Source organism: Sciurus vulgaris (genome assembly GCF_902686455.1).
Source record: "Sciurus vulgaris genome assembly, chromosome: 13".
NCBI lineage: Eukaryota > Metazoa > Chordata > Mammalia > Rodentia > Sciuridae > Sciurus > Sciurus vulgaris.
In genome coordinates this window covers 8865955-8938043 of record NC_136474.1, presented here as the reverse complement: position 1 = coordinate 8938043, position 72089 = coordinate 8865955, and the positions used below count along the sequence as shown (strand labels likewise).

The window sequence follows — 72089 nt, the reverse complement described above, 5'->3', positions numbered from 1 at the left end:
GAAAAAGTAGGTCCCGATCTTCAACATGTCGGCCTAGGACCAGACTTCCTCAACAGGACTCCCATAGCACAAGAAATAAAAGCAAGAATCAATTACTGGGATAGATTCAAACTAAAAAGCTTTCTCTCAGCAAAGGAAACTATCAGTAATGTGAAGAAAGAGCCTACAGAGTGGGAGAATATCTTTGCCAATCATACTTCAGATAGAGCACTAATCTCCAGAATCTATAAAGAACTCAAAAAACTCTACACCAACAATACAAATAATCCAATCGACAAATGGGCTAAGGAAATGAACAGACACTTCACAGAAGAAGATGTACAAGCAATCAATAAACATATGAAAAAATGTTCAACATCTCTACTAATAAGAGAAATGCAAATCAAAACCACCCTAGGATTCCATCTCACCCCAATTAGAATGGCAATTATCAAAAATACAAGCAACAGGTGTTGGCGAGGATGTGGGGAGAAAGGTACACTCATACATTGCTGGTGGGGCTGCAAATTAGTGCAGCCACTCTGGAAAGCAGTGTGGAGATTCCTTAGAAAACTTGGAATGGACCCTCCATTTGACCCAGCTATCCCACTCCTTGGCCTATACCCAAAGGACTTAAAATCAGCATACTACAGAGATACAGCCACATCAATGTTCATAGCTGCTCAATTCACAATAGCCAGACTATGGAACCAACCTAGATGCCCTTCAATTGATGAGTGGATAAAGAAAATGTGGTATATATATACAATGGAATATTACTCAGCCATAAAGAATGACAAAATTATGGCATTTGCAGGCAAATGGATGAAATTGGAGAATATCATGCTAAGTGAGATAAGCCAATCTCAAAAAGCCAAAGGTCAAATGATATCGCTAATAAGTGGAGGATGACACATAAAGGGGGGGAGGGAAGGGTTAACGTTAGGGTTAGAGTTAGGGTTAGGGAGGAGGGCAAGTATGGAGGAAGAAAGTACTGTATAGAAGGTAAAGAGGGGTGGGAGGGGTGGGGGGAAGGGAAAAAATAACAGAATGAATCAAACAACATTACTGTATGTAAATTTATGATTACACAAATGGTATGCCTTTACTCCATGTACAAACAAAGAAACAACATGTATCCCATTTGTTTACAATTTAAAAAAAAAAAAAAAAGAAAAAAATGGTTAGCCCTGGAGATATCCTTGAGGTGAGCTGAGGAAGAGGGCTCATGGAGTATTTCACTACCACTTGGGCTGCAGTCATGGACTGTGTTTCTCTTGTTTTTGGTGCTGAATAGATTGAAGCTCAACTGTTAGCAACAGCATTTGGCAGATTATGCTGGGAAATATATTTTAGGAAAAATTGGGCCCTTTGAGATTTAACACCTATTCTTCCCTGGTCCCAAGGTATATAGCCCATGGATCTTGCATTTTAGAGAGACACTCCTTTTCTCTGATCTTGACACTCATGTATATCTAGTCTTTTTTTTTTCTATGTGCATCAGTTAAATTAAAATTCAAACTACAGATAATTTAGAGTTAAATATGCTATATTTATGAATGAAACGGTTTTCCCCTACTCAGTGTGACAGTGGATTAAGTATCCTGTTCCAGTTATATAAGGATCATTGCTCAAGGAATGTGAATGCCCTCGGATATCCCAATTTTCCCTACTTTTCTGATGGCAAGTTTTCTGTTTTATATGCCTCTAATCAATTTGTAAATTTAATAGGTATTCAAAACATTATAGATGTATTTGGTGTATTCATGAGTGGATCGAGAGTTAGGAAGTACATATATTGCTATATTTTTATAATCATCCCTCTTAAGATCTACTTTCTGGTGGGTGGTGCTGAAGTATAATCCCAGTGTCACAAACATCTGGCATGTAATTGCAACCAGTGGTCTGTGGTTCTAGTTCTAATATCTACCTTTAAGTTGGGTTGTGTTACTCATTCACAATCATTTTCTTGATATGATTGGATTTATATAGGCCCTTTTATTGCACTTAATAAAAACAATATTTACGTACATGTGGATTTACCTATGTAATTTTCTCTATTGTGATTTCTTCATCTTTATATTATCACATTAAAATTTTATAACATATAATAGAGTCAGGTAATGATAATACCTGTTACTTTTCCTATTATATTTCAGAGAGTTCTTGGCTAACTATAAATATATATATATATATATAGTTACATATATTTCTATATGTATAGTTATATATATATATATATATATATATATAGAGAGAGAGAGAGAGAGAGAGAGAGAGAGAGAGAGAGTTATATATATTCTCCTGGAAGGATATATATATCCTTTCAGGAGAATTTTAGATTTTTAGATATTTTCACTTTGTTCCCTTCTTTAATTTTGTTGTGATATTATTATAGATTGACTTGGGTAAAATAGTCATCCTTATGATGATAGTTTTATCATCTATACTTAGAGTGTGCAATTGGTTCTTTGATGTACTTGTGTGTATTTTTATTTTCTCAAATTCTGCATTATTTAATATGCATACATATGAAATACAACATTCAGGTGACATCTTTATAAAATATGTTTTTTAATATTTGTCAAACTGCATATAACAAAAAATTTTCTGGCTTCTAGAACCTTTATTTTTCCACAGTTTATTTTTGTTTTACTTCCTAAAAGTACATCCCTTTTAGCCAATCTCAAAAAGCCAAAGGACGAATGATATTGCTAATAAGTGGAGGATGACACATAATGGGGGGGAGGGAAGGGTTAGTGTTAGGGTTAGAGATAGGGTTCGGGAGGGGGGCAAGTATGTAGGAAAGAAATACTGTATAGAGGGAAAAGAGGTGTGGGAGGGGTGGGGGGAAGGGAAAAAATAACAGAGTGAATCAAACAACCTTGTTCTATGTAAATTTATGATTACACAAATGGTATGCCTATACGCCATGTACAAACAGAGAAACAACATGTATCCCATTTGTTTACAATAAAAAAAATAAAAAAATAAAAGTACATCCCTTGTAACCATGCCCCTGGGTTTCAACTCTGGAGGAATATATGGTTATGTCCTCATATGTCCAGGAGTTGTAATTTCAGTCTCTGCGTCTGGTGGTGGTGTACCATGTACGTTTGATTAAAAAAAAAAAAAGAAAAACAGTTTATGGACATGGATAATAAGAGCTTAAAATATATCTTCCCTTTATGAGAATGCCTTATTCCACATGTTCATCAATACTATTTAATTTTGTGTACACAATGTGATTTTATTTTACATTACCTAATCTCTAAAGATGTTTAGATTTTCATGGTTATGGAACACTTAGATATCTCCTATTTAAAGTTACTTTTCAAGTCTTTTGCCTGCTTTTCTTTTGCCATCTGTATTTTTCTTTCTTTTTATAAGGGTTTGATTATACATGAAGCAATTAGGTCATTTGTCCTTGCACCATTGCATGGAATCACTTAATGAATAGAATTTTTATTTTAATATTATATAGTTTATACATTTAAATATTATTTTGCATAATTTTTAAATTTTAAAATTTTTTGTTGTTCATTTTCCCTTTTGTGATATTGGGGATTGAAACTTGTTTACTGTTACTGAGCTATATCTTCTGCTCCTTTTTCAATTTTATTTTCAGACACACTTCTCATTTCATGGGTTGGCCATAGACTTTTGATCCTCATGCCTTTTGATCCTCTAAAATACTGGATATTTCAGGTGTGCACCACCATATGCATCCTGCCTCATTCTTTCTTATGTCTATATTAGGATGCTTTATCTTATTTATATTTTGCTATTATTTATTCATAATTCTTGTATTTATATTTAGTATGTGAAAATGGGTTATGTGATATGAGTGAAGGATACAAAAGCATTTTATTATCAAGCAAGTATCCCAGTATTCTAGCATCTTTCTTAGGAAAGAAAGCCATTTTTCCTCTTCCCTGCACTACAATCTCTGTGATTTAAAACTGTCTGAATAGTGAGAGACTTATTAAGAGAAACATCATATCAAAATCTCTGGGACACTATGAAAGCAGTATTTAGAGGGAAATTTATTTCATGGAGCGCATTTAATAAAAGAAGTAAAACTCAACAAATAAATGACCTAACACTACAGCTCAAAGCCCTAGAAAAAGAAGAAAAGACCAGCACCAAAAGTAGTAGAAGACAGGAAATAGTTAAACTCAGAGCTGAAATCAATGAAATTGAAACAAAAGAAACAATACAAAAAATTGACAAAATAAATAATTGGTTCTTCGAAAAAATAAACAAAATTGATAAACCATTAGCCACACTAACAAAGAGAAGATGAGAAAAAACCCAAATCACTAAAATTCGGAATGAACAAGGAAATATCACAACAGACAGGATTGAAATACAAAACATAATTAGAAGCTATTTTGAAAATCTATACTCCAACAAAATAGAAAATTTCGAAGACATCAACAGGTTTCTAGAGACATATGAATTGCCTGAACTGAACGAGGAGGACATACACAATTTAAATAGACCAATTTCAAGTACTGAAATAGAAGAAGTCATCAAAAGCCTACCAACAAAGGAAAGTCCGGGACCAGAAGGGTTCTCAGCCGAGTTCTACAAAACCTTTAAAGAAGAGCTCATTCCAATACTTCTCAAAGTATTCCATAAAATAGAAGAGGAGGGAACCCTCCCAAACTCATTCTATGAAGCCAATATCACACTGATACCTAAACCAGAGAGAGACTCATCAAGGAAAGAAAATTTCACACCAATATCCTTAATGAACATCTACGCAAAAATTTTCAACAAAATTTTAGCAAATCACATACAAAAACATATTAAAAAGATAGTGCACCATGATCAAGTGGGTTTCATCCCAGGGATGCAAGGTTGGTTCAACATCAGGAAATCAATAAACGTAATTCACCACATTAATAGACTTAAAGTCAAGAATCACATGATTATTTCAATAGATGCAGAAAAAGCATTTGATAAAATACAGCACCACTTCATGCTCAAAACACTAGAAAAAATAGGGATAGTGGGAACATTCCTTAACATTGTAAAGGCCATTTATGCTAAGCCCATGGCTAATATCATTCTAAATGGTGAAAAACTGAAAGCATTCCCCCTAAAAACTCGAACAAGGCAGGGATGCCCTCTTTCACCACTTCTATTTAACATCGTTCTTGAGACTCTAGCCAGAGCAATTAGACAAACCAAAGAAATTAAAGGGATACGAATTGGAAAAGAAGAACTCAAACTATCCCTGTTTGCTGATGACATGATTATATATTTAGAGGAACTTGGAAATTCCACCAGAAAACTCTTAGAACTCATAAGTGAATTCAGTGAAGTAGCAGGTTACAAGATCAATGCTCATAAATCCAATGCATTTTTATACATAAGTGGTGAATCTTCAGAAAGAGAAATTAGGAAAACTACCCCATTCACAATAGCATCGAAAAAAAATAAAATACTTGGGACTCAATCTCACAAAAGAGGTTAAAGACCTTTACAATGAGAACTACAGGTCACTAAAGAAAGAAATTAAAGAACACCTTAGAAGATGGAAAGATCTTCCATGTTCTTGGATAGGAAGAATTAATATTGTCAAAATGGCCATACTACCTAAAGTGCTATACAAATTCAATGCAATTCCAATTAAAATCCCAATGATGTACCTTACAGAAATAGAGCAAGCAATTATGAAATTCATCTGGAAGAATAAGGAACCCAGAATAGTTAAAGCAATCCTTAGCAGGAAGAGTGAAACAGGGGGTATTGCAATACCAGATCTTCAACTGTACTACAAAGTAATAGTAACAAAAACGGCATGGTATTGGTACCAAAATAGAAAGGTAGATCAATGGTACAGAATAGAGGACATGGACACAAACCCAAATAAATACAATTATCTCATACTAGACAAAGGTGCCAAAAATATGCAATGGAGAAAAGATAGCCTCTTCAACAAATGGTGCTTGAAGAATTGGAAATCCATATGCAACAGAATGAAACTAAACCCATATCTCTCACCATGCACGAAACTAAACTCAAAATGGATTAAGGACCTTGCAATCAGACCAGAGATCCTGCAGATTATAGAAGAAAAAGTAGGTCTAAATCTTCAACTTGTTGGTCTAGGATCAGACTTCCTTAACAGGACTCCCATAGCACAAGAAATAAAAGCTAGAATCAACCACTGGGATAGATTCAAACTAAAAAGCTTTCTCTCAGCAAAGGAAAATATCAGCAATGCAAAGAAAGAGCCTACAGAGTAGAAGAATATCTTTGCCAATCATACTTCAGATAGAGCACTAATCTCCAGAATCTATAAAGAACTCAAAAAACTCTACTCCAAGAATTCAAATAATCCAGTTGACAAATGGGCCAAGGAATTGAATAGACACTTCACAGAAGAAGATCTACAAGCAATCAACAAACATATGGAAAAATGCTCAACATCTCTAGTAATAAGAGAAATGCAAATCAAAACCACCCTAGGATTCCATCTCACCCCAATTAGAATGGCGATTATCAAGAATACGAGCAACAACAGGTGTTGGCCAGGATGTGGGGAGAAAGGTACACACATACATTGCTGGTGGGGCTGCAAATTAGTGCAGCCACTCTGGAAAGCAGTGTGGAGATTCCTCAGAAAATTTGGAATGGAGCCTCCATTTGACCCAGCTATCCCACTCCTTGGCCTATACCCGAAGGACTTAAAATCAGCATACTACAGAGATACAGCCACATCAATGTTCATAGCTGGTCAATTCACAATAGCCAGACTGTGGAACCAACCTAGATGCCCTTCAATTGATGAGTGGATAAAGAAGCTGTGGTATATATATATATATATATATATATATATATATATATATATATATATATATATACACAATGGAATATTACTCAGCCATAAAGAATGATAAAATTATGGCATTTGCAGGCAAATGGATAAAATTGGAGAATATTATGCTAAGTGAGAGAAGCCAATCTCAAAACGCCAAAGGACGAATGATATCGCTAATAAGTGGATGATGACACATAATGGGGGGAGGGAAGGGTTAGTGTTAGGGTTAGAGTTATGGTTAGGGAGGGGGGCAAGTATGGAAGAAGGAAGCACTGTATAGAGGGAAAAGTGGGGTGGGAGGGGTGGGGGAAGGGAAAAATAACAGAATGAATCAAACAACATTACTCTATGTAAATCTATGATTACACAAATGGTATGCCTTTACGTCATGTACAAACAGAGAAGCAACATGTATCCCATTTGTTTACAATAGAATAAAAAAAGAGTTTTCTCTTGAGATTCACCATGTATTCACCTTATTATGAGTTCTGCACTGATTGTTTTCACTTCATAACATCAGTCTTTTGTGGCATCATGGTTTTGGTCAGTGGTAGGCTTCATGTACAACAATGGAATGTATATATCAAATAGCCTTACAATGTAGTCGTCTGTGCTATCTAGATTCTTGTCATTACACTCATATTTTGGAAAATCGCAGAATTATCTTAAAATACATTTTCCAGAATATATTAACTTCAAGGAGCCATCATTGTATATATGCATATATATGCAATTACATAGTGTATAATTGATATAATTTTTACTTGTTGATTTTTTGAATTTACCAGAGTTTTTTTCAATTTTATTTGTTCTCTTTTCTTTTTATTTTTTAGTACTGTTGATTGAACCCAGAGCACTTAACCACTGAACCACATCCCCAGCCCTGTTTTACATTTAAGTTAGAGACAGCATTTCAGGGAGTTTCAAACTGACTCACTAAGTTGCTGAAGTTGGCTTTGAACTCTTGATCCTCCTGCTTAAGCCTCCTGAGTCACATAAATTAAATAAATTAAAAATAGAATGTTCCCAAATGTCCTTTAAAATCTCTCCTTTCACTCTTCTTCACAGTCATTCATGTAATAAATTTGATTATATTGAGCACAGCAAGAACAGGCAAACATTGAAATAATAGAGATCCTTGAGTCACCACAAAGGAAACATACAATGTGCTATTGCTGACACCAAGAAATAGAAAATTAATGATGCCCTGACGATCCATTCATGCCCTCTTCCTCTTAGTACCCCTTCACAATCCCCAATGGTAAGTTCTCGTTTACTTTTCTATATAGTATTGTTTATCCTTTTTAAAAAACAAAACAAGCAAAAAATAAAACAGAAGAATTACTCCCTCTTTTCTCACTAATGTAAAATTGGAGGAGAAAGTGGAAGCTGTGGTCTTGTTTCCAACCCTGAACCCACCCCAGCCTCCTGCTCTGTGATAGAAGAGGATGTGAGGTAAATCTAGAGAGGAAGAAGGAAAGGGCTGGAGCAGGATGCAATGCTAGGGACTGCTAAGAGAGGCCACCAGAGTATAAGTGGCAAGAAAGCAAAGAAGGAGAGAAGTGCAACTGTTGACCAGTGCGAAGCTCAAATGGAGCAGGCCAGATGGTGTAACAATGACAGAGTGAGTGGGGAGTGTCAACAACTAGACAGGTGAAAATGAGAAGGCTGGAGTTAAAAGAGTGGCATCTCTTGTGCAGGTAAAATGTCCACAATCTAGTTTTTTTTACACTTTCACTTTACAAGGGGCATCCTATCCCAAACCCATTGGAAGAGTTCTCATGCTTTCACCCCACTTTCTGATTTATGCCAATTGGGATTCACTTTATCTTCTTTCTCCTATTTCTTCTTGTCTTCTGCCTATTGTCTATTCTCCTACTCATCCTCAGCAGGTTCTTTTCCTCCTCAACCCCCTTCTTGGTCTCTTTTACCACTTCTTTATTTTTCTCTTTCCATTTTTCTTTATCCTTCATATTCTTCTTATCCTTCAGGTCTTTGATGCTAAATAGATCACTGTCTTATGCTTTTCTCTGAGACAGTGCTGGGGTTCTGTTTGAACTTACATAAAAACTGGGTTCCAACATCCAGATTGAAAGGCCCTATCCTGCACAGTGTGGTGGCAGCTGGAGGAAACTTTCCCAGTGGTAAAGGCAGCAATGTTGGGGGCATTCTCATACAATCATTTTCCCACTTCTCTTCTGTCTAGGGGTAGAATTAATGGTTCATAGTATATGCCTGAGTAGATAGCACCACCCCATTTTCCAAAGTTGCTTTACTTTTTTATCTTGCCACAACAGGTCTGACAATTCCAATCACTTAACATCTCTGTGACCATTAGAATTTTTGTATGTTTATGATTACTTTTTTCTTTCCTGATGAGTGTACAGTAGTGTTTTAGCTTGAATTTTAGCTTCCTTAAATATTATTGCTTTATACTCACATTCATTTTTTGTCATTTTAATGTTTCCTTCTTTGTGAAACCTTTTGTAATTTCTCATCTGTGCTGTACTCTGCTGAGATATATGTTTCCCCAAAGAAATGGTTGAAAGTGGGTTTCTCAGCCCTTTGTGATATATCACAAGTGGAAATTACACCCCAAAGGAAGGAGAAACCTCCTTTTACTGTATGGTAAAGCTGAGAATTTCAAGGACTCTACCTTGTTTCTCATCTCTATATAGTCTTATCACCTTTTACGTGTCAGACAGACAGGTGTAGGGCAGGGAGTTTCATGAGGCTATTTTAGCTTCTCAAAGGCAGTTTGGAATTCTAGTATACAAGTCAAATATTTTATTTGTTCATTTTAAGGCCTCATACAGAAGTTTACATATTAATCCAAAATTAGGGACCAGTATCTGACTCTTTCAATTACATATTTTATGGCTTTGACCAAGATTAGTTACAAAAGTAATTTCAGAGAAGGAAAAGTTTACTATGGGTCTCCCTGTTTCAGAAGTCTCAGTGCAGAGATGTTTGATTCCATTCCTTAGTGACTGGGATGAGACAGAACACCATGGCAAGAGAGTGTGGTGGAGGAAAGCATTTGGGGAGATGGTGCCAGGGACTCTTTTCCTCCAGTCATACCCTCCTTACCTAAAGTTAGGATTCCATTCCTATCAGAGGCTTAATGCACTGAATAGGCAAGATTCTCATAACCTAATCATTTAATATTTGAACCTTCTTGCCTTGTCTAATGCATGAGCTTTTGGGGGACAACAAATATCTATATCATAACACTGACATTTACAGGAACCCATGTAACTGTCTTTGATTTCTGATTTCTATAAGGCTTAAGATAGACTTATAGAAGTCAGGATAAGACTTCTTTAAATCTGACATCAAAATTCACGCCCATTGGGTAATCTGGAATCCCAGATAGGTGACTTGTTTACAAAAATCAGCCATTTTAGTGGACATTTTATATCTACATGAGGTGAGGTGTTTCACTGAAGCAATACAGTATCTAAAAATCTGAGTTCATTGTTGGACTTGGTTGTAAGTAGATCATCCACACATTGTGAAAGGATTTCTTGATCCAGTCATGAACCTCAGGTAGCAGTTTTGATAGACTTGTATTAAATAATTTACAAAAAATATATCCCTATGTAAGAAAACCCAGTAGTGCTGGATTGTTACTCATCTCTTAAAATTGGTAGTTTTAAGCAGCCATTACCTGCCATTACCATTAGTAAAGAATATGGATTTGGTATTATTGGATGATTATCTGAAACTGTTATTTTAAACTCTCAGATCTTGCACAAATTAGGATGCATAAGTGGGTTTTTTGAAACAAAAAGTATTTAAACAGAAGGATTTGGTTATTGCAGGGTGTTTGGCAAATACAACCAAATCTATCTTTTAAGAACTTGACCACAAGAAACTTCATCCCTATTAATACTTCACTCTTAAGGGGTTATTGTTTCTTCTTGGGTGATTGTCACCTTCTTAAACAAAATATTGTTTAAGATAATATTGATCATCCTTCTCATGGTCCCTTTGACCATTATAGCATTATTTATTTATTTATTTTGACCATGGATGGTACCCACAGATACATATCCTTTGGACTTTTTATTCTTGTTTCTTATTTTGAGTCAGGGTCTCACTAAGTTGCTTAGGGCCTTGGTATATTGTCTAGGGTGACATTGAAATTACAATCCTCTTGACTCCTCCTCCCAATCAGCTGGGATTAGTGGTATGTGCCACTGTGTCTGACTCAGTCATTTTTTAAAAGAACTTCTCTACCTCAATTTGATTTATGTTTTAAAAAAATTAAATATTTTTTTTATTTTTAGACATAAAAATTATTTTTAATGTATAAAAAGTTTATATTGTTATATATGTACACATAAAATACAAGTATCACTTTATCCAAATGACTTTGCTGTAGTCTTAACGTTTCCATTGCTCTTCTCATTTATAATAACTGCTCTGCTCTGATAATTGTTTTAACATTCAAACTCTTTTTTGACTTTAATATTTCTTTAAATCTATATTCCAGATCAAATAAAATTTGGTAAAAATGGAGTTCTACTATTTAATGGACACTTCATAAAATATCATAATAATGAATATTATTACTGCTATCACATTTTTGGTTTAATGACTTAAGATATGAAAAACTCATAGAGTGATATGTACACATGTGAAATAATCAAAAATTATTATCAAGGTGGGCAAAATGGTGTATTAGAGTGAGGCAGCATGTCTCCTAGGTCAGTTACTCAGAACTCAAATAGCAGAAATAGTATTTCTCTCTGAGTCTCCGAGTAAAAACTCCTGAGACTGGAGGGCCAATGTGCTCTTGCTGAACCAGATTGTTCAATTCACTAAGTTGATCTAAAAAAATTTATCACGAGTTTGCCAAACATCAGTGGAAAGCCAAACTAGGAGTCATCTTGAGAGTACACTATAGCTGTGAAAATGAGTAGTGGAAACCCAGATCTGAGAGATGATGGTGAGGCCTGCATAAACCTCTCTGAGCCTAGCAAAGACTTAACTTAGGTTCACAAACCCAGGGAAAATTAAAAACCAAGAGCATTTTTGTTTTGGTAAACTCCAGTTGGAGAGGCTAGGGAGAACCCAATTCTCTTCAATGCTGTGAATCCTGTGGCTCAAAGGAGCTCATAAGACAAGCTATGATGGATCAGAAATTTGATAGGGCACTTGGTTCTCTGATTGACTGCCTGACTGGTCCTTGGAATTTCCAAGATCAGAGGAACCACTTTTCCCTTGCATCCACTGAGTTTGACAACTGCTGAGTCACTGACACCCACCCATTATAGGGTACTCACTGTTCCTGGCACTGCCAGTTTTTTGATATACAAGTGACCCTGGCCTTCCCTACCTGATTGGTTCCTGGGATCCCAATCTCTCTGGACCACTGGACCCCTGGGACACAGTCTATCAACCCCTTCAACCTCACATCCTGGCCACTGCTTGATTTAATAGGTCTGCAATTTCACTACTTGGTACATAGTTCAGTGTGCCAGGCTGCAATGTCCCTACCAGGCTAACCTGACCCAGGCACCCACATTGCTATCTGGCCCACAGGCTGTCCCAACCAGCCCAACATTTCACCACCTGACCTGTCCAGTCCATCACAGATTGACATCTGCAAGGCTTTAGAAGAATATTGATTCAACAATGCCAGCAACTCACCACAAAATAAAGCATCAAGAACCTCAACAAAACTAAGTCCTTACAATCAGGAATTCCACCTTTGGAAACTTCTCTCACAGAACCCAATTGGGAGCGTATGCCAGTAATGGATGGAGAGCTCTTCCCATTTCACCCCTTACAAATCTCACAAGAAGGGAAGTTTAGAAATCCTAGAACCCAGCTGGCAAATTGGTGAGCAGCACACTAAAAAAGAAGGACTTGACAGTCCAGGCCCATAACCCACACTCAGTTCACACCTCAAGAAAAAACAAAATCAGTTGGGGACATACAGCAAACACATATGCTCAGTATTTGTCCAACATAGTCAAAACAACTCCACAATTTCATAACTTTTCATCCAGATTGTTCACATTTTTTTAGTTATGTTTTGTTTTGATTTGGTGTTCCATTTTATTTGAATTTGTACTGATTTGTTCAGGAACACCTATACATATAAAGATTTGTTTCTCTTTCCTAATTTTTAGCCTTTTTGTTGCAAATATTTATTTTTCATGGCCAGTTTTTTGAGTGTCAAGGTTTTTGAATAGCATAGTTTTATTTTGTTTTTTTTTTTTCCCACAATTGAATTCTCTATTTCCATTTCTTCTTCTCCCTTTTCTATTGTGACAACCAAATTCTATCCTCACTCTTCCTTTCTATTCTTTCTTCTATTTTTCTCCCTCTTCCTTATTAACAACACACCCTGTTACCACTGCATCTCTCCTATCTACCCTTTAAAATTGCAAACATTTTCTACCTTGCTACCTCTTCTTTCTTCATACTGAATTCTATCCTTAATATCTCTTAATGCTATTTGATATATATAATGTCTTCCCCTACCACCAATGACAGAGCAGTAATAAATATGGGAGAAGTCATAGACAACACCTATTTTTTGACTTTGCGCCAGACATAATTTATGATTACTTATTTTTTACTGATGGAAATCACTGATCTTTCCATTTCTGCATATTACAACAAGTAATGCTGTAGATGTCAAAATAGGAACTAAGTACCTTATCTACTGCTTTAGATTTTTGGCATAGATTTTTGTGTATCATTGGTCTCTGTCCCCAAACTGTGAGGTGTTTATAACATAGAGGCACCATATAAATTCATAAGTTAGAAACTCTACTTCTTCATATCCATCCAGATACATGGGTGAACACACAAACAATATGAGAAATGAAGGGAACAAACCATACCAAACAACATAGATTACCTCAACAACAGACTCCACTGACACAATAGAGGAAATGTCAAAGATAAAAATTTTGAAAGTTCATTGTTAACTGATCTATAAGGTAAAAGATGACAAAATAAATGAAAACAGAGAGAAAATACAAGAAGTGAAATATAACTTCAATAAGGAGATATAGATCCTGAAGAAGAATCAATTGGAAATTCTCAAAATGAAGGTATTATTAAACCTAATTAAAAATCCAATGGAAGTCATCATTAACAGACTAGACCACATGGAAGATAGATTTTTCAAGACTTAAGACAAAGTATATAATTGTAAAACAAAAAAATGACTACAGATAAAAGATGTTAAAAGACTATGAACAGAAATTTTAAGATGAAGTTTCTGAAATAGACTAAATAATGCACAACCTTAACAATGAAATAACATAAGAAAATTTTTCAAATCTTAAAAACAAAATGGAAAATTAAATACAGAAATCATTTAGGACTCCAGATATACAAAACTGTCAGAGACTCATTTAAAGACACACCATTTTCAAAGTGCCCAATATACAGAAATAAGAATATAAAAAACAGAAAAAGACTGGTGACATTTTGAGGAAAAATCAATTCAAATCTCAGCTGACTTTTTAACTCAGACCCTAAAAGGTGGAAGATTTTAGAATAATATATACCAAACTCTAAAGAAAATGAATACCACCCAGGTTTTGAATTGAAGATGAAATAAAAACTTTCCATGATAAACAAAAGTTAAAAGAACTCACAGGTTAAAGCTGACACTACAAAACACTGTCAATAAAATATTTCAAGAATACATGGAGAAATAACAAAAACCAGTGAAAGCATGAGGCGACACCAACTGTCCATCCGCCGGAGAAGTTCTGCTTTATTCAGAGAGTTTGCACACTTTTATAGAGTGGAGAGAAGTCTCATAGGCCAGGGTATTGGACAGGGTGGTATGTGATTGGGCAAGCTTTATTGCTAGGGGATTGAGGCAGGGTGGTGGAGAGTGATTGGGTGCGGGGCCACGCTGGTGGGAAACTGACACTCTGGAAGAGAAGCAGGCTATGCACCATATTGCCAAGTGTGATTCTAAGGGGGGGGGCTTTTGCAGCTGCTTGTGGGGGGTTAGGCCTTATATCTGGCAAAGGCAGAAACAACACTAAAAGAATACACAAAGGAGAATTAGTTCAAGTTCAGAATTAGAAGTAAACCAAAATGACAGGAAATCAAAAACATCTTTCAATAAAAACACTGAACATAAATTGTCTCAAATCATCAAAAAGACATAGACTTGCAGATTTAATCAAAATAAGACCCAATTATATACTGTCTTCAAAAGGCTTACACATAAAGAAAGACATCATAGACTAAAGTTGAAAGTTTGGGGAAAATATATTATTCACATTGTCTTCATAATCAATCAGGAGTTTCTATTCTCATATCAGATAAATTGAACTTCAAAGTAAAGTTAATCAGAAGACACCTATAAAGAAGGTCATTTTATTCTGCTTAAGGGAATCATACAAGTTGTAATAGCAGTCATTTATATTCATGCACTAAAAGGAGCAGCTGTGCATATTAAGCAAACTCTCCTCAACATCAAGAATCAAATGGGCCAAAACACTGTAATACTGGGTAACATTAACATACTCCTGTCAATATTGCATAGATAATTCAAACAAAAACTAAATAAAGATGCTACAGAATTAAAATAATCTATACTTAACAGACATATGTAGAATATTTTATCCATCAATGACTGAATATACCTTTCTCAACAGCACTTGGAACATTTTGCAAAATACATCCTTTTCTAGGCCAAAACATTTCATTGCAAATGCACACACACAAATAAAGCTAATGCTTTGCATACTATCACATAATAATGGAATTAAATTAGAAATCAATGTTAAGACAAAAAGTAGAAAATACTCAAACACCTGGAGACTAAATCATTCTAAATAATTTTATTGAATGATGAATGAATAGCAGTATGAATCTGTTGAAGTAAAAATACTTAGAAGTAAATGAGAACAGTGGCACAACATATCAAAATTTCTGGGCCACTGTTATGGAGGCTGTAAGAAGAAAGTTCATATCATTGAGCTCATTCATTAAATAAACAAGAAGACACTAAATAAATGAACTAACATGACATCTCAAGGCCGTAGACAAAGAAGAACAAATCAATAACAATGTCAATAGAACCCAGGAAATAAAATCAGACTCCAACTCAATGAATTTGACATTATATAAACATTTTAAAAATGAATTTAAAAAGTTGGTTCTTTGAAACATGAAATAAATTTGATAAATTTTTAGACCAGTAAAATAAAGGAAAGAGAAAAAATGCAAATTTTAAAAATCCATCATGAAAATAACACCACAAGCCCTACTAAAAAACAGAGGAGAATCAGAAAGTACTTTGTGTTCTTATACTCCAATATGATAGAATATTCCTAGATACATGTGATCTAATCAAATTGAATCAGAACATTATAGAAAATTTGAAGAGAACAAATTTTAGTAAGGAAATTGAAGAAGTTATGAAAAACTTACCAAAAGAAAAGTCTAGACTAGATAGATGCTCTGCCAAGCTCTACCATGCTTTTAAAGAGAAACTCACATCAATTCTCCTCAAATTTTTCCACAAAATAGAAAACTAAGAAATGTTTTCAAACTAATTACATGAAACTAGTAGCTTGATACCAAGATCAAGCGAAGTCATATCAAACAATGGAAACTTCAGGCTGATATACTTGATGATCATAAGTGCAAAAAATTCTTAATAAAATTCTGGCAAACTGCATACAAAAACACATTAAAAGTATAGAGCACCATGGTCATCCCAGGGATGTAAAGTTGGATCAACTTATGGAAATCAATAAATATAGACCATAATATAAATAGACATAAAGACAAGAATGATATGATCATCTCAGTAGATGCAGAAAAAAAAGCTTTTGACAAAATACAGCATCCACTCAATATTTAGAACATTGGAAAAACTAAGTATAGTTGGAATGTTCCTATATATGACAAACCCAAGGCTGACATCATTCTAAATGGAGAAACTTAAATCATTCCCACTAAAAGCAGGAAGAAGACAAGGATGTCCTCATTTACCAATTTTATTCAACATACTCCTTGAAACTCTGGCTAAAACAATTAAGCAAAGATAGAATTTAATGTGATATGAGTAGGAAAAAGAGTTCAAAGTGTTTCTTTTTTGCCAACAACATAATTCTATATGTAGATTTCCCAAAAACTAAACTGGTACTATTCTAGAACTTATGAAGATATTCAGAAAAGTAGTGGGATAGAAAACTAATACCCATAATTTAATTGAATTTCTATACATTAATAATGAATACATTAAAATAGAAATTAAGAAAACTATCCTATTCACAGTAGCCTCCAAAAGAAAATACTTAGGAATCAACAAAATTAAAGAAGTGAAGTACCTCTACAATGAAAATCAGTGAACAGAGCTATAGTTTAAAAAATTATATATCTTGGCAACAAAATAGACACAAAAGCAAATGGAACAGAAAAGAAGACAGAGAGATAAACTCCACATAAAAATACTTACCTCCTATTAGACAAAGTGTTAAAAGAGCACACTGGAGAAAAGATAGCCTTTTCAACAAACCGTGCTGAGAAAACTGGAAATCCATGTGTAATAGAATGAAAGTTAATTCTTATTTCTCATCCTGCACAATAGATAACACTAAGTAGATCAAAGACCTAGAAATTTTACCAGAAACACAGCACCTACTAGAAGAGCAGTTAAGCCCAGAACTCCAACACATTGGTATAGGAACTGATTCCCTGAAAAAGACTCTAAAATAAAAATAATAATAATAATAAAATAGATGGGATCAAACTAAATACCTTCACAGTAAAAGATGCATGAAAACAGAACCTACGGAATGAGACAAGAACGTTGCTACTGAATATGTTGTCAATTTCTAGGATATACAAAGAATTCAGAAAGCTTAACACACACACACACACACAAACACACACACAATACCAAAACAATAAAGGGGCAAAGGAACTAAACAGACCCTTCTCAAAGAGTAAATAGAAATGATCAACAAACATTTGGAAAAATGTTCAACATTTCTAGATATTAGAGAAATACACATTAAAACTGCCCTGAGATTCCAACTCAGTCCAGTCAGTAACAGCAAATATCAACAATATAAGTAATGCATGTTCAGAAGGATATGGGGAAACAGAATGCTCTCACATTACTGGTGAGACTGCTGATTGTTGCAACCCCTCTGGAAAGCAGTATGGATATTCTTCAAGTGATGAATCCACCATTTAATCCAGTGAAGCCACCCTTTAATATTTACCCAAAGGACATTAAACTCAGCATAGTACAGTGACACAGCCACATTAATATTTATAGCAGCATAATTTAAAATAGCTAACTTATGCAACCAATCTAGGTGCTCTTCAATAAATGTATGGATAAAGAAATTGGGGCATATATACACAATGTATTGTTATTCAACTGTAAAAAAGAATGACTCCATGACATTTGAAGTAAGTGGATGGATTTGAAGAATATTATGCTAAGTGAATTAAACCAGTTCCTGAATCCAAAGGTTGAATTTTTTGCTGATATGTGAAATCTAAACCACATAAAGTGGGGGAAGGTAAGAAAAGTACATAAGATTAGACAATGGTGAAAAAAGAGGAGGGAATAGAAATGGGAACATCAGAATAAGCCTAACATAATTTTCCTATGTATATATGTAAAAATACATGAGTTCCACCATCATGCCCACCCACAAGACAATTGTCATTCTAATTAGAATTAGTATATCCAATGCTTGTATAAGTTCATATAAATGGATTCTACTGTCATGTAGAGCTAAAAAGAACCAATAAAATAAAATAAAAATGACAACTGTTTGAAGAGCTAGATGGCTATCCTGTTATAAACATAATGTATACATGAATCAAAGTTTTATTGCATAAATATAATTTTTATTTTAGATATTAAAATAAGTTTAAACTTGAGAAACAAAGCACAAACAACATATCCAAATGGTATTGTTTTTGTAAGTACCATAAAATATTTGAACTCATTTTCACTAGTAAATATTTTCTTTAAGTGGTCAACCTCATTACCTTTCAAGTTTTTCTAATTTCACTAGTCCTGGCATAACTAGAGAAATTCCTACATTTTCAGAAAACAGCTTGAACCCAGAACTACTGAATCAGATTTTTCACTTCAGTAAATCTCTGATTCATGGTTGTACAATAATATCTGGGAATTTTCTCTATTAATTACCATAAGTTTCTCATGTGAGAGATATGTACCATTTAGTTCATGATATATAAAATTACAAAATCTATATTCTTGTGTTGATATCTGAGTTTTATATTTTATTTCATGAAAGTGGAATTATTATACTCTTTTTGGACTTACATCTCTTTTTCTTCAGAGGCATATAATAGTATCAGTGTATAAAAGTATATTAATAAATAATTAAAGTCATCACCTACATGAGAGTCTACTAATTCCTGTTGCAACTTGTTAAACTAAAAACTCTGTGAATGATCAAATAGTCAATATACTATATGTTTACCTATTCTTATTTTAGAAACTGTTTACTTTCAGGGATGTGACCCTTGATTTTGCTGAATAGTGGGAATGTGTTCAGCCAGTTCAATGAATCTTATATAGAGATGTGTTGTTAGAGAATTACAGAAACTTGGTCTTCCTGGGTAAGCATAATTTTACTTCACAATTTTTAATTAATTATGACTAATTAATTTTCTTTCCTTACAGAATATCTTTTGGGAACTTCTCTATAATAATGTGTTTCTTATAGAGAAGCATTTTTTGGTACAGATAAAATGTTAATGACATTTATTTTAGTCTTTAATCTCTTCCTTTCTTGGTAGGCTATATATTCTTAAATTTAGAAAAGTGGTAGTGAGACTAACTCAGTGATATAAAATATTGTGGCCTGACAAAGCAGAAGACACAGTTGAGAGACCCAAAAGTCAAGGAGGATGTCAAACTTAAAAATGTTGATGGAGAAGTTACCTAGTAGAAAAGATTTTTTAGGAGCTTAGGTTTATTTCTTCTGTGAGTTTTATATTTTATCCAGATTTTTTTATCCTGCCTATGTATATAGTAATATAAATTTTTCATATGTTAATGTAATAGGGATAGAAACCAAGGGTACTCTATTAATGAGCTACATTCCCAACCCCTTTCTTTTTATACTTGCAGAGAGGTTGTCATAAAGTTATTGAGGATATAGTCTTCTTGCCTCAGAATTATACTAGTAATTTTGGAACATATGGGTGCCCTTTATCAATATAGTCATGAATTTTTCTTATTTATAGGATAAAGACCGTAGCATTTTAAAGGTAGTTTTCAAATATTTTCTAATTCTTTTTATTTTTATGTGTTGTTTAAAATTTTGTGATCAAAACCACAAAACAATACTTGCTCTCCCCACCATATCATGTATACTGTTCAGGAATGTTCACTCAAATGGTCATCAATATATCTGTAGAATGTTGACATCTCAAAAATCGATAAATCAATTCCCATGTAAACAAGTGCTCATTTCTGTCTTCTTTCATCACTAGTGTCATTCTTATTTCTGTTCAGAATGATTTTTTTGCCTTTTTTATGTCATATAAGTAGAGTTCTGTCATATTTTTCTTTGTGGTAGTGACATATTTCAGTTATCAAAATGTACTGAAGATTTATTCTGATTAGAGATTTTGCAAAAATGTATTACTTTTTTAACTTGAAAAATATTCTGTAGTTTCTCTAGTCCAAATTGCTCCATTTGTTCATTTCAAGGGATATATGTTTTGCTTTTCTATGGTAGCTCTGTTGAATAATACTGTAACAAACATTGCCCTTCAAATGTCTGTCTCTGCAAAAAATAGCACTGGGAGTTTGAAAGAGATTTACATGGAGTCTCCAGATATCTTGAGGAGTACAAAAGTCTTTTAATTTAATCTTTCTATTCTGGAAAAAGATCATGTTCAAGACTGTTCAATCAATTGCCATGTGTGTGAATTTTTGACCATCCTTTCCACTTTTTGATTTCTAACATTATTTTTTATCACAAAATAATTTTAATATTTACATACCTATTAACCTTTGGTTTGTTCCTTTCCTGTTGGTTGATTCACTTTAATATTTCATATGCTATTGAGAACAATTATTATATAAGCAGATTTGTTTAAAATATTTACAAAGTCTTCTTTTTTTTATTACAATTTTGTTTGACAATCTTTATAGCCAGTATGGATTAGTGTCTCCTAGTATTTAGGCATTTCTTTTTATTTCTTTACTTTCTTCAATCAGTCTTAACTATTTATATCTTGGAGGTATGATGTGAGTTGAAACTATATCTATTCTTATTGCAGTATTCTAGGTAAAGTTCTTTTTTCATATAATACTCTACTTTGCCTCTTTTCATTTTTTTTAAATTTAAAATACTTTATCTCATGTAACTTCTTGCTTTAAACTGTTTTCTATATCATAATTGGGCCACCCCAGCTTTTTTTTTTTTTTTGGTTAACGTTTTTATGGACACCCTTCTATTTTTTTGCTTTCATTCTACATGTTTCCTTAGATATAGAGTTCCCAGTACGTTGCATGTATTTATATTTATTTTAGATTTATTATTTCTTTTTAAAAATTTTTATTTGTTCTTTTTATATATACATGACAGTAGTATGTATTTTGACATATATACATACATGGAGTACAACTTCCTATGTTTGGTGTTGTATGCAATGTGGAGTTACACTGCTTGTGTGTTCATATATGAATATAAAAATTTATGTCTAATTAATTTTATTGCCCTTCTTATACCCATCTTTACTTCCTTCCCTTAATTCCACTTTGTCTAATCCAATGAAATTTTGTTCTACACTCCCCACCTTATTGTGTGTTAGCCTGCACATATCAGAGAGAATATTCAGACTTATGAAGTGATATTTTACTACCTCTACATTTAGCATTCACCAGGTACATCTAAACATCTGCACACACTAGAAGTTTCAATTAAAAACTCACCACTATGTACATTCAGTCTTGAAGAAACTGCACACTTTTCCACTTTTCACACGAGTTCTAATTAAAAAATGTCTTCAAAATATGAGCATTCTGGTTCTTCACCAACCAAGTGTGCTATAATGCTCTAATTTTAAGAAGAAAATCCTCTATAGAAAATTTGAACAAAACATACAAAATTTGTTTACTAAACCTACTTTTATCATACATATCTATTTAACATCTAGAAAAACTAGATGTAGATTAGGACTCATTTTTCCTTTGTATACACTATGTAGAGAGGAAAGTAAAACAAAACCCATAGACATTGGAACAATGGTGACTTGTGCCTCATTGTAAGCACACTGGCATGGTTCTCCAGAGAACCAGCATACAATACTTATTGCTCAACAGGAATTTTGGCTATTGTCCTCTACAAAACATTTCATAGAATTTTTTTAAAAAGTAATTTACAAAATGTGTTATATTTTACCACTTCTACTTTTAACATTAGCATATCTAAAAAGTTGACATTTCTAAAAAAGCATACTTAGCATTGTCAAATATATATACAGGAATGAATCATAAAATTCACAATCAAGCAATGGTTATAATATAAAATATGTCTTTTATACATAAACAGTCTGACCCAGGATCCTTCCTTCTCATACTTAGTTTTCCTTATGTCCTCTAGCCCCCTGAATAAACTTGGACAATGTCACTCCTAGAGGTGGTCTAGCAATTTAATTTCAAAGTCACTTCCAGAAGACATATCTGACTTTTTAAAACAAATGGGTATTTATATAACATTATATCTAACTGTAACATATATGAACAACCACTTTTGCAGATGTAGTAAAAGATTTACAGGGTTTGGGGGCACGTTGGGAGCAGATTTTTCATACTATATATACACAGTCCTTCTACAAATACCCAGTAAATCTTCCTGAAGGGTGTTGAGCATTTCCAATTGGTCAAATAGTTTGTTACCCTGCAGTTTCTCCATTTGGTAGAACAAACACCAACTGTCCAAAGGAGCTCACTTTTCCACGTTGGCAGGGACTGTTTCCTCCGTGCTGCTTGACAAAGTGTGAACATGGGGAAGGGCTTGGCAAGGCCATCATTCCAGGAAATTGCCACTGTCATCTCTCCTAGAAATTGGATGTTTTCTTGTAATTATCATACTTATAACTATGCAACTGCAAATCATATTTCCTGGATTGTTGTGATAAAAATTTTAACCTCAATGTGTCTGTGGAGCTTGGGGGAGAATAAGAAATGCTTTAAAAGATGTACAAATATCACACATAAGTTTGAATGTTCAGAGTTTGAGCAGTTCTTCAGAAAATTACAGTTAGAGGAACTGCTTGCTCCTATGCTGACCACACCTGCCCCAATTAATGCTTTACCAGCAAAATAGCCTGACAAACAAAACAGCAGACTTGTCAACACATTTCAAGGACCGCCCTACTTAGTTTACAAGATTGGGGGAAATTTGTGGTATGTATTCATCTAGAGGGAAAAAAGCAAATAAGTATAAGGATCCACCTCTCACAGTTCCACCTCTTCCCTATAGAGCAGTGTACAATGAAAAAGTGAGTGAATAATTAATATTTATGGTAAATGGACAAATGTCCAATGTTTGTTTTTCCTTCAAAGGTTTGGATGCCAAGGGCCACCCTGGAAATGTAGAAATAAAGAACAAAGAAACAGCATACACAAACATCTAGAAAAATATCTTAAGATCAAATTCCCTCATTGCATGTTAACTGGTTATGAGTAGTTTGTGCTGGCTTAGGTTTCACATATGTATTACAATAGGTAGAGGATAAATCAAAGACATAAAGAATAATAGGATAAAATTAGGTACTCAAACTGATTGGCAATAAAATAACCTAACTTAGTCTTAGCTGAGCTTGTTTAGGTACTAGAGTAGACCTTTAAAGTTAAATAAAAACAATAATATGAGTTAAAGATTAAGTGCATGCTTTGCTTAGCCATTTGGTAAATTTAAATTAAAATAAAATAGAGTCATTATGCTAACAATAGATGTGACACCAAAGAGTAAATAAAGGCCAGTAGGAGGAAAACAGAAAAATATCTTTCACTGTAATAGGCTTATGTGAACAACTTTAAGTAAATATAGGAAATTGACCTTAATGTACCCACTGTGTGCTAGACACCTGCTGGAAAGTATGGTTAATCACAAATTTTGAGGTAATTTCTCTATAACTTGTATCTTGTTTAATTCTGTTCTACTTAATACTATAAAATAAGAGCTAAAATAAATCTGAGCAGCACTTGCTTCAAGTTGCTCCATGGATTGGTGACGTTCCTCTGTGCCAACTCCATCCATTCTTCAGGGAACCTGAGAGTTGCTTGGGCTGGTTCCCAGCACCACCTGTCACCTGCACAGCTTCTCTCACCTTCTGGGATGGATGAGACATTTGCCTTCTTAGGACAAGGTGTTGTCGAATGGAGCATGCACAGAGTGAAACACAGAGGGCCCTAGAATGTGCTGATTGGCCAAACTTCCTGTAATCCATTGGTCCCCTGCTGGACTCAGCACTTTTGGTTGGCCACCATTATTATTGAAATACCATGCCCCCACCACACAATGGTGCCATTTTCTCAGTGAAAGTTTTGGATCGGGTGGACAGGATTGGGCCAGGAGATTGATAGCAAAGGATTCCTGGGTCTGAGGTCAGAAAGATCAATGTCACTATCAGGTCATGCAGGCAGAGCTCCCAAACATTCACAGCCTAGGACAATAACTGGGCAGTCACAGTGGGAATTCTGGAGTCTGCAGGGTGGAGTTTGACCTTTCCCTGGAATCCCCATCTTACCCAGCAGCCTTGGACTGGAGGGCCAGAAAAGGCTCCTAGAAGCAGGTCATGCTCCATTTCTTAACTTTCTCTCTGCCAGAATTCACTGGCACTTTCTTCTTTTATATTTAATTTTGTTAATCAAGTTGTTTTGATTTGTTTTATAATAATTCATTAATAATCAAATACAACTTTAAATGTAAAGAACCCACTAATACTTAGTAAGTTGTTTTCTATATTATATTTTTTTTCATAATTTGCTTAATGTTATAATGTGTGATCCATTGCTATTCATAGTGGCAGGCTTTGATTTCTCTCACACTTCCCTTCATATATTTTTATTCCCACTTCCCTTTATATGTTCTGTAGGTTTTTAATTTTTCAAAGGATCTCACTAAGTTGCTAAGACTGGCTTTGAACTAATGGTCTTCCTTACACAATATCCCCCATGTTGTTAGGATTATAGATTTGCACACCATTTCTGCTTCTCAGAAAATTTTTGTAAGGACATCTTCACATACAGAATTTCTGCTTATTTACATTAACAAGTTTTCTCTGAATTTAGTTCACTCACCAAATTTCCTTGAAATGGTTATTTAGGGCATTCTTTGGTAATTCATAACTCTCACTTATGTAATGTTTGATTACTAATATTTTTGTTTGTTACTTTAATTAAGACCTGATTTTATTTATCTTTATGTTCTGTACTATTTTTAATTGACTTGTCCGTAAAAAAAGTCAACAGTAGTTTATAGAATATTCGAGAAAAACAGTATGGAAGATTTTAAATAAATAAAGTTTAAAGCTACATGCTTGAAATCTCAGGTAATTGGGAAGCATGCAAAAGAATTCCAAATTTGAGGAAAGTCATAGAAATTTAGAAACAATATGTCTCAAACAATTTTAAAATGGCTTGTGTTGTAGTTCAGTGGTATTGCACTCTTGGGTTTAATCCCAAGCACCGCATATTTAAAAAAAAATAAGTAGAATGACCTCATCATGATCCAGAAATTCCAGTATAAAATATGCATCCATAGGATATTAAATCAGCATGTTGAAGATATAACCTCAGTATGGTGTTCAGTGCAAGCATGGTTCTCAATATTCAAGTTTTAGAATATACCAATGTGCCCATTAATGATTGAATGAGTAAAAACATGGTATTTATATGCTATTACTATTTAGGTATAAAATAAAATATACTGCCATTTAACATGATATGGGATTAATATGCAGAACTTTGCACTATGTGAAATTCAGCAGTCAGTTGCAAGAGCATCTGATTTACATGTGAAAGTTAGAAATTCAGAGTTGTGGCCACCAGATATTGTTTTTTGTGGAGTGTTGGCATATTGTTATTTTTAGAACAAATTTTTATTTCAATGGTCAAAGTGTGGTCAAGAGTTTTGTTGTTCCACATGGTGACTGCTATGTAATATGTTCTTGATAAATACTAATAGAATAAGTGCAACATTTGTAAGCACAAAACTGATAATTACACAAAATAATGCTCATGTTATTAACATTATATTTGTCATTTCATTATGTATAAATACATTAAAAACAATGATATGATTAGTAAATACACATAGTTGAATTTTTCAATGACACAAATAAGCAAATAACACAAACATTAAAAAAGCAATTCATTAGTCTTGATTTCCATGTGTTGGCTTAATTCATGTTATATTGACATAGATTCTGCAAGGGTTTTAGTGCCTCTCAAACTTGTTTGGATGCATTCTATATATATATGTGTATATTTTACTCACTAAAATTTTCTTGATATTTGTTCTTAAGATTCCCTACCTTTTTTAAACTTCTTGAATATCCATTGTATTAGCATTCAAAACCTACCTGTTAGTTCCAGATCTGTGTGTCTTGGTAGACAGAAGCCAGTTTTCACACAATCTTCAAAAAGCCAGAAATGTTAATGTATGTTTAATATTTCTCCTTTATGCTACTGAGAGTGAAGGTAGTCTGTAGTTTTTTCCTAATTGTGCAATGCTGCATTAGGGAACAGGAAAGGCTGTGGTTAATAAAAGTAAGATACAGTCTTTTCCTCTACTATATTGCTCTCCCTAGTAATGTTTTTATCTTGGATACTGTGCTCTCTACAAAAATTTGGGTAATTTTTACAACATAATTGTGTGTACATTTTTATATGTTTCTATAGTAATGATGGCCATGGATTTATTAATCTACTAGATGAATGAGGTTCTGAGGTTGTTATTCCAGTCTACCAAGTGTTGTTTTTAATTTTCATTCATTTCAGCAATGACTTCTCATAATACCAAAGAATTTTCACCAGATCAGGACAAAAGACATATATTTCATAAAGTACTTAATGGAAAACATAGAAGTTGTGACCCTATTTACAACACAGGACAATATGGAAAAGTTAAGTGAGAGTGAATATCACAAATCATATTATCAAAAATTAGGTCTTATTCAGCAGCAGAGAATTTATACTGGAGAAAAACCCTACAAAAGTATAGCATATGACAAAAGTTTTAATGAAAAATCACACCTTATTTGCCATCAGAGAATTTATACTGGAAAGAAGCCATACCAATGTAAAGAATGTGGTAAAACATTCAATGCAAATTCACACCTTATTCACCATCAGATAATTTATACTGAAGAGAAGCCTTATTGTTTTTTGAATTACCAAATTTCATACCTGTAAAATCATTTCTCATGAAGGTTCATGCTTTGCTGTAATCAGAGTGATCAAAGCCTAGATAGGTCTAATGACTGGATTATTTGCTTCAAAGATGGTCCTTAGTATCCAGTAGTCTTTATTCAGTCTATAAGTCTCACCTCTGTACTAGGCTCTAAACAGCAATAAAAAGGCTTCACTCTTTAGGGCTTGTGGTCTACTGAAGTGGGCTATAGCTGCCTCACAGCAATTCATCTCGTGTACTCTTGTATCAAAAAAAAAATTATTGAGGTGTTATCTACCTATTATAAAATTCATTTGTGAAGTGTCAGTTCCAGTTCTAGGGCATTAATACATCCACAGTTTGTGCACCTACATCACTGTCAATCAGATATTTTTCTTTACTCTGTAAGAAAACCATGTACACACTTGTGGTCATTCCCATTTTTAACTCTTCTCTAGCTCCAGAAATCATGAAGCTTTGTCTTAATTATTATGTCTATTAACACTTAATACAGAAGTAATATACAGTGCATGGCATTTTGACAACATTCATGATCTTAAGTCAGTTCTCTTTTTCTTTCCTTTTGTCTTATACTTCACTGAGTGATTTTATTGGTGATTTTCTGGCCTGAGTTGTTTGGAGTAATGAAAGAACTCTCTCAATCAACAGGCATTTGTCAGATGCCTCATTTTTGCCACATTCTACTGGTTTCTATTCTCAGGACAGGATCAGAGAAGCCCTGTCCAAGGATAAAACATTTCAACCAAAATGTGAAAGAGGACCCCGTGACAAAAAGAGATGGGGCTAAATATTGGGCACAGCATTTGGAGGTAAGGTCAACAGAAATCTGGTGAGTTCCAAGGCCTGAAAGAAAACCAGTGGCTGCACTGCTAATAGGAGGGTGGTACATGTGAGATGAGCAGAGTCGAAGTCACCTGGGGCTTCTTTGTGGGAAACATGTTTGGATTTTTCCAGGTGTAGTGCTATAATCTAACTTTGTTTAAGAAGACCTGGCTACTGTTTCAATAATGGAAAGCAAGGGTGAAATTGGAACACAATACTGGGTAAGCTTTTGCACATGTCCTGTCCATTGGCACTGGTAGCCTTGGTTAAGACAGGGTAGAAGAAATGAAGTAGGGTGGACAAATGAAAAAAAGTCAGGAGAAGAATGTCAGTTCTTGAAGATGGGTTGAATTTAAAGTGGAGTCAGGGCCTGATTTGACCATTTTGGTAAACATTATTTTATAGTTAATAAAGCAGGATTCAAATGACTTTGAAACATATGAAGACTCTAGGCAGAAAGATTGGACATTTGCATACACACAGATTTGGAGCTCACAGGAAACCTGGAACTGGAGAAGCAGAAGTGGTATTCATCATTGTGGAGGGAGTTGAAACCATGTTAGTGGACAAACTCTTCCAGGGGGAGATTCTAGTGAGAAGAGATGCAAGCCCAATAATCTACAATATTTATAGAAAAACAGAGATAAGATGCCACAGGAGTGCAACTGGGGAGGAGGGAAGCCTGGTGGCATGCAGCAACCAGGAAGCAGACTTTTCAGCCAATTCCAGCTTTGTTGAGGAGAGTTGAGTCAATACGAAGTGAATTCAGTATAAAAGAAATGAATAAGAGATCAGCAAAGCAGAGGCAGAGTTTGGGAGGCATGAGGAAGAAAAGTGAGAAGAGAGCAGGGGCCTGGGAAACCTATGTTTAGAGCATTCATCATCTTTGGGTAAAACTGAACATAAAAAACTCACCTCCACAGCCTGGTTGGAAAGAGGTCCACCTTTACCCTCAATAAAGTTATAAATTGTAAAGCTCCCTGGGAAAAAATGTGTTGTGGACAGATTAGAAAGATTAGGATCAGACAACCAATGAAGCACTAGTTTATGCTTCACCCAGAATGATTTTTCTTCATATTTTAATGCTTGGTTTTAGTGCTTGCTGATGGTATTGCACTGTTTTACCTTGGAAGGTTATAAATGAGGAAGCATCCTTAGAAATTTCTTAGCTTTTGAGAGCATGGAACTTTCCTTCTTCCATCTAGGCTTGCCCAGTATTAGAACAAGTAAATTATTATATCTGAGAGATAACTTACATCCTCTGGTGATATGTGCAATGTGTATATTTTTATAGTTGGGGTCCATAAGTTATTGCATGAATCAATTTTGAGAATTGCCTATGCTGAGTTATTTTTGTATTTTGGAAATCACCTTTATGAAGACTGTGTGCATGGTCTTTTTAACACCTATCTTTCTTTGTGTAAAATCACTGACAAACCATTACTGCCTAATTTAGTGATTTAAATTATTGTTTTTCTATGCTTTGTAGAATTGGGCATTCTATCTGAAAATCTATCATGTCAAGTACTTTGAATAACTAAGTCACTCTCAATATTTTTATTATCTTTATCTTAATTTTAAAATGGACAAATAAAGAGAAATTATAATCTGGTTTGAAGCTGCTGTATATGGGTTAAACTTACTGAGCTAATTTTCAGTGAAATTTAAGAATTTTATGTGTATAAATGTGAAACAATACTCATGTTAATGAAATTTGAAGAGAAAGGAAGCATTGGCATCCTGCCTTTGCCTTCTCTCTGATCCTTTCTTGTGAACCGACTGTCTAGTTATTTAGTGCTTGATCTTCATCCATTACACTTTTTATGAATTTGAATAAATTGTGAATGCCCTGAGTACAATTTAGTTCTTTCTTTGATATTTTGAAGAAATAAATAATTATGGAAATCATGAAATTTTTAAATAGTATCTAGTGATTAAATTTAACAAAAATACTATTTCTGAATTGTTCATGGAAAATGTCACTGATTTAGCACAATTTTGTTATCTAACTATTCTTCTTAACATCTTTAGAATTTTATAACTAGTAAATATTGGAAAGAGGTAATGATCAGAAAGGTAGCTAAGAATGTAAACATGGAAATCAGACTGCCTGGGTTCAAATCCTGACTCTCACACATCACAGCATGTGACCTTGGGCACACTACTCAGTCTCTCAGGAGGAAGTCTTCCATCCCTCTGAGGACATAAACCATACATTTGTCCAGTGTCTCCATACTGTATATACTACCTGTGTGTTATCACATTGTTGGAGTATCACATGTTTGTGATCAAATAAGCCTATTTTACTTAATAATGATTCCAAACATATGGAATAGTGATGCAAAGGAGGCACCAAGGCATAAAACATGAAGGATGGATTAACTTCAGTACTCTGTGGCAACACCACAGCTACCTAGAAAACAATCACTGTCAGGGGATTTGGTAGTATTCATGTTTTCAGAAATCCTTTGAGTGTCTTGGAACATATTGCCTGGGAATCAGGGGGAGGTGATTTGATATTATTACTTTTTTGAGTGTTTCCAACAAAGGTAGGGACAATGGTGGAATTATTCTGTTGTTACTTCAAGCTACATTAAGCAAAAATACATTTTGTGTATTTGAATACCCGCATGCCATCTGGAGGTGTAAAAATTATTGCCTTAATCCTTTTGTGAACAAGAGTTCAACTTCCTAATAACAATATGTTGAAAGGAACTGAAGAATTAGTACTGAAATGAATTCTGTGAGATGAGTTGTAATTTTTGCAGGTTTTAAAGGTATTATCTGAGTCAGGCATGGTGCCACATATGTGAAATCCCAGTGGCTCAGGAGGAGGATCACACATTCTTATAAAATTCCTGGTTTCTTGTTATGGAACTGGGAGTGACAAGCACACCTTCTCCTTGTTTCCTTTCCTTGCCTTACACAGTAACCTTGAAAGTAAAATCTGTTTTTGTTAACAAGTCTCTGAGATGTTGTTTGTCCATTTTAAGGCCCCGTTTTAGGAGACAGAGAAAGTACTGGTGATCTAGACCATCTTCTGAGAAAGAATGGTGGTGATGATGGCTGCTGAAGGAAGGGTCCCACCCTTACAGTCTGGGTCAGAGAAGGAGGTACACAGTGGCACCAACAAATGTTTTGCCCTCTGTATCTTCCACACTTGTCTCATGCTAACATATTATAGCTATGTAATCTACCTGTGTGTGTGACTGCATAGATGCACATGTATGCATCAGAAAACGACTATACACATTTGATTTTACTTTTGACTTTGATAGTTACATGTGATAGTTTTAATTGATGATTAAATAGATTATGTAGTTTCCATAATTTGAAACCTATTAGAGGAGTAAAATTCTTTGACTCTAGCCTGTGTCTCAAGTAAAATAATACTGATTTTTATTGTATGATTTGTAATGAAAATAAATTATATCACATGTTTTTGTCTCCAAGTGGGGTAGTTTCAAGTGGAGAATAAAGCTGAAATTTGCATCATACATGCCTTTCCTCCTTTTAACATTTTTGACTAAAGAAAAAGTTTAAAAAATAAGATTTATGATTGGGGCCTATCTCCTTGGTCTCATGGTTTTGACAGGCCAGTGAGGATTCAGGACTAAAAATCAACTACTTATCTTGCAGTTTGGCTTTAGACCTAATTGCCAGTTCATGATATGTTTCCTTCCTACAATGAAAGTCAATAAATAAACAAGTGGGCTTGGAATCAAGATAAATTGGAATCAAGATAATCCCAGCAGCTTGTAAAGCTGAGGTAGGTGGACTGCAAGTTCAAAACCAACCACAGCAACTTAGCAAGAACCTGTCATTAAATAAAATACAAAAAGTGATGAAGACATGTCTCAGTGGTTAAGTGCCCTGGTTCAATCCCCAATTAAAAAAAAAAAATATATATATATATATATATATATATATGTCTTATTTAAAAGTCCAAAAACCTACACTACACCATACAACTCATACAACTTTTCTTATTGTTTTAGAACGTGATTAGTGGCACTTTCTCAAAAAAGCAGAGTTTTTATGATTGTGTGTATGTGTGTTTGCATATATATAATTATCAATATATTTTGCTTGCTTTCTGGTATCTGGAATAGAATAGACCATGGCCAACATTTTGAGGGAGAAAACCTACCTCTGGAAGCTTTCTGCTTAAAGCTCCCTGCTTTCACTCAGGGCAGTGTCTCTCCTGTTTTTTGGACCTGAGAAGAAATGCAGGTTAGGAATTGTATTCCTCACCTAAAAGAAAAGCAGGTAATAGACTTGATGAATTTATGTGTATGCATAAAATATGCACATTTATTACATATAAAACATTTAAGTACCTGGTTGTTTATGGGAATCCTTTTCTAGAATCTGGGAAAAGCCTGGTTCAGTTTATAACAAGTAATGACACCAGCCAGAAGTAATCTCAACCCTCCTTTACAAACCAGAAAAAAATACAGATTTCTAGGTCATTTTCTAAACATAGTTGAACATGGGTGATAGAGGCATGGAACAGACAACTCTTTTATTGGGGACACAGAGTAAAAGCACTCTAAGAAACACAATTAGCTGTACCACCTTTAACCACCAGAGAATTCAAATTTGAAAATTAGACAAGGAAGATTCAACCTTTTATGTTGGGATTGTGGATGGTATTCATGCCTACAGTGAAAAAGTTATTATAAGCTTTTGTAAAAAAATTCATGGGAGTGGCAGATAATGGTTAAACAATCAATATCTACACACTGTTTCCCAGGTGCTTTGTCAGCTGTGGTCACAGCTGACATGTGACCACATGTAGCATACATGTATTACTAACCTCCATGAGAAGCACGATTCATTTCTGTCCTCTAAAACTATTCCCATTTTAGAGATGAGAAAACACAAGTTTCTGGATATTAAATGGCAATTCAGCTGCACAGAGATTACTACCCAGAGGCAAAACTATATGAAATTCCTTTAAAGCTCCTCAAAGTTTGATTTGATCCTGATATAGAGGATGTGTCTGGAGAAATATTATTTTCTTTCCCTTTTGAATAGAATAACTAGGGAAGATATCCGATGAGCAGAACAAATGTATTTTTTTTCCATATTTCATGTTAAGTAACTCCAGAAAATGAGCTATCAACATTGATTCCTTCAAGTTAATGCTAGGAGGTTACAGGGTGCAGAAAAGCACATCACAGGCCCAGAATCTAAATATTACTCAGAAAAGAAATAAATCTAAAATGCTCGTGAGAACTTTTGAAGAAAAAATATGTAATTATTTCCAAAACTATATGTCCTTTGGTTGCTATTTCTACTATATATCATTTAAAAAACAATTAATTATGATGCTTATATCTAGGATTTGCCAAATCTTATCCTATATGATTTTGTGTTCAAAATCCAGAAAAGAGAATGCATGATTCACTGTCAAAAATGAAATTGGAGAATATCATGCTAAGTGAGATAAGCCAATCTCAAAAAGCCAAAGGACGAATGATATGGCTAATAAGTGGACGATGACACATAATGGGGGGAGGGAAGGGTTAGTGTTAGGGTTAGAGTTAGGGTTAGGGAGGGGGGCAAGTATGGAGGAAGGAAGCACTGTATAGAGGGAAAAGAGGGGTGGGAGGGGTGGGGGGAGGGGAAAAATAACAGAATGAATCAAACATTACTCTATGTAAATTTATGATTACACAAATGGTATGCCTTTACGCCATGTACAAACAGAGAAACAACATGTATCCCATTTGTTTACAATAAAAAAAAAAGTTGCTGAAAAAAAAAAAAGGAAAAAAAAAAAACCTTATAAAAAATCTTTAAGAAAGAGGAGTGGATGTTTTAGTTTATGTGTCATTCAAGAATTTACTTAACCAATGATTTTTAGTAAATATATTTACTTTTCTGAATCCATAGGAAAGTGAGATTTCTCTTATTTATATTTCCTGCTAGAATTTCCTAAGAGAAGCCCTAGATTTTATTTGAAATAGCCTCCAAATACAAAACATACTACGTACAATACAAACTCAGGGGTATAAAATGTAAGTATTTTTATTAATTAGAAGCAAATTTTTTTTTCTTGAAATCCAACTTTGTCTGCCTTTTTGAATACATTTTTTTTTTTTTAAGACAGAAACCACAAAAAAATCACAGGCAAATGCCTTGAACTTCCAACTAATACAGGAATAGATATAGATATAGGGAATATCTATATCTAAGTGTTCAATAAACATAAATATTTCAAAATCTAAAGAAATATTAGAAATATTTAGAGAAATATAAAATAAACTTTTACCATAGACAAACTATAGTATTGATGGTGATATAAAGCAAATGAATATTCATAAACTCAGGAGGAGTTTATTATCATTTGTGGAAACTCTTGCTAATGAAGATATATGATGCTCATTGTCACAGAGACTTTAGAAATTACTACATATGTGACCATGATAACATGTAAGAACACAACAGAACTCATCCAAACACCAACCATACAAACCCAGGGACATGGTTCAAATGCGTGTGCATCTTGGAAGAGATAAAAAATAATCTGTAGGAAAAATGGTTACTAGGAGCCACTCACATCTTCAGCTATATTATGTCCAGTTTAAGAAATATTCAATACCATGTTTAAGTTTTATACATATGCAATATTCATGTTTTATTTCACATGTATACATGTTTAGAAAGAAAAAAAATGTTTAACCTGTGAGAAAATAAATATTGGGAGCAAATAATACACTCATTTACACATCTCATGTGCAGATGATAAAACTCATCATTACAAAGAAGAAAATTTTCTCCTAAATTAACCTACAATATATCTCAGTAAAATTGTTATGTACCTATATAAATATATCATAGTAAATTCTACTTTTATGTATCTATAAAGCAATAACTTATAAAACTATAAATAAAACAAAAAGAGGAAATGGTAAGAGGAGAGGGAAAGAGAAACTACTGGCTAATAAAATGGAGCAAACCATATTCCATGTTTCTATGATTATGTCAAAATGAATGAACCCAAATATTATGTATAAGTATAGTGCAATTATAAAACATTCACATGTTTTACTTTTAATGAAATAAGAAACCAAATTATAAAGTTCTAAAATTCATTCACAAAATTACACATAATTTTAGCCAAGAAATTTTTCAATTATAAGAGGAAAAGCAGTAAATTCATGCATACTGTGAAACTACACTATTATAATAATCATCAAGAAATCACAATATAATACAGCCACATCAATGTTCATAGCTGCTCAATTCACAATAGCCAGACTGTGGAACCAACCTAGATGCCCTTCAATTGATGAGTGGATAAAGAAACTGTGGTGTATATATATACAATGGAATATTACTCAGCCATAAAGAATGATAAAATTATGGCATTTGCCAAATGGATGAAATTGGAGAATATCATGCTAAGTGAGATAAGCCAATCTCAAAAAGCCAAAGGACGAATGATATGGCTAATAAGTGGAGGATGACACATAATGGGGGGGAGGGAAGGGTTAGTGTTAGGGTTAGAGTTAGGGTTAGGGAGGGGGGCAAGTATGGGTTAGGGAGGGGGGCAAGTATGGAGGAAGGAAGTACTGTATAGAGGGTAAAGAGGGGTGGGAGGGGTGGGGGGAAGGGAAAAAATAACAGAATGAATCAAACAACATTACTCTATGTAAATTTATGATTACACAAATGGTATGCCTTTACGCCATGTACAGAGAAACAACATGTATCCCATTTATTTACAATAAAAAAAAAAAAAAAACTAAATACACATTTTGAGACCCTGTCTCAAAATAAAAAAATAAAAAGTACTAAGGATATATCTCAGTAGTAAAGTATCCTGAGGCTCAACTTCTAGCAACACAATAAAAATAAAAGTAAAGAAGAAAGTAAAATTAAAAATTAACTAGCTTGGGAGGAATTGAGGTTCCTATAGACTACAGCTGCTCTCCTGCAAGAAAAGTGGCATGTGGAGATTTGTTCATGATAATGGGCCCATCTGCTAATTATTAGCACCAGGAAGATGCTGGGCCACAGGTACACACCTGCCAGAGAGTATTTGAGGTATGGGTTGAGGATGTCCTGCAAGGATAGGGAAGGCAGTGAGGGGTCTCTGCCACTGATATGCTCCCCATCTGGATATCCAGCAGGACTGAGGGTACACTGCCCCACAGGAGGGCTCAGGCCTGCAGAGTCCAGAGACTGTGCAGAGTCCTGATTTGCTACCTCCTGTTCCTGCACTAGCCAGTCCTGCCATTCCATCAGCCTCTCTCCCCAGACTCATCATGCCACTGCCCACTCACCATTTCTGGGGTCTCAGGGCCAGTAGTTGTCCCTAGAGATCTTCAACCCCTGCACAGTGGATCAACCTGGGTCTCCAAAGCAGGAGAGTGAAGCGTAGAGCTGAAAGGCAGATATGGTGGACTCAGCAGAAACAGAGAAGCCAGTGGAAACGCATCTCCAACTCCCTGGCAGTTCACAGCATTGGCAGATCTAAGTGCTCCTGATTTGGATGGGGATTCAGACCATGCCTCAAGTCTGAGACCAAGGAGCCTTCTGTGTGATTGACAGAGAATAATATCCAATCCAGACAAGAATAAGGTCAGAATGACAGGTGATTGTGTGCAGCTTAACATTTTTTTCTTTGTGTTCTGGGAAATGCACACCTGAGACTCAGGCTGCTGCAATTTTAAAACAATATTTCCTTCTAGAAGTGGGATCTAGTCCTGCCAGTAGAACATTTGCATTTAACCTGCTGTACATTGCAATTTCTGTTTATGGATTATATACACGAGTATATTATTCATGAATAAGAATAATATAATGGCAATTACTCTAAAATGTTATTTAACTTTTCTGCTTTCTGTTCTTGTTAGAAAACAGACTAAACTATGAATGGGAAACAACCCTTTAAAGCAGTAATATCCTATGAAAACAACACCTAAGGCACAAGAGTATTTTAAATATTTCTAGTATTCACACTGATAGCATAAATAGAGTTGAGATTGATATTAATAACATAACAACCTTTTGAGAATATTACCTTTATGTGACTTATAAAATACTACCAATGAAGTACATGTGCTTTTGGGACTACACCCTCAAGTTTGACTTTCTCCATCATACCTCAGTTCACAGTAGCCACATTACAAGTTTGAGGGCTATGGGTTCCCTGATATCAGTAACTTAAAGGGCCTGGTCTATCTCTTTACATGCTAGTGTTGAGGGATAAAATTGTCTAATAATATTTCTCCTCAGACCCCAAAGTAGAAGAAATACTATGCTGAGTGAAAGCAGAAAGCTCCAGCCAAAAAATATCCAAAAGTAGATTATTCTGTCTCATTTTATACTGGCCACAGGTTTTTCACATTGCAGATATCATACAGCAGAAAAAAGAAGGGATTTCAGGTCAGTCAATGTACAGAGGAGTGAGAGTTCTTTGATTTCAGCAAACTCCTCAGGACACAATGTGATCTGTTTGAATGGCTTGGGAATGTTCTGCAGTTCCTCTGTCCTTGAGGCCTGGAGACATTTTCTTATTATAATAACCTTTGGTACTAGTGGACTTCAAGAAGCAAGCAAGGTATGTGATCTGTAAATGTGCAAAGCTAACTATGCTATGTAACCTTAGTATCTTGATATGACCCTGGAATAGATTATAAACTAGACTGGCTTTTCCACAGAAACCACTTCTTGCTCTTCACCATCCTGTGTGCTTTCCTCTTTATTAGCTCTTCCCTTATCTTTTTAGCTGGACCTCAATTAACCTTTATAGCTGGGGTGCTGAACAGTGACACTTCTGAATGTGCAGATGGGGAAAAGGGGATAACTTACTGCCTGAAACAGGCTTTGATGTGCATCACTCATTGACTGGTACTGATCCCACTGGTAGTTATGGGGAATTCACTGTATGACCCTCAATGTCATCATAGAGCTGAACTTTATTTGCCTCATAATGTTAAACATACTGTAAGTAATTTTGATCTTGCTGCTTTGCTATCTGAAATAGATTTTTACTGTCCATGGATTCAGAGGAGTGGATCCTCAAGACCCCAAAATTGGGAATATATAGGTAAAATATTGCATGAGGAGCCAAGGGCTCCTGTACCTGTGTTACATGCTTGGCATTTTTGTCAATATCCTATCTCAAAAATAGCTTGAAAGAGCTACAAGCTTCTCAAGTAGTCTCTAAGACTGAAGGTTTTTTCTCAGCCACCTCCTTGCATTCCTACTCTTCTTCATTTTCCTCCCCCAGTCCAGTTTCATTTATCTTAATGTCTCAGGCAACTGCCGAGGGAGAAACTCATATTTTGACTGTCTGCACCATTAGATTAAATAATGCTAATCAGTCAGAATGTGAACAATGTGTTTAAAAAATTAAAAAAAGGATGGTGTCAGAAAGTGGAAAAAATAGTAATTTTCACTCAATATGATAGAGGTGCTAGGTAAGGATTATGCCTTTGTTCCCAATGATTGAAAACCTTTGGTGAAAATGGTTACTTCTCTTGCCCAAAATACAGTGTTTTCACAGGAATATTCTGATTTAGCCTGTTTTCAAGCTGAGGATAATGCTCAAGGCAATGTTAATATTGATTATGATGACTTATTGGCATGGGGCTAAGAGAGGCATTACAACAATAAGCTCAGTTGCCCACAGCTGCCATTGCTAGATTAGAACCTTAGTTAGTAAAACATGGTGGAGGATCCCAGACACATGGAATCCTTCCAAGTCCTTTGCTGTAATCAGACAAGTCTCAGGGGAGACTTTCATTAATTTTCTTAACCAATTGAGTAAAGTTATTGAAAGACAAGTATACAATTTGGAAGCTGCCAATATTCGGACTAAACAACTGACTTATGTAAATGCCAACCAAGATTGTAAGTAATAAAATCTCATGGCTCTCCCAGTTCCCAACACCCCCACCCCTGCTGCCTACCCTACCCCCCTCACTACTCCTTCAAAAGCCAGTGGGGCTACCAGGGCTGTCAACTGGGGTGACTCAAACTGCCTGCAGACACCATCCTCCTACCAACTGTGGGGGGAGGATGAGTGTCAGTGGAGCTCCTGTGCTCCCCAACTGAAAGAAAGGGATCCATTCCCTTCTTTGCAGCCACCTCTCCACTCCTTTCACTTTTTCTGAGTCCTTTATTTTCACCTCTTCTAGAATCTCCAGTTCCTCCCAGAATATAGGTGAGAAATGGGCTCCATAAATAAATCTATATATATGTACATAGAAAAAAACAAATATACATGCTTGCCCTCTATGGGCCAACCAGATTAATTTAAATGACGTGGGGGTGGGGAAACTCTGTGTGTTGTTCATTTTTAGGGTGTCTTGGGTAATTTGCTCTGTGCTTTGGGGGTTACCTGGAAGTGATCTCAAGGGGCCACTTGGAGACTGGGTAAAGCCCTACCACATTCCTCCATGTGCTTTTCAAGGCAGATGTGGTGTTGTGGAATCTGCCAAGCCCCAAAGCTTTAGAGATAGCTCTACTTGGCTGTGTATAGGGTTCACCATTTTTCTGTATCCATCTTGACTGTTGTCCTGCCCCTACACAGCCCCCATTGCTGAATGTTCAGAGAATTTTGAAAACACTGCCTCTCACAAGTGCAGTTTGTGCCCTGGATCTGAGGAGCAAGTGGGCACCATGGAAGACATCTCTCTCACCTCCTCATGCAGTGCAAAAATCTAGGTAATTCTGCTGCTTCTTTCCTGTATGTGTGACTTTTGCCTCATTTATCTTGTAGAGAAGAAGATTCAAACACAGGAGATCCAAGCCCTGGAAAGTCCATATGTGCCTTTAGCAACATGAGGTGATTCACCCACCCCTGCCTCTACACTGTTCCAGGGCCTTTACTAGCAATAATGGTGGTGGGTATAGCTTTACTGGAGACCCAGAGTGGAGGGGCAGGGATGAAGTTACCCTCAGACAAGCACAGACCCAAGGTTCTGCCAAAGGCAAACAGTTTCCTAGTTCTCCTCTCTACCCCAAGCTGAGGTCATCAGGACAGTGTCAGTGGCATCTAGAAGCACAAGAATCCCACCTCGACCTGAGAGGTCAATAGAGCACCTCTCAGGGGCAGGCCCAAGCAGATCCTTGTCTACCTGCTTTTCCTCAAATGTACATAGATCTGGGAGGTGGCCAAACTCTCCCAACTAGGTGCACAGTGTTGGTAGCACTCATGGCTTTGTCTGTTTGTGCCTTGTCCTGTTTGAAGTCCTCTGTACCCTCTGCCTGCACTGGGATATCTGCATCTCTTGATTTGTCACAAATGTTCCATCCTCAAAAGAATTGAGATAGTGAATACATTAAAGACATTCATACATATATTTTAAAATGTTAAATTTTATGTTATGTGAATCATCAATAAAAACATAAAATATGATTTCAAAAATATTTATGGCATGAACTCTAGTCCCTGGATTGTGCATTCTTAGATTTTGAGCATCAACACACAATCTTCTTTGAGACTTTTCTACATATCTCATGGTATATGGAACAGTAGTTTTCAGACTATGCCTCAATTTGAATTACTCCATCTTGTAGAAAAATAATTCACCATATCTACTCCATTTTGAGTAAAAGTGTCAGGATAGAATGGCTCCACACCTTGCTTGTACCATTAAATCACCACCATCTGCCTGAAACCACCATCAGGTACAACTGATAAATAATTTATGTGCATTCACTTAAAAAAATAAACAAACTAGTACCTGGACATATGTGGACATTCCAAATCATATCAAGAACACCAGACCCAGACTCCTATCAACCTTACCACATGCAACCCCCTCACCTACCAACCATAAAAGAAAACCCCTGAGAATGGACATGGCAGCACCCTGAATTAATTACCCAGTCACTCACTATGAAACTTGACCAGAATTACCACAGTGTTTGAATTCTGAATCTCAGTCCTCAAATTTCACCCTGCCCATGATGACCACACACAGTACACTCTAAGTTGACACTCAAGCTGTCCCTCTGACACAGAAAATACCACACATTTGGATTCTCTGCTTTTAAATCTCTGCAAAACTGTTTGTTAAAATACTCAACTGACCAACTGCTCAACTGGTGCTATAAATACTCAACTGGTGCTAAGGATTGAACACAGGGCCTCAGACATGCTAAGCAAGCACTCTACCACTGAGCCACAACAAAAGTCCCTACTTATTTTTTAATGTGGGAATTGATATTGTTTAGCAAATGGCTTATAAGTTGAATCATTTTACAAGTTGTTGGGCAGTTAAGTTTCAGAGACTTTTTTGTTGCCTAGTATTTAAATCTCAGAGGGGAAATAATTATTGCATTCAAATAATTTAATAAATTTCTGAAGCCTGAAAAAGACAGGCAGAGAGCATAAACTGGGTTGGGATAATTACTTCATGTTTTAAAGATACTCATGCCTATAAAAGATTATGAATCTCCAAGTTATTAGGGTTTTACTCCCCAAATTGGTTAAAAGTTGTGACATTTTTGAAAGACTATCCTGACTTTGAATGTACTTAAGTCTATCTTAGTAAGAAAAATATTTAAAGTTTGTGTATTTGAAGGGAAGAAAAAGTCATATTTTAGAAATTGTCCTTAACCTTAGTGATAAAGTCTAAAATATGCAAATTAATAATTTTTTATAGGAATCAGAGTTCTTGCTGCTCTAACTGGTATATAAAATATCAATAATTTTGCACTTATAATAATAAGTCTCTTTAGCACTGTCATGGTTTCTTATAAATATTTGTACTTAATTCTTTAATTGGGTAAAAGGACCAGGGCTTGAAGAAGGGAGAGCCCAGCTCTATAGTCCTGACTGTATCACGGATGAGCAGTTTAACAGGTGACCTTTAGGGAGTTCCTGCTTCCTGTACATCACCTTTGCTTCTTCATCAATGATATGGAAAAAGAATAGATGACTTTCAAAGTCTCTTCCAACTTCAAAACTGTGTATTAGGTGATTATTGTTGGCAGATATTAAATGTTTCATCTAAGCAATGTCATCACCATTCCTTGACAATATGTCTATATTATGGCAAAGGACCACATTTAATCTATAGTAAATAAGTGAGTTCATAAATTTAGGGGTGTGGGTTTTGTCTTATTTCTATGTTGAAAAAGGGAGCTTGTCCTGGAAACCTCTGGCTTTAATTCACTGTTTACAGTATAAACATGTAAGTATTGGTTGAGTCAGAGGTCTCTGCTGTAAAATGAGACAAGTTTGAAAATTCAAAAAAACATTAAACTTAATCATGTATTTGTCACTGACAGTAGACCAGATGATGAATTTTCTCCTGCTCTCCCCTACTGCAGGGCACTTTCCCTAGCAGTCATTTGGCAGTTTTTTTTTTTTTTTTTTTAAGTACAAATTCTTTACCACTGAAGATATTTCCAATGGAAGATGATTAATACAGGTCAAGTCAGAACACTGCTGCTTCTATGCTACTATGGTGGCATATATCAATCTATACTATCAATACAAATTATATAATTACTTTAGGTACAGACTGAAGAGGAAATAAATTAACTCATTATTTCTGTAATTGATAGTAGAAAATGCATTCATTAATTATTTTATGTATGACTTAGAAATTTATAGGATTCTTGGGAAAACTTTGGTAGAAATATATGCTTATTTTTGTGAGAAGATGCAGATAAAAGAAAAATTTTTTTCTGGTAAAAATTGGAAGAAATCTTTTTTTATTATTAATTTTTTTAAAAAAAATTTACAGACTGCATTTTGATTCATTGTATACAAATGGGTAGAACTTTCATTTCTATGGTTGTATACAATGTAGATTCACACAATTCATGTAATCATACATATACCTAGGGTAATACTGTCTGTTTCATTCTACTATCTTTCCATCCCCCATGTGCTCCTACCACATAAAATGAAGAAATCTTAACTTAATAGTGATTTTTAATTTTAGCTACATTATCAAATATGAAATGTATCTTTTCCTTTTAAATTTTTTATGTTCTTATATACTTTACTTCCTATTCTTCTTATAGTTACATGATTATGGGGAAAAATCTATCTAGTGTACTCTTAAGTATATAATAGCATTACTTATAGTATATTTGTTTCCTATTATGCCTAAGGTTTTGTGCTGGCACCAATTTTCTTACATCAGAAAGATATTGCATTTTTGGAGTTTGCATTTTGTAATTCATGGTATCGTGAAGAATGAGTACTGAAGTGACAATGTGTTGTTTAATGTTTTCAGGAGGATGTATGTTGATGCTGAGTTTCTGATGCGTCTGACGGTGATCATGTAACATCTGGTAAAATTGCCTTTTCCCCCTTTGTAATGCATAGGCAGTGTTCTGATTGGTGCACTATAAACTTAAGGAAAGGTTGTGTTTCATAGGATTGGTGACAAGGCACTATTTCCACTTGACATTTAATGATAGATTATGTTGGTTCCTGATATGTACTTCAACTTTTTCTCCACCCACAGATGTAAGTAGTTCCCAAATTGTATTGAAGAAAGGAATTCATTGATCCTTCCTTCAGAGAGTAGAGATGAGACAAGTGGATAGAAGTTGTAGGGAGGTGAATTCTAGATTAATTAGTGTAAAGAAAGTTTTTTAATCAGAATATTCCAACAATCTAAAGCAGTCTAACTAGTTCTTTGACATTGGACTGAGTTTAGTAGTGCTATGTGACTACCATTTCTACCAGTCTCAGTGCCTGGACAAGTTGAATGTCAGGTCTGATTTCTTGATCAGGGTTTCAACGAAGATGGGGATTTGGTGTGAAGAAGAAAATGCACCCCCTTCAAATAAAAGTGAACATTTCAGGGCTGGGTTGTGGCTCAGTGATAAAGAGCTTTTCTAGCATGTGTGAAGCACTGGGTTTAATTCTCAGAACCATTTAAATAAATGTATTGTGTCCATCTATATCTAATATAATACATTAAAAAATTAAACGCTTTGAAAAGAAGTGAATGATTTTTCTTTCAAAAGGCCTTATATCATGATAGGCACTAACAATATTTACTATTGATACTCATTATGATTCCACAGTTGTCCCCAAGAAGTACACTTATTAAAGCTATTGATCTTTGTGAATAGTGGCATTTCCCCCATTGAATGATAAAAACAATAATTTAAAAAATGGCCTCTTGTGACCAACTGGAAAGAAAAAGCTTATAATACATGGGAAGTAGAACAAGTCCCTCTGCCAGAGGGGTATTGTATGTGGGTAAGATTCTGCCTTCCTCTCTGGCCTTCATCTTGCCCCTCATTCCCTCATGTGGTGTCCCTGTAAATGCTAGTGGACACTACCCACCAGGCTTCAGTGCACAATAAACTTTGTAGAGGTGGTCACTGGCCATATTGCTCCACCTTTTCACATGCCAAACCCTTCATAAACCCAAGGCCTGTGACCTGTTCCCACCAATGCTGGAATGCTGGGTTCTCAATAAACAACAGTGGTGTTAGCTGTCATGGTTACAGCAGAAAGCAGTGTTGTCATGCACATACTGCACTTTCCCACACTGCAGGCTGCCAACTCATCACTTCCACAAGGCAGGTCCCATCATCACCTATTTCCTTTTACTGATAAAAACACATCAAGGAAAGGAAATGAGCTTATACAACTTCCAAGTGGTGGGGCTCAGGGTACAGCTTAGGGAACCCTGAACTCACATCCCAAATACTATGGCCAATATCATCCAAAACAAAAGGTTCCCAAAGAAGAAAGTGACTGGAAGTGACAGTGGAATGCATATGATAGGGTAGAATGAAGAGGGAGGGTCTGGGACTAGAACTGACAGACTCATGAGAAAAATCACTGAGGATCCCATGACAGATCTGGACAGGCAAAGATAACATAGAATAATGTAGGCTCAAGAGAATGCATGCTCATCAGGGATGACAGGTTTGCTAGATGTGCAGAAAGGGAATCAAAGGAGGAAGGTCCTGGGAAGAAAGGTGTGCTGGCCTGCCACCAAATATTTACCAAGAATACCACATATTCTGCTTTTTATGGTGTCTATGACTGTGCCCTCATATGAAGGCTGAACTCCACTCTCCTTATTTCCCCTGAAATCAACAAAGCCAAATGCACAGATGAGTTTCAAGATTTTGTGGCCATCTTAATCTGATTTTTGTAAAATGCATAATTCAAAGCCACACTGAACTCTCATGTCTTAATATTTGGGTATACTGAAACATTGGTTTGCTTCTCTCTCTCAGACACAGATGCACACACACACACACACACACACACACACACACAACTTACTGTTGAATGCTAAATGTATCTTCAGGTTGCCTTGAAATATCTCCTTCAAAGTCCTGTTCTACTTCAGTGCTGTGATTATTTTTCTTTCACCAAGTGGTCAGTCAGCAAACTCATTCTTTGTAAAGAGAGTAAATATATTTTACAGGCCTCAGTTCCCAATACAGACCTGAGAAAAGAAAACACAAATCTTTGAAGACACTCTCATCTCAGCTCCGCTGGTGACCATCAAGTTTGAATACCACATCAAACTACACAACTGACAAAAAAGTCCTTGGCTTCTCAGTGACCAAGCCTGCTTGAATAAAAAAGTCCCATTTCACAAAGATTGCTTAAAAGACATGTGGTCAGGGATAGAGTAGGGGGTGGAGACATTTCCCAGTGGAACTACTGACTCAGGATCTGCTACCAAAAAGATTTTTCAAGAAGGAAGTATTTCAGAAGATTACATATGTGTGTGTGTGTGTGTATGAATGTACATCTCAGAATCACATGTATGTTGTAAATTATACACAAAATAAATTTAAAAACTCACATGTAATCTCTCAGCAACTCAATTTAGGAGGCTGAGGCAGAAACGTGGCAATTGTTTTTATTAATTGCAATTACAACGTCAGTCTTAGCCCCAAGAATTTTGTGTCCAAGGCAAATGGTTGTATATGCAGACCCTAGTACCAGATGTTGCCAACAACAGTGACTTGTTAATGTTATTACTACAAGAAAATTTCTGTTCCCACCAGTTAAGACTTACCTCCAGAAAGAGTTCAGCACAGGATTAGTGGTTATAGAATAGCAAGGCTGACAACATCCAGTTTTTGCCCTTTAAAATACTACTATGAATACATCATTTTTGAAAACCAAAACCAAAACCAAAGCCAAGAATAAACAAAATGAAGTGAGCCTTAGAAATTTAATAAGGCTCTGAGTAAATTAGCAAGTCCCTGTCTCAAACAATAAAATGTGCTGCAGATGTGGCTCAGTTAAGTACCCCTAGGGTCAATTCCTTGTACCAAAATAAATAAACAAGAGGGGAAAAGAGAGGGATAAACAAACATACTGCTCAACAAACGACAGTGTGTGGCATTTATCTGAATTTTGATTCAAGCAAACTATTAAACACAAAGGTACAATAGTAAGTAAAATGCAAAATATGAAGCATTCTTATGCTTTAGTATTACATGTTTAAACTGTTAAACATTCAATCCAGAAGTACTGAACACTAACTGGTGTACATGGAAATGTATCTCATCATGCTTTCATGAATGTTTAAAAGTTTTCTTGATAAAAAATAAAATAAACTCAGAAGCAGCTCAGGACACAGTAGTCTTACAGAAGGATGGTGCAGGGCATCCTGGGAGGGTTGGCTCTTCTATGATCCCAAATAAAGCAGGAGTGAACATGGTCCAAGTAATGGATGTAGACTCAGAAGGCCTGGGTCCTACTCTGGTCCTGTTCTTCCTAGATGAGTGACCTTGGATGGAGACATATTCCACTGGAGCTTAGTCCTTTGTGTGTGTGTAGGGACATTCCACCCAGCCCACACATTTGAAAGGTGCTATGAATCATGAACACTGATATTCTAAGTGCTGGCAATAATATAAACCCCTGTGTAAGCCAATGGTGACAGAGAAGTCACAAAAGGATTGTTGCTGGCTTGATTGGAATAAAGACAGCTCAGTCACTCCACAGAAACAGTCCCTTTTCCAGTAAACATGGGAAAACTCCAAGGACAATGCAGAAGATATATATGGGAAAGGGCACAGTTGGCTGGCAAAGGTCAAATGCAAAGGTCAACCAAACAGCACTTGAGTCAGTTAATTGGCTTCTGCTCCTCACTGCTGACCAAGATGAGCCCAAATGAGACTTTCAGCAGAGAAGAGAAGTGAACATTAAGGCATGCCTCTGAGACTTTCTCTTCTGAAAAAAATATTTACTTCAAACAAGGAAAGACATCATGAACCCACAGCTCACCACCTCAGGAAGAGCACTGTGAATAGGCCAAAGTGACTGAAAAAGCTTTGAAGTCAGACTCTGGGATTTCCACCAGGAATCCTCCACTGGGCAAGGAATGTCCCACCTGAATATCTCATCCTCTATAACCTGGGAAACACCACCACTGGAAGACTGATCTGGAGGATAGGATGTGAACACATGAGGGTGCTGGGACCATCCCTAAATATAGAAAATGTGCTCAAGGTCAGAGCTGTCCCGTGCACTAAGTGACTACATAATAGGTACCTACCCAAGTATCAGGTCAAGAGGTATATGATGACATCACTCAGCCCTATTATTAGGTATGCTTCTCTTAATATAATTTTATGGGGCAAAATAGACTTATAGGTAGATATCATCATATCAAGAATAAAGAAGGTTATTTAAGGAAGTGGTCAATCCATAAGAGCCTGAAATGATCTTAAATATTGCACTTCTAAAGGCTGCCAAATACATGAAGAAAAAATGATAAAAATAAAGAGGAAACCTCTAATCTCAGTAGCTTGGGAGACTGAGGTAGTAGGGTCATGATTCAAAACCAGCCTCAGCAATGGCAAGGTGCTAAGCAACTCAATGATATCCTGTCTCTAAATAAAATGCAAAATTGGGCTGAGAATGAGGTTCAGTTCAATCCCCAGTGCCAAAAAAAGAAAAAAGATAAAAAATAACAATTATTTTTTGAGATCTCAACAATCCTCTCAATTAAAAAGTAAACAGAAAATTTGTAAGGATACAGAATTTAACATTTTACAAACTTGACCTAATTTAATTTATGGAACATTCCACTGAAACAACAGGACAAAATTACTGGTTTCCAGGTTATAAGGAAGAACACTTTCATGACAAAACCTTAGTCTAATCCACAAAACTCTCAATAAAATTAAAAGGATTCTAATTATACAAGCTATATGCTCTGATCACAAGAGAATACATTTAGAAAGTGCAACCGTAATATCACTAAAGATTCTATGAATGTTTAGAATACAGAAATAAAAATAGATTACAAACAACATTAGGCCTACAGATTCAATGACATTGATAAAATAGACACATTTCCTAAAAGACTAGAAATATAAAATCTTACTTGAGAAAGAGATAATCTGAACAGCCCTGTATCTATTAGAGAATTTGAATTGACTGAAATATTTCCATTAAGTATAGGCTCAAATGGGTTTATTTTTTTATTAAAGTTTATTGTTTTATTAGAATTCAAATTAAACCTAGTGCATGACATATGGTAGGCAAGTGTTGTAGCATTTAGCTTCATCCCTAGCAGTTTTCAATTTGAGAGAAGTTCTCACTAAATTGCTGAGTTTGGCCTTGAACTTGCAATCCTCCTGTTCTTAGCCTCTAGGGTACCTGAGAATTCAGATGTGTACCAATGTGCCCAGGTTTTCTTAACTATAGACCAACATACCTCAAGAAGACATGTGCAAAAACCCTAAAAATTTTAACAAATTGATCTTGGAAATATAAAATAAGGGCAGTACAGCTTTCCTAAGTGAAAATTTTTCTAGGAATGTAAAGATGGATCAGTCTTTTTAAATCAATAATTTTCTAATAGATGCAAATCAAAGCATTGGACACAGTTTGATACAACTCATAATGAAAACTCATCACACTGAAAATAAAAGGAAAGTTCTGGAAATTTTATCAATTTCAATAAATAAAAGTAAATAAAACCAGACTCTGAAGGAAAAGAAATCTGTGTCCAGTATCAACACAACAGTCTATGTAGAATATTCTACTAAAAAGCTCATACAAGGAAGAAATCACTTTAATGTAATGTGGAATACAAGATTTACAGGAAGATCAACTGTATTCATTCAAGAAAGGAGGGAAAGTAAAGACATGAACAATTTTCATTAGCCACTTCAAACATAGAAATAAAACCTCAGTAAGAAACTAATCCATGTCCATCAGAATTAAAAAAAAAAAAAAACAAATTCTGCTGAAAAGGCAGAAAAACTGGATCACTTTATATATGTTGGTGAGAATGTAAAATTATAAAGCACCTTTAAAAATACTTTGACACTTTCTTAAACAACTACACATGGGTCCCAGCAGTGGCTCACTTTGACGTCCATCCCAAGGAAATGGAAACAGTTCCACAAATATCCTTAAATAAACATGCCACAGCTAGATTGATAAGCACCCACCAAACTCAAAATATCCTCATGAACTTTTGATGTTGGCCAGTGAAGGGCTGTTTGTCCATGCCACAGAATATAAACAATAACATGGAAGAACCTACTGACAGACATAGCAGCCAGCTTGGAGAATGTTGTTGGGTAAAAAGAGACAATCCACAAATCTTACATGATGTGTAATTCATTCACACACATTGTGGAATATCTGGCATTACAGGCATGCATCACCATGTACAGATTTTACAAATAATTTGAGGAAATAATACCAATTAACACAAAAGTCTTTGCAAGGGATGCTTAAGATATAAACCTGAATCTTGAATGATAATCTGCATGTGAAGAGTCATACATGGAGAAGCTGCAGAATCATGCACACATGCCAGAACATGTAACTCTCGTGAATCTGACTAGGCTTAAACTGGAGCACACTGAGTCCATCTTAACAATTGTGCCAGTACACTAATTAGGCAAGATGGTTCACCATTAGGAGAAATGGAGTGAAGTACACATTTCTGATTTATTTTTTATAACTGCACATACATTTTTACATACTCCAAAATAAAGTATTTTTTAAAAACAAATAATATGGTTGTCAAATGTTTGAAAATACTGGAGTTTTAAGTTCAAGAAAAATATATTTTAAATGTGAAATTTTAACATTATAACTTTGTTCTTTCATTTTATCTGTTTCTAAAATATTCCTTAATAATTAGATATTTTTACTGATTAAAGATTAAAAAAATTAAATGGACAAATTCTGCAGATACAAGTCATAAAAAATTGAAAATAAATTAATGTCACTGCAAAAATTATTTTAAATCAATTGTATTTTTATATTGTAAGAATAAAAACCAAAAATCATGTTTTTGGTTGTTCTGAGGATCAAATCCAGGGACACTCACAAACTGTCACTTTTAATTTTATTTTAAATTTTCCAGACTGGCTTTTACTTATGTCATCATCCTCCTGAGTAGCTGGAAATGCAGGCATGGCTCTTTGCACTCAGCAGAAATTGAACTTTAATATAGCACCATTTACAACAGATATCAAAAAGTGTGAGTACTTATGAATAAGTTTCACAACCCATCAAAGAAACATTAATATAAAAACCTGAGGGAGATTTAGAATGGTGTGGGTAATAAGGACAGGATGGAAAGGGAGGAAGCCAAAAGCAGGGCAGACAGTGAGAGAACACAAAGTGTCCACCTGCAAGGCCAAATTTCTAGCTGACAAATGTGCTCATGGACATGAGCAGAGAGACCCAACAGAAAGACTAAAACAGATGTGTGGGCATGGGAATTGGAAGCAACACCAAATAAACGAGAGCCTGGGGTCACAACAGATAGAAAAAGGAGGAGGGCCCAAAACCTTTGAAAAGACCAAGTCAGTTCTTTCCTATAGGATTACAGGCTCTGTCTCTGGGGCCCCTTCTCTTCAGAGAACTCTTACTTTACTACCTTTGCTATTGTAAAAAACATACTGCTTGCTTGCTATTCTCCTGTCCTATTCCATGCAAAAAAAAATTTTTTTCTTTTTTTGACCAAAGTTACTCAATGGCTGTGTTTTGGAGAGCTTTGTTATCATGTATGTTACTGAGTTAGATGAATAAATTAATAAAACAAATGTCTTAAAAATTAATTCAAGACCTATACCTGGAAAACTATGCACATAAAACAATATTAAGAGAAATTTAAATGACCTAAATAAATTGAGTGATATGTCATGGTTATATATGAAAAGATTCAATATTTTTTAAAATCTCAATTATTCCTTACACTGTTATTAACTGATTGTAACTGTAAAAATAACCCCAGCAAGTCTTGTGGAAAAGCTGAATCTAAAATGGAGTAAAAGAGTGAAGAGTATAGAAGAGTCAAACCAGCAGAAAGAAGTTGGAGGAACAACACTACCTAGTTCCAAGCTTATTGCAGAGCTCAGCAAACATCAATGTGTGTAAGGAAAATGAGACCAAGTGAATATAGCAAAAGACACAAGCAGATTCACACCTAAGTGGTCAAGCGAGCTTTGACAAACATGCCATGTCAGTGAGATAAGGAGAATCTTTTCCACAAATGGTGTAGGAAAATTTGTGACTATATGTTAAAATAAATAAATAAATAAATAAATGAATGAATGAATAATTTCAGCTCTGCCTTAAATACTATGAGCAATTAAGGGGAGATGATCATAGATCTAAATATAAGTGTTAAAAACATAAAATCTTCTGAAACAAGAGATAAAAACCATCATGACCTGAGTTTTGGTCGACTTCTTATGTAAAACACGAAGTACTAAAGAAAAGGAGAACTGGATGTACCTCAGAGGTACAACATCTATCTAGTGTGCTTAAGACCCTGAGCTCAATTCCCATTACAAGAAAAAGACACTAACAATAAATGAAAGTACTGACCATGAATATGGACTGATGAAAACGTGGAACAGTTGTAACCTTGTACACGCTGTTGGGAATGTAATGTGTTTATCACTGGAAAGAGTTTGGCAGATTCTTAAAGTGTACACCTACAACATGGTCAACACATTCCACTCATGGGCATCAACCGAGAGATATTCAAGTACAGTTTTGCATGTATATTCTGCATGTATAGCAAAAGTAAGTAAGTTAATGGATAAACAAATTAAAATATACACAAAAAAATCAGTACTAAAAAGGAAGAAAACAATACACACAAAATATTAAAGTCAAAATTATACTAGAAAATAGACAAGAACACACAAAAAATGTATGATTATATAATGTATTAAAATTTTATAGTGAGAAAAGGCATAGCAGCAGTTTCTTGGAAACAAGGAAGTAATAAAGGGGAAGCAAGAAACTTATGGGGGAAATGGATACATTTATTATCCTGAAAGTGCTGAAGATTCCTTAGGACACAACCTGAATGCATGCAAGTTTTTTTTATAAATTAATTATACCACAGTAAAGTATATGGAAAAACTCAACAAGTCATATATTAAAAGTTTAAATTTAGAAAAAAATGGGGCCCAGATATTAAGACTTGAGTAGGAAGATAACCACAAGAACAAAACAAACATTTCTAAATAACAAAAGATATCTATATACATACAAGCCACTGTGAGCACTAGAGCATGTTAAAATGTAATAATATAGAGTAGCATTGTCAAGGCAGATCCTGGAACACCAGAGTTTCTTCTAGGGTACCGCAAGTTCAAAACTATTTTAGTGTAATAGCCAAATTTTATTTGCCTTTTTCATTCTGGCTCTCCCAAGAGTGTATAGTTGAATTTCCCACAGGTTACATGACAAAAGATTTAAATATAGTTTAATAATAATTTAAAATATAGAAAGAGGGGAATCCATCTGTATTCTAATTTCAAGATTTACAGAACTTTACCACAATACTATTCTTTCCACTGATTTCTTTGGTGATTGATACATATTTTACTAAAAATACTATGTATGTTAACACATAATATGTACACAATATTTTATATGAATGTAGTGTTTTTTAAATTCTTAGTTTTAATTCACAACAGGGCAAATATTGATAAATAACCTAATATAAATGAAAACTCATTTGATTTTTCAGTGTTGGGGAAGAGTTATTAATTTACCATCAAAAACCTCTCAAGCAGTCCCCTGGAGGGGGAACGACTGCCCTGTTAATGTCTGGCCAGACACCCTATGAGAGGGTCTCCACATTCTGGAGGGAAGACCTTCCACATATTGACTGCAGGTGTGGCTGGTGTAGACCATGCCTGAGCCATAAAAAGCTCAGCACAGATATTCAGACTCAACCTTTAGAATCATGCACAGCATCTTACAATGAATGCTGCACAAACCAACATATGATTTACATTGCTTGTATCTTGGATGTTTTCATCTCATTTTTGTATGTGTTCATTTCTAATGTGTTTTATATGAATATTATTCTACAACAGTTTGGAATTGCTTAAAGATTGTGCTTCACCATGGAACCATGCAGAAACACTGAGCTACATATCTTTCTTTTTTTCCCCCCCCCTTATTATTTTTTTTTTTTTTGTGTGTGTGTGTGTGGTGTTTGGGATTGTACATACCTTTCAATAATAGCAATTGGTATGTTACCTAAAGCAAATTGTTATGACTAGAAATTTTCTCTACTTCATTAACAACAATAAAGAGGGTTGCCTCTCTATATATGCTATTTCTAATATAAATACCAATGCATTCACACTTACAATGGGAATTGGCAATGCCAAATGGAACCATGCATACTCTCTTCAGTGAAAAAATTTTCTATGGTACTCAGATGGATTGATTTTATTAAGTTCATCTTTGCTATGTTCTGGAAATTAGAAAAAAATGATGAACACTTATAAAATGATATTTTAAGCAAAAAAATTCATCACAGCAAAATAAGTCAAAGGGAAAGGAAAAAAAGGACAAGACCCACTTAAAGACCTGGAAAGAAAATCTCACAGGGTGCTTTAGCTACAGAAATGAGGTGAAAGACTTTATTTTGTACATCCATCTTCTTTCTCAAACAGGTTTATTCTTGATTTGGATCAGCTGCATATCCATTATAAATGATGAGGATCATCCTACAAAGGGGTCCATGACTAGCATAAGCCCTGAGTTTCACCCTTGAATTTCTGCTAATTATTTGCAAGGCTGCCAGTCATGGTGGCACAAGCCTGTAATCCCAGCAGTTTGAGAAGCTAAGTCAGGATGTAAAGTTCAAATCCAGCCTCAGCAACTTAATGAAGACTTAAGAAACTCAACACAATCTTGTCTCTATGTAAAATATAAAAAAGGGCTGGGGATGTAGCTTAGTTGTTAAGCACCTCTATGTTCAATCACTGGTACCAAAAAACAAGCACAAAAATGCATACAAACTAATTGAAAGACCATCAGAAAATTGCTCAATTTCTCAGTACTTCCATTTTTTCACTCATAATATGCAGGTAACATTTTCTTCGCCTTTTGTGAGTGAAGAAGTGATGGCAAAACCAGACCTAGTTGTGAAATAAAATTAAAAAAACATTATGGTAAGAGTCCAGTGTCTGGGTAAGGAGTCATTTCTCCTCCCCTCTCTTAGCCTTTCTCCAGGAAGTCAAATTGACCAATAAATAACTGCCCTAAGAGTATAACTAATCCCTCCTGTAATGTAATAGATGTCTGTGAGAGGAGCTGTTATCTTTTTTTCTCTTCTGTGAGCACACATTATGTTAGAGACACTGCACGAGGCCTTCAGTCACATAGATTAGGAATTTAAAAAAAAGAAGAAAAAGTTCTAATGATAAGATGGGTCTAAGATGACATCAAATAACACATAATTATTGTGGGAAACTGTGGATCAGGGCTTAGAGTTTTGGAATGCTAATCTGCTCTGGGACCTCTGGCATAAAATAAACTTTGGTTTCTCCTAATGTCTGTGTTGTTCCCAGTGGCTCAAGACCCCACAAAGACCACCAGAGACCACGATCAATGCAAGCAACAAAGAGTCATTTATTAGCAGCTCGAGCCTGGTCCTCCGTGCACTTGGTAACCAGTGACGTTAAGAGGCCCTGAGCCCTTGTTCAGCAGGCTTTTTATAAAGAAATGCAAATGGTTTTACAGTGTTCTTTTTGATTGGCTAATATATAAAATTGTATACAATGTTATTTTAAGTTCTGGGTCACCCTGACCTCCGAGAGGAGGGTTATCTTTAAGTTTGCTTTTGTGCCAGCAAAGTTTGCTTTGGCGTCAGTCACCTAGGCTTTACAGATAAGATAAGAGATGAAAATTCTTTCAAGCTTTTATGAGGGGTTGAGGGCAGTTTGGGAAGAGCCTTGTATTTGTATTTACACAGGTGCAGGCTCTTACTATCTTTACATCTGAGAGCTGTCTTGTTCTTTTCTCAACAAAGTGTGATGGAAAATCATACTTCTACAAGATAGCTCCCAAAGAAAAACAGAGAGACTTGCACCTTGTAGAAAGGAGGGAAAACTAGTCAAGAACCTCCCAGTAAATCTTTCCTTAATAACAATGTGCCCTGAAGGAAAGGGGCAGATACTGAATGCAGGGCTCTGGACTTTGACCTTCCCCGAGTGGAAAATATTTCTAAATAGAGGCAAAGAAAATCATCAAAACTCTGTGAGACAATGGATCTTAGAGAAAGAAAAGCAAGGGGCAAGATTTGAGTATTCTTCCCTCAGGATATGAACTCTTATATCCCCAGATAACAATGAATTTTAACCTATTTAAAACTACCTTTCTAAGTTAAAAGTTTAACCAGCAAAATTAATTCCTCGACTGTGCAATCTGCACGTCCATAATATCCAAAACTACAAAACCCAGATTTCTTCTGTAACATGCAGGCCATCTCCATACACAGAAAATGGGCCCTCCTGTGCCTGATTGATTGACTTTGCTTAAAAACAAAGGAAAGCTTGCTGATCCAAGGTTTGAGTCCTGTCTCCTGCATCTGTCATTTGTGGGCCTTGAGCTTACAATCATCATTCCTGTGATTTCACAAGCTCACTTGATAAGAAATGGCAGCAACACAGTATAAACCACGTTTCCCAGAGTTCCTCCCCTGGGATGGTGTAGCTTTCATTCATCAGACTCAAGCTGGATCCAGAAATATAGAGTTTTAGCATGGCTTACCTCACTCAGCTGTTGTCCAGAAGGTCTGGGGACAGTGACAAAGCTCAACCACAGCATGGCCTGAGAGTGAAAGGTCACAGAGAGCAAGGGTGGCCTGAATTACACGGTACCTTATCGATCTTGTCAAGGAAGAGCTCTTTGGCACAAGTTCTGCTGCCCTACAGCAGACCTCTTGCCTTGAAGCCGAACAAAATTGCTCTGTCCACGTGAACACTGAAAGCCTGCAGCTGGTCAAGCAGCACTGAAGTCGCAGAAGGAGCCATCACCACCCACCCAGTGCCACCTGGACCCACATTGGCAGCGCCCCCTGGCGACGCCACTGGGTAGAGCCACGCCCCAGCATAGTACGCATGCATACACCCCCTCCCGGGAAATCATTGGCACTCTGGGGATCAAGAGTGGGGCCTTGCCATGCCTGCTGAAACTGGGACACTCCAGGTATAAGGGTGCTTTTGTGAAATTCCAGCAGTGTCTGAGCTAAACCCAGACAAAGTCAGGGTCCCAAGGGATTGGATGGTGGTGCAGGGACCCCCAGTGTACTTTTTTTTTTTTTTTTTTTTTTTTGTCCCTTGGGGTCAAAAGTCTTGATAAAATAGAATAAACTCTGCTGGGGGTGTTGGTTGGGGTAAATTCACCACTGGTGGTTTGGAGGAAGCTCACAGTAAGATGAATGTTCCATTTTTAAATTTAAAGTGTAACAATGGAAAGCACTTTGTTTTGCTTCCTAGCTTGTAGGTGTTAAGAGCTCAGGTACTCTATGATGGCGAGGCAGGTTACAAGCACAATGCTGCTGGAAGACAAGCCAGGAAGATGAGTCATCTCATCCTTATTTGCCATAAGTTCCATTGCAGTGAACAACTCCTGCCACTAAGGACTTATCGCCATGGCAACTTCCAAATCAGGTTTGGCATTATAAAATGATCAATGATGACAAAGTGGGCAGTATTCTAATTTTGTATTTTAACGTAAACAATGGGAAGAATTTTGGATATTATTCTAATAATGTGTTACTAGATAACTAAGGGGAGCAACTGGGGTGAGGCCTTCAATTAGTTCTGTATGGGGAAGGGAATGCCTCACAGTCAGCATGTAAGACAAATTTGCCGACTGTGGAGACTTGAGCTTCTCTTGCTCAGCCCATTCTATTCTACCCCACAGAATGATGTTTTCACTTTAACTATCAGTAAACAAGTGAAACCAGAATTAAGGACAGGCAGTTAGTGTAGAAATAGGAGATCAGGTCAAATCGAGGAAACAAAGGCCATGAAAGACATCTGCCTCAGGAAGTTGAAGACTGACCTGGGAGAATGGAATGTCAAAGATCTCCAGAGCCCATTGATTATCAAATTTACCTGCCTTTATAAAGGACTGCAAACAAGGAGATGCTAATTAATGCCCCCTGGGCCCTTACCTGCCTGAATCACCTTGGCCATTCCCGGCCCATGGATTCTCACTTAATGCAAAACCAGGCTTAGTCACATAGGCAGGAAGAAGAGATAAGGGGAGAGAGAACTGGAGAACAAAAGAGATTTTAACCTATAAAAGATGTAGGGTGCACTTGTAAGGCCCCCGAAAAGGAAACCCCAACTCTGTCCCATGGATCGACGGCAACACCAATCAACCGCAGGAGGCGTCACTTGATGCAAACCGCAAGAGGTGTTTGTTCCAGTGCACTGGGACCCAACTTGAGGAGTCGAGTCAATAGCAGAAAATCTTGTAGGTTTATAAAGTCAGAGACCACACACTGGGAGGGGTCACACATGAAAGGGAAAAGGGGAACAAAGCTGCCGGGAAATTTCAAAGGGGGTCTGGGTTTGCTGATAACATACAACATGTTTCACAATGTTTTACAACAGGGTGTAGATTCTGGTGTCTTAACTGCCTGAATACTATCTTGCTCCAATTACTCTTTTACTCTCTGTTTGGGGCTGTTTCCTGGAACAGCTTTAAGGGCTTTGTTCCCATTACTGGGAGGGAAACCTTAGGGAGTTGAGATAAAACAGAGAGCTTAAAAAAATATCCATTCTTTCACACTCACTTCTTGGGACTTCAGAACATCAGCCATGGCCCCCTTCTCCTCCCAGGAAAAGTCTGTAATATTACCTGTATATAAAACCTGCTTAATATGCTTGTCTTGGCGTGCTTCTCTAGTGTTTAATCTTCAACATTAGAAGGAGTAGAACTTGTCACCGTTAAATGGCGGTATTACAAGGACCTTGATGCCAACTGCGAGCCCCACTAGCACATGTAATTAACATCATTTCTTTGGTCAGAATACATTAAAAAACAAGGGGAAGAGAAGCCACTCAGCGAACTGAGAAGGGATAGGACTGGATGGAACATGCAATAAGGAATGTTGATCTAAAGAAGAAAGGAAAAAATTCTCCAAAGATTAATGATAATTATTTGGGAATGGCAGACTTTCACAATGTTGATACTGTTAGGTAGAAGGTCAGGTACACCAAGGTGGTGAAGACAAGTTACAAGAAAATGCCAATGGAGGAGAAGACAGGGAATCTCTGAAAGTCCCACCGCCATGAGAACTTCCACCACTAAAGACTTATCACCATGGCAACGCCCTCCTCAGCTATGGCATTCTCAATCGACCAATAAAGATAAAGTGGGATAAAGTGGACAGTAATTTATTTAGGTTTTCTAAATTAACCAATGGGGGAAAATTTAGACACTATTCTAATAAAGTATTACAAGATAATCAATGGGAGGTAATCAATGGGAGCAATCAAGTCTATATAGAAAAAATGCTTTGGAGCTAGGCATAAAAGACACTGATTTCTGGGCTTTCTAGATTCATAGACCTTGAAACTGTCTCTCAGTCAACCCATTCTACTTCAAACTAAGGAGTGCTGCCTGCACCTTCAACTTCATTAATTCCATACTTGTCTGTTACCTCTAAGTGTCTTCCTCAGTTCTTTGTTTATGACATCAAGTATTTGAACCCCAACTGGCACCTCCAAAATATGGGTACCTGAGCACTGCAGTGGGAATATACATCTTGTTGTAAACTGTGGGCAAAGAGTTTGAGAGAAGAACAGAAATTTGAAGGCAAAACTAATGCAGATTACATTAGCTCTTTAAAGCCTAAATCTTGGTCACCTGGGTTAAAACCAAGAGTGACATCAATCTGAGACTGTCCAGATAATGGTTTGACAGATACTCAGCAAAGCACTTTTTGTATAAAGTCGTGGTGCTCTCTGGGCAAATTGTGATTATGAAATAGTATTTTTTGATAGTTACTAACAAGTGAATATTGCCCTTTCTCAGGATTCAGTTATAGCCAATCTGAACTAAAAATCAGGGGTGAGGATGCAGGAGCTCACGCTGCTGCATCAGGACCCTTTATGCTCATTCCTCAGATTCATGGTTATCTTCACAGACTGCAGGTGTAAGGGAAAAGGTATGAAGTTTAGACAGGTTTAAAAATACTTTGTTTTTGTTTTATAATAAATCTCACTAACTGGCCATTGCACTGTTGCCAGCTCTTGTACTAAGTCCTGTTTTCCACCCCTCACACCTGGCATACAAAGGTAGTGAGCTTGACGCTGGCTCTTGTTCATCAGTGTGGTAGTTACAGCAGTAGTAGACAGATAGGCATCACCCGGACCTGGTGTCTGTGACTCACCTCTGGTTGCATATTCTGGGAAGGGATATGAGAACACTACCACTGACCAGAATCAGTAGAAAGCCATGGAAACTAAGTAGAAAGCACTTCTGACCAGCGGGTTGTCCTGTATCAGCTCCCCAATTTCTGGCATTTATCTATTCTCATCTCAGTTTTCTTTTTCTTTGTTTACCTTCATACACAAAAGTGCAGCCCTCCCTACCTCTGCTTGTCTCAGGTGCACCAACTTCTCGGTTTGCAAGTATTCATTCATACCTTGTAGTGTCTCTTTCTATCCAGCAGATGGCAGTGGTTCTGCATTTTCTGGTTTTTCTTCCACCTAACACCTGTCCCTGTGATTCCTAAATGTGGTTAATCATCCCTGACTTTCTAAACACTTGGGGGGCAGGTCACAGCTTTGGTTGTCACAGCTCTTTGGCAGCTAGTGCTGGAATCCACACTCACTCAATCTATGCACTCTTTGTTGAATGTTTTCCTCCACTCTTGGCTTCCAGGTTTTGCCAGCCCCATCAATTTTCTGTGGAGTTTGATGGTTGTGTCTGCAGGCAGGATGGCATGAAACTGCTTTGTTAGGTGTGGGAGTAGGAACCCCAGGAAAGACAGGAAGACTTGGAAGACTTAGTGCATTCCATGAGTCACCTTTTTTCCTCCAGCCTTTTCTCCAGTATTGTCTATATCTTAATCTTAACTTTACTTTTTTTCTGTGTGCTTTTTCTTGTCCTCAGCTGAGCGAAAAGCTGTCTAGAAGTGATTATGCCAAAACTGCAGCAGTACCTTGGTTTCCTCTGCAGGTACATCCCTTGCCCTCCACCCCTCTCTACACACAGCTCAAAGAGTCTTCCACCCAGGCACTGAGAACTCAGACCTCAGGGAGTCTTCAGGGAATACACGCTGAATAGGATTAGAGTAGAAATGTCACATTTACTGAAGCAGCTGCACAGAAATGGGGGCACCTCTTTCCTACTCCCAATTCTACCTTTCAGTGTCCAAAACCTCCACCTGTCCTACATGGTATCATGAGAAATAGTGATAACCTGAGTTGGGAATACTTTGTCTCACCTCTTCTACCAGTCAGTTGAGAGAAATATTGGGTAAAAATTTGCATAAAAATACTTATGGTGTATATACTTTAAAATATTTTTAGCATTTTTTTCAGTAGTGGGGATTGCACCCAAGGGCACATAACCACTGAACTATATACCTAAGCACCTCCTTTTTTGAGGGGGTCTAATTAAAATGTGCAGGCTGATGTCAAACTTGAGATCCTCATCCTCTCAATTCACTGGTTATATAGGCATGCAACACCATAACTGGTTAGTGTTGTAAATCTTTAATTTTTATTTTCATGAATTTTATCAGGGGAATTCATCATTTCCAGTTCTTGCACGAGATGGAGAGCTAGATCAACAGCAGTATCCATGTCACTCAGTCTAAATCACGTCTATTCATACTTCTTCCTAAAGTCTTTTTGGAGTAGGAGTTGAAAGACCCCTGACCAGGCCCACCAACCTGGACCCTGGTTACATCCATTCACATTTCCCAGTTCTTTACCACCCATAACATGCCTCCTGGTTATTATACATGGTCCACAAAGGACCTGATGCAGGCCCCGATGCATGTGCACTATGTGTAGAACAGCCACATGTGTCAGACCTAATTTTTCCACTCTGCCATGACTTTCTTCCAAGGTGTTCTACCTCATCTCAGGTCCAGAACAATAGAGTAAGCTCACCATGGACCAGTACCTTTGAAATTGCAAGTCAAAGTAAACTTTCCTACCGATAACCGCTGCTTCCAGCCCGGTTTGCTCCAAGCTGCTCGGTGCTGCTTCTTGCTCTTTTGGCCTGACCAGCAGGACAAAAGACACATACTCTTCAGAAGTTCATGAAGCAGCTTCCCCTTTATTCAGATAATACCCTCAATATATAGGCAGTCATGCATAAGCAATTGTAACCAGATATGTCCATCCAATCCTGTTAAATATCAAGCAGTCACTTGCTCAATCATACATGTAAAATATATCTGTCCATGCGCTAGGCGGCTGAACTGATTATCATACAGCCAATTGTAAACACTTCCTGAATTTCTCCAGGCATAATCAGGACGTTGTTTGCTCTCTGCCAGTCGCCATCTTTAGATGCACGTGGCATAACCCTGGGCCCCGGGTTTCGCCCACCACAACTCCCCCTTTCTGTTTATAAAAGGGACCTTGACTGTCTTACGTTGTCCATGGCAGAGCAACATCCTTACCCATCATTGGACAATGAGGCTCTAGCCCTCATTTCCTGTCTTAGATTGGTATGAGCTCCCCATGAATCTTACCCGTCTTTGACTACCGGTCCAGCATATTTAACCAGACTTGGGGGGATGGGCCAGCATCAATTGCGATGAGAGCTTGGAGAATAATGGCTGTTTTTCTGCATGGATGTATATGCATTTTGTATATGCACAGGACAGATACAACGCAGGAAAGACCTCCCCTGGACAAAAACCCAAACCATTCTTTTCCCCATAGAACAGTGGACTGCAGAAATGTGGCCAATTGTTGTAAAAATAGGAGGATATAGAATAGAGGAGTTGGTAAGGGGTACAGGATAGGGCCACATCTTCACTATCCCCCATAGTTCACACGAGTCTCCTCCATTAACTTGGTGAGAAATTGCACCATCAGTGGGAGAATCCTCCTCATCTTCTTCCTGTTTTTGGGTCTCTGTTGAGGCCTTGACCAATCTCTCTGGCACCCAAATTAGCGATTGTGTGTCCTGTGGTAAAACACAAACAGACTCTCAGGTCCAGATTAATACTGGATCTGAGCCTTTCCATTGTCCTGATAGAATGTCCTTCCAGAGCACTTGAGGTAGATGCTTTTTATTAGGCTCTGAATGACAGTCAGCAGCCAATCGACCCTCCAAATAAAGATTTTAAAAATTTAAAATAAACAAGCCAACAGACAATTTGTCCTTTGGGGATCAGTATGATGCCCCTATTCCCCCTTTTTGTTTATAAAGCATGTTTTTAAGCATTAAATGGGCATGCTCAACAATGCTTTGTCCAGTAGGATTATAGGGAATTCCTGTGACATGTTGAATACCAAAGGTGGAAAGGGATACTTTTAATGCCTTAAGGATTAATTCTGCCACAGATTTAGTAAACAAGACTAAGACCTTGTTAGGGAAATAATTCATGTGAACCCATAGAATAGGACCCTTTTGCCAAAACACTCCTGTGGGTAACTTATTTGTGGCCAAGACAATGAATGATAAAGGCTTAGTTAGGTCAATATGATCAAGATGAGCCTTTTTCATAGCTGTTTCAACAAGCTTGAGAGCTGTTTGAACCTTAGGGGTAAGCACTTAGAAAGAGGGTCAGAATCACCTTTAACAATATCAAACAGGGGGCCCAAACTTGAGGTGGGTAAATGAAGGTGAGGTCTAATCCAATTAATATCACCCAAAAGTTTTTGAAAATCATTTAAAGTTCTAAGCTCATCCACCTGAATGGTAATTTTTATGGGTTTAACCATAGTTGATTTATGATAGGTCCCAGAAAATTTTTGGTGTCTGTGATTTGTACTTTATGAATGGCAATGTGTAAGCCCCATCTTTCAAGTAACTTTAGTAAGAAATTATAACATTGCTCTAAGGCAGGTTTTTCCTTATGAGCTAGCAAAATATCATCCATATAATGATACATTAAAAGTTGAGGGTTAATGTGTTGATACACACCAGGGTGGAAATTAATCTGATTACCTTGCACTTCATGTGGTCCTTGGCCTGTCAGCATGTTTAGATTCCACTGAGGATTGCCCGCAACTGCATTATGTTGGGCAGTATCAGAACATAGCTCCTGGTTAGCTTCCTTCCATTTTAATATGGCTGTGCTTTTGTTAGGATTGTAAGCCATACCCATTCCTCTTAAAGTCTGATGTGCCTGTTGAAGTGGCCAGGCTTTGGGCCATTTTGTAATTTTGATAATACTTTTGTCAGCCCCAGTATCTAATAAGCCCTCAAAACTTTTGCCTTCTATCACTAACTTTGTCATAGGTCTATCTTTTAAGTCCAATGTTAACATGACCATGTTTTGGCCAGTGAAACCTAATCCTTTATTTCCCCTAATAATATTTTTTGATGGATATTGATCATAGCAACTGGGTACGACCAACAATTGTGCTATGCGATCACCCTATTATTGCTACACCTCTTGGTGAAGAAGCAAGGATTTTTATTTCTCCTGTAACTCCAGGGACAATATTTAATCCTTTTAAAGCAGAAGAACTCTTCCCCAGCACTAGTCCCACTGTTCCTTTATGTAATGGGCCGACAACCAAAGTTGGTATTGGTTGTACTCCCATCTCTGGAGTTAATACTGTTCTGGTGGAGGCACAGAGGTCTGAACATCTACTTTCTCTTTCAGAAGCTTGACTTGATTGTTCTTTTTCTACAGTTTCTAATATTTTTTCCCCATCTCTTAGCTGTTTTTGGGATTTTGGTGTTCTGGAAGTCAGACAGAAACGAACTAATGTACACATCACTACAACAACAGCAAACAGAAACCATAATAAGGAAAGGTAACACAAATAACTTACACATATTTGTTATAGGACGTCTTTCACTGTCTCTTGGGACAACCTTTCAATATATTCCCTCTCTAGGAGAATCTTCAGTTACGCTCCCTCTCTAGGGGACCCTTCCGTTAAAACCTTAAGGCAACCATTTCCTCAAATAGGGAAACCTTCTCGTTAATCACGGTAGCGAAACTGTCTTCTGTTTACCTGAGCGCTCACCAATTCCAGTCCAACCCTTGTCTGATCCCAGTCCGGGCCACCACTTATCGATAACTGCCACTTCCAGCCCGGGTTGCTCCAAGCTGCTAAGTGCCGCTTCTTGTTCTTTTGGCCTGACCAGCGGGACAAAAGACACATACTCTTCAGAAGTTTATGAAGCAGCTTCCCCTTTATTCAGATAATACCCTCAATATATAGGCAGTCATGCATAAGCAATTGTAACCAGATATGTCCATCCAATCCTGTTAAAGGTCAAGCAGTCACTTGCTCAAGCATACATGTAAAGTATATCTGTCCACGCGCTAGGCAGCTGAACTGATTATCATACAGTCAATTGCTAATGCTTCCTGCCTTTCTCCAGGCATAATCAGGACATCGTTTGCTCTCTGCCAGTCACCATCTTTAGATGCACGTGGCGTAACCCTGGGCCCCGGGTTTTGCCCGCCACACTTTCCCTTCCCTAAATTGTTATTGTCATGTATTTTAGTCATGATGACAAAAAGTAGATCAATGTACCAGTGATCCTCTAGTCAGCATATTGTTACTTCTCAGGAAAACTCTGAAGTAGGTACTGTTGTCCATGTCTCATTTTATTTATCTATCTATCTACAAATCAATCCTCTATCTTTTATTTCTTTATTTTAGTTATATATAACAGTTGGGTTCATTTTGATAAAATCATATGTATATGGAAATTTAGTTATTCCATTTCAGCCTGTGCTGTCCCCTGCATTCCCTCCCCCTATACCTCTTCTTGTAGCTTACTAGTTTTTCTCTAACTCATTTATGTCTTCTGGAACTTAATAAAATACATAAAAGTGAAATTCACTGTGAGATATTTACTCATGCACATACCATAATCGTGTCAAATCCATTTAGTATTTCCTCCTCTTTCCTATCACTATTCCCTCCATCCCTCTCCATATTTTCTTCTACTCCATTGATCTTCCATATGGGTTTATGATATCTGACCACCATTTCCCTTCTCTATATATTAAAAAATAAAATTCATACAACATATAATATTGGCTGATTAATTTTTTCTTTTATATTGAATATTTTAAGAAATTCATCAATATTAAAAACTTATTTTAATATTGGTATGTAAAATACAGTGATTAGAAATATTTCTTAATTATTTTTTATTAATTAATGTGCCAAGAATCCAATACCAACCAAAATATACATTAGATATTTCTTCAGTTTCATTAGTAATTCTTTGTATGAGAGTAACTTAGATAGCATAGTTATTTTCAATATGTTTGATAGTTGTAAAATCTCTCCCAATTCTGGTGAGTTATCTATATATGTGACCACTTTGTTTCCAGACTATTATCTTAGATGGAAAGATTAAAATTTTTTTCATAACCAATGCAGTAAAATTGGCAAAGTATGAATTATATGAATATTCAATTAAATGATATGGTACATGAGTCACCCCTTATCCTGAGAGTTCACTAATGTTAGGTATAGTACTAGTAATGAAATTAATTCATTTGGACATCAAATTAACCCTCTGATATGCAGCTACTGCAGTCTCATTTGGAAGGGACAGCAAGAGGCATAGAAATGCAAGTCATCTTAAGGACACTCAGTTAATAAATCAAGGAACTTGTGTTTATAGCCCTGTGTTGCATTATTGATTTTATGCTGTACTAAATGAGAAGGTGAAAACCATGTATCATAAGAATAGTTTCCCCAAACTTAAGTGTATAACGATACCTTTTCAAAAAAAGATTTGGACACTAATCCAGTGTATCTTCAACATAATGTGGCAGAACGCAAATTTTCACCAAAATCATTACCATTTCATAGAATATATTAGCAAAACTGCTTAAATTCTTTGTGGTACTCGGAATTGAACACAGGGTCTCATTAATATTAGGTAAATGTTTTATCTCTGTGCTTTTTAGGAACTGCTTACCATACAAACAAGAACCATCTAACTGTGGTAACTTCTACACATGTGTAGCTATTTGAATTCTACTGTAACTAATTACAATGAAACATTAATTTCCCAGCTTCACTGGACATATTTCAGGGACTCTGTGGCAATGTACATGACTATTTTGGATGCAGCCCATTTGCAATTCTGTCAGCACTGCAGGGAGCCACAGTGGCAGACCTGGAGCAGACCATGGCCTATTTTCTCAAATTCCACATCTGCAACTTTTGTACCTCTTGCAGGTTTGGTCTTCATTCAGCCCAGAATGAGACACAGATGATAAAATCTAAAATGATATATTTTCTGTGATGCCACACAGTATTTTAATACATATACAAATTCTGTAGTATTCAAATCAGGATAAACATATTTGTCTTCCTCACACATATCAATTTAAATTTACAAGTGCTCAAGCACTACTTAACAGTTACCTGTGTATTTATTTAACTTACAGTCACCATTTTTTTATCTCCTGTGCTATGAATTCATCCTGCACCTATTAATAGCTACACATTCACTTCATGTGTTTTATTCAAATCTGGTATTTCCCTTGTCAGAACTTTTAAAGATTTTTGTTTTTGCTTTGTTTTTGTCTTGTGCTATTTTGGTGGTGCTGGAATATTTCTTTATATTAAGGACAAATATTCCTTCAAAGGGGGACAGAAATTGTCTATACTGTCCCTTCAAGTATGTGCACATCACCCCTGAGGCACTCCTCAGCAGGCTCTGTTAGCTCACTGGTTCTGTAATTCTTCCTTTTGCTTAAAGCTCATTGTTCAGTGAATGCAGCCAGTAATCTGGTTCTTGTGAATGCTGTCTATTTCAAGAAACCTGGAATAATCAGTTCAACAGAGGGCACACCCAGGAAGCTCTTGTACAAATGAACCAGGGGAATGTTGCAAAACAACACAGGAGAGTTCAGGACACAGATTCTGTGTCCACAGTGGTTTCTAAGATATTTATGAAGTTCTCCTCATGAAACTGTGTTTATGTGGTCTTGGACATCCCAGCACCTGAGACACCACACCAATTCTTAGGGCCCTTCTCTCATGCTTCTCCTTTTTTATATTTTCAAGGTGCCTGCATACTTCCATAAATTCTGTCCTGGCTTCTTCTATCACCTTTACAGGTGATTACTAGTTACTAGTTTGCTAATTCACAGGTGAATCTGATGTTAGCTCATAGTCTAACATTAAGTATATCCTGGCTTCACAGAACTTTTGAGATAAAGTTGAAACTCCTTATATGGTGCATGATATCTTTTTGGACTGAGATCCTGTCTGTTCTTCCATTTTTTTCCCGGTATTTACACACTCCTAACTTTACTGGGGTGTACCCTCTGGAAGTGCCCTATTGTTTTGTTCCCTCTTCCAAGTTATCACCACACTCCTGCTGCTGTCCACCAGACATTGCAGTGGTTTAAGGACCTATCTGATGCTGCTGGAAAACCATCCAATGGCCAATGGCTGTCTTACAAGTGTCTGGCCTAGAGCTGGTTCTCAGTAAATACTGAATCAATGAATGATCATCACACTTTTTTCATAGTAAACAAGTGCAGATTAATAGTCAAATACAAATAAATATAGGAACATGGAGGGACTGAAAGATGGCAGGATAGAGAAAGTTGGACTTATCAGCTCCTCAACTCAAGATTGACAAGTTTAAAGAGATTGACAACCTCAGCAAGGTGGCTGAACAAGGGCATTCACTGAAGTTCAGTACTCGGCAGCAAAATAACCAGTCACAGAAAGTCAAACCTTTAAATGTATTATAAGAAATAAGGAAAGCCTGGAAAATAAAATTGACATGGGGGATCCTGGGAAATAGAGAGGGAGGCTGACCTTAACTAACCGAGAGATGGCGGAGGAAGTTTTTGAATGAAAATTGATTAAAATTGATTTGCAAAGGGCAGAGAGTCAACCCAAATCAGTGCTGCAGTGCTGGGAACCATTTCTAAGTGGCTTGTGGTAGTGAGTAGAGGCTGCAGATTGGGAAATCACAGAGGAAGTTGCCAGTCTGAGCCAGCAGTCACCTACTTGGGAACCAAACTATATCTGAACCAGCACCTTTAAAACAGGTGTAGAGAGGACTGTGCCCAGGGTAATGCAGCCTGGAGAGACCTAAGAGAAAGGGACACATTTCTGACTGGTATCCCATATGAGCATCAGGGAAGATCAGGCAGTTCCTTCTGTACTCCACATCAGATTCTGGGTAATCCACAGTCATAGAGATGACTGAAGCCTATGAAGGATGGGACTCCTAACCCTGAGTGGAAATTTCAGTAGGTATTCAAATCCCAGACATTCAGCAAAGATTGGCATCTCCCCCCCAACAGGGGACTGTGAACCAAATCTCAAATACCCACCAAAATAGTTTAAGGACTCAGTCAAGAGCAAATTTCAGCTATGAAAAATTTTACCAGTCCCACTGCAGGAATGTTCCAATCATTCACACTTCTTATTTTCTCCCATCCTATACTAGGAAACATGAAGCTGAGAACTACTACAATCAGGGAGAGGCTTCCTAGGAACAGGAGAGGCAATCTCTGTGGGAAGAGGAAAGAGGTTTCTTGAAACAATGTCTAGTTCAACCCAAGTTGGTGGGAATCCTGGTCATTCCTGTGACCTTCTAGTCTGCCACTTCATTCGTTTTCTTTCCCTTCCACAGTGAGTCCCAGCCCCAGAACCTTAGGGTCTCCAGGAGGATGCATTTGGGGACTGAAGATGAGCCCCATGACACTCCCTATTTTCTCCCATCCTACATGGGTGTGTTCCCATGGCAGGGATCCAGGTTCAGTTGAAGTGGGGAACAGGGAAAGAGAAAGCAGGTCTGGGCCCTGGGAATGGGGTGCACAAGTCCAGGAATTGGTGGAGGGCTCCGAAGGAGTGTGGAAGGTGGTGACTTTGGGCACAGGGTCCAGGCAGGAGGAGGGTCTAAAAAAGTCTGGAAGGTGGAAACCTGGGGCATAGGGTCCAGGCAGGAGTAGGGGTCTGAAAGAGTTAGTGTGGTGGGGAGGCTTCTAGCCCACTTCCAAGCTGTAAGAAGACTGGCAGCAACAGCTCTGCTGTGTAATAAAGTTAAGGCAAAATTTCCTGCAAGCCCAGAAACACCTTCCACAAAAGAAGGTAAAGAATACAGTTCTAGCCTTGAAAAATCTTTAAACCAGGACATGAACTTATAGCCACCTGCTAAAAGACCTCCTGGGAGTCTTGCTCCCTGTCCTGTGCCCAGCACCTTGAAGAGCACACACAGTCTTTGAGACTCCTGCTTCAAGACCTACAGCAGGAAGCCTCCAAGTTTTCTCTGTCCTGCCACTGAATTCTCCTGGTATTGATGGCCTTTAATGGAGTAGTTTGGCTCAGCCTAATTGCAGGTTAAATGTTTGAAAGTCAGTTTTCCATTGTTGTGACAAAATACCTGAGGTGAACAGCTCACTAGGAGGCGTGTTTTCAGAGGTTTCACTCCATGGTTTTCTGACTCTGCTGCTCAGGCCTGTGGCAGCTCAGCACATCATGGCAGAACTGTGTGCCAGAGGAGTCCTGAGCCCCTCATGGCAACTGGGATGCAAAGAGACAGGCAGGGCCAGGTCCTGAAGCCTTCACCTCCTCCTAGCAGGCCCTGCCTCCTGAGGGTTCCAACTCTCCCAGTACATCAACAAGGGACCAACTTCAATACATGTACCTCTCAATGGACACTCCTGTGACCTCAGCAGGGCAAAGGTGTCCTCCTGAAGCAGGATGTGCAACTGTAGAGGCTCAGATGTGGTCAATGAAGGGAGAATGGGTTAAGAAGGCTGCAGACAATCTATTCCCTGCCATTTTGCAGCCACAAGTATTCTCCCCCTGACACACACACCATTTTACAACCTAGATCGTAAGCCCACAAACTTTCTCATTAGTCATTGGTCAGATTGTAATTAGTCCATGGAATTCAACTACTTGAGAATCACTCCCCCACCATTCCCTCTCTCTCTTTCTCTCTCTCACTCTTCAGGGCAGACATTCTGCTCATTTGCTTAATAAAATATCTTCTGTGAGTTTCTGCATCTGTGGTGATTTACTGGGTGCTTTCAGTCTACAGGTGTGCTGGCAGGCACTGGTCTCTCTCTGACAGTTGGAGAGCTTGGTAGACTAGAGCTTCCAAATACCAGGGTGCCTGCCTGTGGGTGGATGACTGTGTAGTGGGAGCCCTGGGTCTCTGAACTAAGGCACTTCTCCCCCAATCGGAGTCCAAGGTGTCAAGAGTGCTTGGTGTCAGGTAATCAATTGCTTCCTGCCTCCGCTTGTCACCTTGATGTGAGAAAGTGAATGCCTGCTTTCCTGGAGAGGGGAGGACATATTAAGGGGTGAGATATGTATCTGTGTATCTGGCACCAGGGCCTGCAGCAGCAGGGTGGGCCAAGGAAGATCCCCATTTCTAACCTGGACACTGAGAATGTCCATAATTGCTCAGCAAATGCTGTAATGGCTCCAAACCTGTCCCCACTCTGCAACATGGGAATGGCAGGGCTGCCTCCATGCAGAGGGCCTCAAAGAAGCAGATGGATCTTCTCTACACTCCACACACTGCATGGGAAACACTGGACTCAGAATTTTTCAAGGGCACCTGCTACTCAGAGAGGAAGGTGGGAAAAGGAGGGTAGATGGTAAAAGCCCTGGTGGTGCTCAGAGTTGGGTCCTGACCTTGTCACAACCAGCCACTGCCTGGTCTAGTACAGGGATCTGCCTACTCATAACTGGGATCTGACCTGGTCAAGCACAGGGCTCTGACCTGATCATAACTGGGTCCTGACCTGGTCACACTCTGTGATTTGACCTTGTCAAGCACAGGGCCCTGACCTGGACACTACTGAGGCCTGTGTGGTCACGAGTGGACTCTGATCTGGTTAAGTGCAGAGCATTGGCTGGTCACAACTGGGCAATGACCTTGTCACAACTGGACACTAGACACAATGAGCAAGGTTATAACTACCCTTTACTGTGCAACCACTGATCACCAGTCAAGAACTATACCCCTTCACTCTCCAGTGGCCTTTCCTTTAGGTGGTCCTTGTTGTAGATATGTTGATAAGCTAGCTGAGGCAGGAACCTCTGGAATTCTCCATCACTACTCCATTTGACTGGGCTGAAACCCACAGCAACCTCAGAGAAGCTGCACCCTGTGGCACCACTTCAGGTGAGCAGGATCCTGGGTGAACACCAGTACTTTGTGGCCAGCACTTAGGGGAGTGAAAGTAAGGTGGCCAGAGATCATCAGAGATCACCAAGCCTTCCAGTGGCTGGGACAGAGAATAGCCCACATGAGGACCAACACACACTGAGCATCAAGGGGGTTTTGCTGCTGGCTGCAGAGGCAGCACAGGTGGCACATTCAGTCACAGTGTTCCCTGCTCTCCAGACTATGTCTGAACAACCCCATGAAAACCTCAGCTGTCAGGACTCCTGTGCATATGGGATCCAAGGGCTTGGGGAAAAGGAGGGCAAGTGTCAGTATTCACCTAGCTTAGAGGCCCCTTTAGAGCCAGGCTGAGGCCTCCCTCCCTCACCTTGTGCAGTTATGGTGATCCCTGGATCAGCTTGTCCACCCTCACGAGCCACCCATTCTTTATTCTAAAGTGTCTACCTACCAGCAGAACAGGTAGCTAGTTTTCTCCTTGGAG

The 72089-nt window shown here is 36.9% G+C and overlaps 1 long non-coding RNA gene across 4 annotated transcripts; it reads right to left on the bottom strand.

The window, feature by feature from the left end:
• Positions 1 to 35846: 35846 nt before the first annotated feature.
• LOC306642811 lies at positions 35847 to 56339 on the bottom strand. 4 transcript variants are annotated; one of them, XR_013758694.1, is made up of 4 exons: positions 56063 to 56339; positions 53653 to 53759; positions 36366 to 36465; positions 35847 to 36144 (listed from the first exon to the last, which is right to left on the bottom strand). It is a non-coding gene; the product is annotated as an uncharacterized lncRNA (long non-coding RNA). The 4 variants fall into 4 exon arrangements; XR_013758696.1 differs by having other exon boundaries at positions 56173 to 56339; XR_013758695.1 differs by lacking the exon at positions 53653 to 53759.
• Positions 56340 to 72089: the final 15750 nt, after the last annotated feature.